The sequence below is a fragment of the Phaseolus vulgaris genome, chromosome 4, assembly GCF_051622355.1.
Source record: "Phaseolus vulgaris cultivar YP4 chromosome 4, ASM5162235v1, whole genome shotgun sequence".
Lineage (NCBI taxonomy): Eukaryota > Viridiplantae > Streptophyta > Magnoliopsida > Fabales > Fabaceae > Phaseolus > Phaseolus vulgaris.
Genome location: NC_143501.1, coordinates 26,460,108 through 26,532,196, shown reverse-complemented (window position 1 = coordinate 26,532,196; position 72,089 = coordinate 26,460,108). Strand labels below are relative to the sequence as shown.

The 72,089-nt window shown below is 38.9% G+C and overlaps 1 protein-coding gene and 1 non-coding gene across 2 annotated transcripts; both read right to left on the bottom strand.

The window, feature by feature from the left end:
- Nucleotides 1–33,997: 33,997 nt before the first annotated feature.
- On the bottom strand, nucleotides 33,998–35,179 carry LOC150027982 (uncharacterized). Its single transcript, XM_090300983.1, has 2 exons — nucleotides 34,597–35,179; nucleotides 33,998–34,527 (listed from the first exon to the last, which is right to left on the bottom strand). The coding sequence occupies exons 1-2, from the start codon at nucleotides 35,177–35,179 to the stop codon at nucleotides 33,998–34,000; spliced, it is 1,113 nt and encodes a 370-aa protein (XP_090157109.1).
- An 11,470-nt stretch (nucleotides 35,180–46,649) lies between these two features.
- Nucleotides 46,650–48,781, bottom strand: LOC137838530 (UPF0481 protein At3g47200). Its single transcript, XR_016520311.1, has 2 exons — nucleotides 47,727–48,781; nucleotides 46,650–46,702 (listed from the first exon to the last, which is right to left on the bottom strand). It is a non-coding gene; the product is annotated as a UPF0481 protein At3g47200 (transcript).
- Between the last annotated feature and the right edge of the window lie 23,308 nt (nucleotides 48,782–72,089).

Below are 72,089 nucleotides of genomic sequence, written 5' to 3'. Positions count from 1 at the left end.
GTTTCCATTGTCTCTGTTGGGCAATGCAGACAAACTTGCTTTGAAATTCAGAATATGCCAAATTCCTTCCATCAAAATATTTTTTTGTTAACCTCAAACCAAGCTAGAAACATTTTCTTCATAGATTCATTATTTTGAAATACTTGATCAAGATTATCATCATCTTTAAACAACTAAAATGTCAACCTTTGTACAACTGGCCAGCTATGATATATGTTAAAGTCAAAACTTCTCCAAACAGCTTCACACAGAGATAAGTATCTACAATCATAATAATTCTTGATTTCATCAACATTAGTTGTGTTTGCATCTTCTATTCTACCACTGCTAATTTTCATTATAGCTCTGTCAGGCCCTTTGTTGACATATTTGAAAAGATATTTGATAGAATTTGACTTATTGCAATATTTTGTATTCACATGTTTGATACCTCATAAGAAGATATGGACTATACGAAACAACATTGCTATTATCCATTTGGATACCATTTTTTTCACAAATATACCATTAACCGACGTTTATAGCTTGGATATTCGTCTTCATCAATAGTTGTTAAACATATATACTTTTTTGGAAATAATTTCGAACATTTATCTTGTTTCATTCAAGGTGATTTTAATTTACCCACTCCACATGGTCCATATATGATGTAGCTTGTAACAACTTTGAACAATTTCGGAATGAGGCAATTCAGCATATATGATTTTATCAATGTCTATTACATTATGCAACTTGTTTGATCCATCCAACCATAATAGTATGAGCATGTGGTAAACCTTTTTTTTTGAAATTCAATGGTATACATTCCTAAAACAAAAGAAGAGTATAAGGCACATCAGTTAAGGCAAATTCATATTGTGAAACGATTTTTTAAATTACCTGCAGTTGTTTGACCAAAAAAAGTTATTCTTCTTTAAATATGTAATCATTTGATCAAGTTTGATTTTGAAGACTCTACAAACAATATCAAGTCTATCTAACAGACTTAATCCTTTTGGCCCAAGGACATCACAAATTTCATGCCAATTGACATTGCATGTCATTGTTATGAACAAATCTGGATAACTAAATCTTTTACATATGGTCATAAAATCTTGGCAATTGTTGAACATGTACCTCATACCACCAGTAAAAGATGAAGGCCAAACCACACGTCTACCCAAGCAAGAAGGATCAGTCTCTCCTCTATTAATTGCTTCTTGTAGGCCATTCAAAATTTCATAATGAATTAATTTTTTATTTAACCTAATGAAATACAAACGTTGTGCTTCAATCATGGTATTATAGTCCACCAGAAATTGTTGAAACAACCTATCTGCATGTACTATGTTACCAAACTCATTATCTTTTTCTAGTTTCACTACCACTGTGACGTTCCCTTATTATAATATTTTCTTGATAACTCACTACAATACTTCTTGACAATTATATCTCTGCCTACATCCATGTTAGCAAAATCTCCCACTATTAAAGCACCTATTTCATTTGATGATAGCGTGTTGTACACTCTTGGATCTTTGAATCAATTTCTAAATAATCTAAGTGTAACATCTGATGATGTATCCCGAAGAGACAAATCTCTTACTCTTCAAAATGATTTAGCAAGAATATTGTATTCATCAATCATCTTTATGAAATCAACAACCAATGATTTGTTTAGTATGCACTTATGGTTATTTGACCTGAAACCATATCCAATAGAATTATCAATAAGCAATGCGAATAATTGAATGTTTAAATATGCGTACTAAAAGAAATACTTAATCAAAATGGCTCATTCTATTACTTAACTCATTCTTAGTATTATATATATACAATCGAGGAAACTTAGGATTTGAATCTGCCTCTGGTAACAAACTTCCAATACGGTGATAATTTTTTCCACTAAGTATGAACTGAGGAGGTGCACAACCATTATTCATGGAAGAATCAATCTTCCCACCAATTGAAGAAAAGGAAAACATACAATTGTAAGTTCTAATGTTATCTAAGAAAAGCTTGCTTCTAAGATCTTTGCCATTTAATAAATTGTGGAGCAGTTCTGGAGGTCTTTGTAAAAAAGGTAGTTTTACTTTTCCCTTTTGGCAACATATAGAAAATTTCACTTTTCTTCTTAACCGAAGAAAAGAGCAAACTCTTGTCCAAAGTTGAGGAGTTGGAGAAGGAGGTAACCCACAGAGGGGAAGACCTCACCAAGGCCACTGAGTCTTTTAAGCAAGCTGCTGTCTAATCCTACCTCGCAGGATTCGAGGGAGCTTTGGAACAAGCAGCAACAGTCCATCCCACCTTGGACTTTTCAGAGCTCGACTCGGGTAAAACCGTGGTCGATGGTCAATTAAGGGGAGATTAATCTAAACTTCTTTATAGACTTTAATATTTATTCGTTTGCTAACTCACTTGAAACTTTGACACTTTGAACATTTTGTTTATGTTTATTCAGCGCTTATAAATCTTCTGATGCATCTGGTTTTTAGGATTTCTAAAAAGTTTATTTTCATCCCTGCGAATGCCTGCCTCAAAATTTTACTAGTTAACTTAACTCATCCCCTTGATCATAACACAATTAATATAACAATGTTGTTAACTTAGGTGTGGAAAATAATAACCTATCTACCTCGATAGAGCATCTAATCTTTAATAAGTGACGCCTTTGTACTTAGAACAACCTTTCACCTCAACTTGACATGTACCCTTTTTCTATCTAGGCATTCACTATAAAACTTTACTTCACGAGTTAGGTAAGGGGTATGAAACCTTGAGTTCTCTGGATTATCCCAAGCTCGAGCATGGTCGAGTCACCATGGCCTTGGAACTGAGCTGCCTTACAGTGTGAATATTGCATTTGTAACTTGATATCCCACCTCGCAGGTCGCCTGCTCGGATAGTTGACTCTACTCCGAGCTCGGTCGTCTTATCACGCATTGTCTTAAATGACCCATTGTTTAACTAATACCTGTCACACACCACTTATACTTGGGTAATCACACCTACACCGAGCTAAGTCGTTTAACTACTCATCAACATTTTCATCTTTACAGGGCGCCTATACTAGGTCATCTTACTGTATGCTAAATCATCAAATATATTTGTTCTCGCCGGTTGACCTAGTCGTTGGTCGACTCCAATCCCAAGCTCTGGCTCTATCTATCTCTGTTGGAACCTGCTCTTCCCTTTGTTCACGACTCCGTTGAGACAGAGGGGGCTACCTGTTGATTGCACTCTGACGATCAAGTCAGTACAAGACTTATAGAAACAAGAGGTAACTAGTTTCAGTCTTACAAACAACATACCTTTACCTGGGATCTCAAGCCCCTTTTATAGCCTACCTCTTGTAACAACTTTCTATCACGAGAGTCTCTTCTCCACTAAAAGACTATGCAATAGGAAGATATTCTGTTCTAGGGCACACTCTCTTAGCGCTGCAACTGAAGAGAACTCTTACTCTCCAGAGTGCATAAAATCTTAACAGAATAACTACCAGGGTACCAACTTATGTACCAGCTTTAGGGGTCCAATCTGTTTCACGTAGGTGCCCTTGGCAAGGCGCTACACATCGTACATGTAACCTAGCTCATCGTGCCCTATCACCCATGGGCTTAGGTTTAGAGAAAATATTTTGCTTGTACTAGACATATACGCACTAAGCGCACCCTTAGGTCCATTACTACCCCTTGTTGACCACCTGGGCCTTTCACACAGGGGGTTACGTTAAGTCTATAGAAAATATTTAACACATGTCTGGAGCCCAACCACATGGCCCATCAACTTGGCACAAAAGCCAAGCTGGCCTATCTAAGGCAGGTGCTGAGCTCCGACCAGTGAACACTGAGCTCTGACCGCTCTGGTCCAATACAATATTCACCTCACAGAGCGCCTATGCTCGGGTAGTCATACTTACACCGAGCTAGATCATCTTACCATATAATTAAATAAATCATCAAAGAAACTCAACTCACAGGGCGCCTATGCTCGGGTAGTCGCGCCTACTCTGAACTAAGTTGACTTACCAAGCGAAAAATCAAATAATTCATCCCCATCAATTCAACTCACAGGGCACCTATACTTAGGTAATCGTTCTTATGTTGAGTTAGGTTGTCTTACCATGCATCAAATCAAATAATTCATCCATATCAATTCAACTTGCAGGGCACCTATACTCGAGTAGTCGAACTTACACCAAGTTAGGTTGTCTTACCATGTATAAAATCAAATAATTCATCCATATCAATTCAATTCGCAGGGTGCCTATACTCGGGTAGTCGTTCTTACGCCGAGCTAGGTTGTTTTACCATGCATCAAATCAAATAATTCACCCATATCAATTCAACTAGCAGGGTGCCTATACTCGGGTAGTCGTTCTTACGCCGAACTAGGTCGTCTTACCATGCATCAAATCAAATAATTCATCCATATCAATTCAACTTGCAGGGCGCCTATACTCGGGTAGTTGTTCTTACACCGAGCTAGGTCGTCTTACCTGTACTATATACACTACTCAATTCAAGTTAAACTTATATCACACATCATTTTCCAAGAACAAATTTATTACTAGGTTTAGGTTAAAATACCTTTTTTTAGGGAAAAATAGCACCACCACAAATAGCATAATTTTCAAAGCAAAAGAATAAAGATCTGAACATCTTAAAGAATAAATTTTCAAAGTATAACTGTCGCATTCTAGATTCGTAGGATGGCTCCTCCTTCCAGTATTTCCAACTTATACGTGTCGTTTCCTAGTACCTCAGTTACACGGAACAAATCTGTCCACTTTGGAGACAACTTGTTCTCAATTTGATAGGAGTGACCTTCCGCATGACCAATTCGGCAATCAGTGTGCTTCTGACATTGCTCACAACGCTAGACATATCTTTCGCAATCCTCCTTCATGGTCAGCCAATAGTACCCTGCTCGAATGACTTTCAACAAGAGAGTTCGTCCTCCTATGTGGCTGCCGCAACTTCATGGAGCTCAGACATGATTCAGGTGCACTAGTCTCCACTTACATAGGTGAGGAGTGGGTGAGTATAACCGTAACGAAATAGGTTCCCATCTATCAGGGTGTACTGACCTGCATTCCTCTTCACAACCTTGGCCTCCATAGGCTCAGAAGGAAGTAACCCATAATCGAGAAAAATGTTTATAGGGCATTACCCAAGTTTCTATGTTGTTGACCTGCAAGACATCAAGAAATTCATCTTTGAGTAACTCACGAGTGGTTATTCTTGGGACTTTCAGGGTTTCTTGAATCATCGACCAATGCCTTATCCCTTTCCCTAGACTAATCTTTAGGACCTCCAATTAGTCGACCTCAAACAGCCCTTCATCAGCTATTCTAGATGACTTTAGTGTCTCCTGGATCACCAACCTCTGCTGACCTCTTTTCCCTGAACTGGCTAGCTTAAACAGCAGATCTACTCGAGAGTTATGATCTTTGGGAACATGAACAAGGTTGAACGTAGAAAAACGTGCTCTTAAGATCCTTACATACCTGAGATACGAGGCTAGCTGCGGCTCTTTGGCTTGATACTTGCTTGTGACTTGCCCAATTACGAGCAATGAGTCACTTTTCACCAACAAACTTCGACCTTCCAATTCCCTTGCCAGTAACATCCCTGCTATCAAGGCCTCATACTCAGCTTGATTGTTGCTTGCCTTAAACGCAAACCTTAGGGCTTGCTCGATTAATAGCTCGTTCGGTCCTTCTAAAATGACCCCAGTTTTGCTCCATTGCTAGTTGGAGGACCCATTGATCAACAAGACCCATTAGAAATCATTGGGATCAGGTTGAGAGTCCTTGGATGTAAGCTCCATCATAGAGTCTGAATACACCTAGCCTTTGATGGGCCCTCGTGGCTCATACTGTATGTCGAACTCAGATAACTCAACTGCCCAACAAACCATCCAACCTGCGATATCAGGCTTCAAAAACACCTTATGAATGGGCAGGTCAGTCATTACGATCACAATAAAGCTTTGAAAATAATGCCGCAATCGTCAAACTGTGAACACCACAGCTAAAACGGCTTTCTCAATAGCTTGATACCGAGTTTCTAGTCCCTGGAACACTTTGATGATGAAGTAGATCGACTTTTGGATCTTCTCTTGATCTTGCAAAATGACCGAGCTAATAGCCCAATCTGTTACTAAGAAATATAGTCGAATGGGAACTCTTGGGAATGGCTTACCGAGAATTGGAGGACTAGCCAAATACTCCTTGAGCTTGATCAGAGCCTTATCACATTCATCAGTCCACGAAAAACGGTTATTCTTCTTGAGGCATCGAAAACAAGAATACCCCTTATCTCCACTGGCTGACAAAAAATGAGACAGGGCGGCCATGCGCTCAGTCAACTGTTGTACCTCTTTCACATTGGTTGGACTCCTCGTCTTTATAATTGTTGCACATTTATCCAGGTTCGCCTTTATTCCTATCTCGATCAACAAAATGTCAAGAAACCTCTCTGCTTCAACCCCAAACACACATTTTTCAGGGTTTAACTTCAAATTATACCTTGTTATTGTGGCGAATAGCTCCTCCAGGACGGTAACATGCTGATCTTCCTTCTCCAAGGTGACGACCATGTCATCCACATACGCCTGGACGTTACACCCGAGCACTGGTGAAAGAATTCGGTCCATGAGCCTTTGATAAGTCGCAACAACATTTTTCATACCAATGGGCATAACCTTGTAGCAGTAATTGGCAACCTCACCCATAAAAGCTATCTTGCACTCATCCTTTGGATGCATACGAATCTGATTATACCCTGAAAATGCATCCAGAAAACTTAACAGTCGACATCCTGAAGCGCTATCCTCCAAGGAATCTATGCTCGGTAGAGGGTAAGAATCCTTGGGGCAGGCCTTATTCAGGTCAGTGAAGTCAACACACATCCTCTTATTCCCTTTTTCCTTCTTCACCAACACAATATTCACCAACCACTCAGGGTACTAGATATCCGAGATCGTACTTCCACCTGATCTCGAGCAAAACTGACCAGGTAGCCATCATAAGGCCTTAAATGATCAGGGGATTTTAGCAAGTTCGTAAACATTCCCCAGTCGATCATGACTTTATGCCCTTTCTTCCTACTGTGACAAATATCACCACTGGGTCATCCTCGTGGGGAAACATATCTTCCAGGTCGGAACTCGTGAAGTAGAGGGAGGGCGTTGTAGAGTGGTCGGACCTCCTTGTATTTAGAGACATCACCGCTCACGAGTATCGTTTGCAATTGGAGGCCGAGCTTGCACCTTCAGAGAATCCTCCCGCGATGGTGTTCAACTCCCCGTGGATAGGGGTTTCATGCGTTTGGATCATGGTTACAGCCTCTCCTTTTGGATCGTTCTGGCAGGCCTTGAGATATTCCTTCAAGAAGGCTTCTTTGACCAGACTGGCCAGTTGGTAACTTAAGGCTATACATCGTTGGACACTATGCCTAAATGCTTTGTGAAATTTGCACCATGTGTCTCTTCGCAATCCCAAGAATCGATCTGTCTTTTTGGAAGATTTTAGCTTATCCGCTACTCCGGACATGTTTACGGTCTCATTGTAGGATATTCAAAATCTGGGCCTACTCACCTTCTCTTCCCTAGCCTTCGTCTTGGGCTCGTCCTTCTTGGCAACATATGGTACATACCTCAGATCTGATCTCTTCTCTAAGGATGCTTCAATGCTCATGACGAAATGATCTCAGTTGCCTTCTTTATGTTTGGGTTGCTTTGATCGCGAGTTGCCATTTTTCCTGAGCACGACTTCTTCTGCCTCGATGTGGCCAGTAGCTCGTTCGCGCACCTTGGATAGCATCTCTGTCGGGTTCTTGATTAATAAATCACTGAAGGGACTTGCAATCATCCCTTGCACGAAAGCAGCGACCACCATCTCATCATCCTGAGTTTGTAGTCTCATTGCGACTGCACATAATCTATTCAAATATGCTTTCAACGATTCCCCCTTCGCTCTGTCTGACGGTGAACAAATCATACAAGCTTAGGGGGTTGGCTTTATTTGTCGATAATTGCTCTTTGAACTTTTTAGAAAATTGAGGGAAAGAGGTGATGTAACCATCTGGGATTCCACTAAACCATTGTAGGGTTGTCCTTGTGAATGTACCCATGAGCATCTTACATCAGATTACCTCTTATCCCCCTTAGATAATCATCTGAGCCCTGAATGCCTTTAGGTGATTTTCAGGGTCCTCTACACTAGAGAAAAAAGCGATCTTTGGTGTGATATAATGAGGCGGCTGATAGCTGTCGTTTTGCTGTCAAATTAATATGATTCTAGCGTATACTTGTCTAACACTAGAGAGATGATAGTATAATTGTGGACAAATGTCCCCAAGTCGTCTCCCAACGAATCCAATAGTAAAATCAGTTGATCAGGGTTTAAAATCTATATGCAGACAATAAAAGTTAGCAATAACAATAAAGATAAAAAGGGGGTTTGAGATAGTTGTGCAGAAAATATAAAAAAAAATTAAAATAACGAATAAAAAGCGGTTGATCCCAAGTTCTTCCACCATTGAATTCTTCACAGGTTTTCTAAAGATTAATCTTTTCTCAATCCTCCAACAGAGCTAAACCAGATTGAACATGCGCCGATCTGATTCAACTGAAACTCACTAGTAAAACATGCGTCTACTGGTTTAATCAATACCCACTTTGTTCCATGCGTATACTCCATGGGAATGCTTACCTCCTCTCCCTTGAATCATGCGCCCAAGAAATTAATTAGAACAATGCGAACTAACTAAGAAACCAAAGTTTAAGATAAGGAAGACTCTCAATCATGCGTTCAAGTACAACCTCTCACAAAAACCAGTTTTCCAAGAGATTAGACAATAAAAACAACTGCTATAGAGAATTAAAAATCGAAACTTTTATTGGAACAAAACCTCAGAACTCAATGGGGAATTACAAAAGAACCAACCAAAAAGGTTTAGCCTTCCATGCGGAGGCAAAACAAAAGAATTGCAAAGAAGAAAAGAAACTAAGAAAACCCTATGAAAACTCTCCTTTTTCTCCTTGATGCTTGTGTCCTTTTATAGGCTTTTTTGCTCCAAGGATCTTGAGAGAATATTGTAGTTTATATTTTGTTAACCGTTTCCAAGTTTCTATCTTTCCAGAATTCTTGTATTTTGCAGAAGATTTGCTTCCAATTCTGTTTCTGAGATATTGTAGATTTTATTTTCTATTTCTTCTCCTCATAATTTGTTTTCTGTTTTGGTTCAAGAAGCAACTTGGACTTTTGCATATTTGGCCCATTGACAAAGGTAGATGCTTCCTCTAGATAATTTACTCTAAAAACACAAAATTAACAATAATAATAGTTAAGGCCCAAATAAACCCAATTATAAGAATATTAATTAAAACAATGGATTTATTTATTATTATAGTCCAATAATCTATGAATAAGGCTAGTGAGTGTGAATAAATATATGCTCATCAGCGGCACAAGCTCATCCATGATTTCTTGTGAGAATGGCTTAGGGTCATCTCTTAATGAAAAATCTGAGGGAAAATCGCAGGTAGAACGTCGGCCATGTCGGTGCAAGTCCCTCCTCAATTCCAAATTGGTCTTGCGTAACTCCTCATTGGCCTGTGCATGCTCTTCCATGGCTGATCGAGAGGCCTCTATCTCTGCTATGAGGTGGGTCTAAAGGCGCTTCTAGTCAACTCGGACTTCTGCTTGTAGTCGTTCTTGCTCTGCCTTGGCCTTCTCCCGAATTTGCTCCTGCTCACGTCGATATTCTTTATTTGCCTCCTGGAGAGCCCTCATGGTCTCCATGATTTGTTGCAAGGTGGGGGTCTCGCATCCTTCAGATCCCAACGGTACTTGCCTCGTGTTTCTCATTTCGTAGAATGCTTAGCTGCGAATATGGGTGGGATCGAGTCTTATCGGGCTCCATGGTGGGCGCTAAATGTACTTGCCGGTTGACCTCGGTTGGATGGAATAGGCAAGCTCCTCTTCTGACCTGTCTCCAATTGGTGCTTCAAGATGTTGCTCCACTAGGATAGAAGGGGCTCTACCTGTTGATCACACTCTGACAGTCAAGTTAGTGAGAGCATTCAAACTATAAAATTTGTTTCAGTCTAAAGCGTTCAGAAAAGTGTACCTTTACTCGGGGTCTCAAACCCCTTTTATAGACATTCCTTGCATAATTTTCATCAACGAGAATATATTCTCAAAATCAGAATGTTCAACAACAATAATATAATTCAACAATAATTTGTTCACCATGTACCTGTTAGTTTCAGGTACAAACTTTCTTAATTGCTTTTACTTGCATTTAATAATATATTTTAACAAATTCAGTTATTTCTTCTGTTATTTTTAATTATCTTTTCCATGTAAACTTACCAAAAAAATTGGGCTGACCTCGTAACACACTTTTGGGCCTATACTTGGCCCAGGTTGAGTTAAGCATAACTCGCACAACCGAGCTGACCATACCTAAACCCTTGGACCGAGGTGCTCGACTTTTGCCTAGTGCAATTACTGTTATTTGCTATCAGAAATAAACAATACCTCTGTGATGTTATCACAAGAAGCATTAGTGAAAACAAGTTTTCCTTTGCCATATTTCCCATCTTCATCATATAATTTCTTCTCAAACAAATTTGCATTTAAACAAACGAGTAGTTAAAAAGATTTTATATTACAGACATAAGTACAGGAAATCATAACTTACCAATGACTTATTTCTTCCATTAATGAACGTTCAATAATGTTTTCCTCAACACCTATTTTCTTAACTCTTAATGACTGCTCAAACTTGGATCATTGATCAGCCTTTGAATCAACCTTGAACAAGACTTTTTTTTATCCAATATGTCTGCAAACACTTTTGGAAGATTGTTGTTCTACAATCACAATGAAATTCAAATTAACCAAGAACTTTATATTTAGAATTCACATTTAAAGGTGTGGAAGGCTTACCTTATCATGACTTTCGAAAGTTTCAGCACAAGACTTATTCAACAATGAGTTTGCTTCTCTGTCAAAAAGTATAAAGGTTGTAGAATGTGTGTCATTAATGACACGGAGTTGAACTTTATGCTTGAAATACAAATACAATATGTTCAAACTACATCAATAGTACAACAAATATTGTGGGATAAATCGGTAACTAAAATTCCAATTAATACCTAAGTGTGACCTTCATGATGTGCTTGTTACCTTTTTCACATAAAAACATCTTTGAGTCTGGGTAAACTGGCTTACTACAAATGCAAGCAGTATATGACCAATCATCATCGTCAACAATGTGTTTTACAGTACCAAGAATTATGAATGTGTTCACTTGTTTCAATATAATTTCAAAATCAATGAAAACACAAGACAAATCACTAAATTAAAAGATGTAATCATAATTACTTGTTTATAATTAAGCCCTTGTATAGTGTTCCTAGCAGTCGTTTGGAGGAACTCATCTTCAGGACTTTCTTTTGCAGATTCAAATAGTTGGCGAGATTAGGTTCGCTTGGATGAGATCCTCTGGGGGCTTCTAGCTTGGGCGAGTGTTGGAGCGTTCCAACTTTCCCTTTTTAGCTTTTTCTATTCTCCTTATGCCCTTTCATCCCCATTCTTCCTTAGAATCCTGCAATTAACACAATTTGGGAATAAATAGTTCTTATTCAAATTATAATCACAAAATATGTAAAAAAATAATAAATTCAAAAATTAGGGGTTATATTATAGATATTTTATGAATTAATATCCATAAGTTTGCGTATTTTAATATGAAATATGACACTTATCAATGGGCGGCGACGGTGGGAGTCGACAGCGATGGCGACAACAAAACGATGAAGAGAAGGGTGTGGTGGTGGTAGCGGCGGTAGAAGTAGAACACGACGGTGGTGGCAGAAAAAACAAAGGCGATGAGAACATTGAGGAATGAACCGAATGGAATGAGCAATGAGCAATGAGAGAAAGAATAAGCAATGAGTTGAAGGAAGAAATTACAAAATAAGAATGCAGATAGATGTTAAAGCCGCAAAGAAGAGAAAATGAAAATGATGAGAACAAAAGCGTAAGTGACGGACTTTAAATTTGGATAAATAACGAAGGTATAAATGGTAGTTCTTAGATAAAATCGTTGTTTATACCTAAACGTATTGTATACAGTGGTTTTACTAAGATCACTGTATAATTGACATTGATAAACGACGATTCCATCCCACAATCACTCTCTATTCACTCAGTAATTGGAATATACTACAGTTGTATGAGGAATCGCCGTCTATTTATTTATTTTAATTTAAAAAATATCATCATATTTTGATGAATAATGTTTCACAATAAAACTAGTGTATATTATTTGTGGTAAATACATCCATTGCGATAATGATATAGTTGTCTAAACCTCAAAACTTCAAATGTCTCAGAAAAATAACGATTAAGTGATTATGTTGGATAAAAAAAAAATAAAAAAAAATCGAATTCATAGTTTCATCCTTCAAAATATAAAATAAAATACTCAAACTTGCATTATTGTTGTGACGGATAATAATATTGAATGATTTGCCCATAACCAAGTACTCAAAATTGCTAAAACTGAAACACCTGTCTAGTAATTAGATTATTAATAAAAAAATATTCCATTTCTTTTAACTATGTTTCCAACCGGATAGGCTAAGTTGGTGTCTGATCCACCAAACTGGTGGCTAGAATTTTTTATTATTATTATATTATTTGACCGTGTAAAAATACATTAATATTTGAACTTATATCATTGATATTTATAAATTAATTCAAATTATTAATTATAATAGAATAATGTAATAGATAATAGTCATTTTAATTTATCTAATTAAAAACTTATAAAATACTTATAAAATTAAGAGTATTTTTAATATATATATATATATATATATATTTTATTTTTTTTATTTTATTTTTTTAAAAAAAATCAAGATCAAGTTTGATTGGATTAAGTTGATGCATCTTAAATTTTTTAAAGTTGAATGATAAATTTATCCAAAATGGATCCAACCTGTGCACAGTTGTTTTACTAAAGTATATATCTTTTGAAATAAAAAATTTTTAAGATGAGACTCAATAAAATAATTTAAGACGAGACTCAATGGACAAAATGTTCATTAGGATAATGTATTAATTGTATGTGGTGGAGGAGAAGATATCCCAATAAAATTAAGCGATGGTGAAAAATGATCTGACACTGAAAATACTAAAGATGATGTACTTCAAAAAAATCATTGAAAGTAAAAATATAATCATTGTTTTAAAATTACTTATTTTTAAAAATGGAAAACTAACATTCATTTGATGAAGAATGACATCAATTCAAATTTAAAAGTTAAACGAGAAAAATAGTTTATTTTTTATCAACAACGAATAAATGAAATAAAGAAAGGTGTTCTAACCCTTTTACACATTTACACGGATAAAACTAAGATAAACAATGCAAAGAAAAGCTATATATAAGCGACAACAAAAACCAACCAATTTGGTTCAAACTTTCCTACATCGTTTGTATCTTAGATTGAGCTAACCGCCTACATGCTAGAAGAATCCAGCAGTATGTGCTGTCACAGCCATTTGTGCACCCTCCCAACACCCCCACTTAACACATACCTTTATGCCATAAAGCACCGTTCTACCTTCACCTAACACTTTGACCGCTCTGGATAGTAGATACTCTCCCCCCACCACATCAATTCCATTCAGCATAACAATAAAACTCCCACCTGATCACCCCTTACGCCATACCTTTGTTGCAGATTAATGCAGCACAATCCCTCGGCTACATGAATACCAACACGCTTTGTGGTGCTTCAGGGTTGACAACAGATTCCATCCAACCACAGCATGGAGTACATACATGATAACCAACCACCAACACACTACACAAGCACTATACAGCAAAAAATTGGCTCCCTTAGCATTGTGATCGGCTACGACTTGGACAACACTTTAGACCTTAAAACTACGAATTATGCAGAACCACACCTCCCGTGATGTTATACTAATCACCCTTCCACTTTACGTCTGCTTAGTATTGAATCCCTCCAAGACAGGGGCATCAACGTACAAGAACCAAACAGCTGATATAGGCCCTTTTGACATAAGGAACACTCCTCTGGACCCTCTATAGTGCTGCAACTAGGAAAGCAATCCAAACTTAGTAGGATGACTTCCAAATACAGGACATCTAGAATTAGCCACAAGCAAAAGGACCAGGATCAGTTGGCAATTCCCAATCCAGTTCACATGCTGCCTAACTGATTTTACCACTAGGACATGATCCCATAGTCCATGCTGCTACACACTGCCAACCTCCACTAGCTTCCCTTACACCTTTGCAACCAGTTGCCCTTGGCTCAACTAAGGCACTGAATAGGATTTCGGTGCCATTCCGCTAAAGAGTAGTTAAAAGAGCGTATTCTATGTTTCATCCACAACCACACTTTGATGTGAGCCAGATGGAAAATTTCTTCCTCATCGACTACCCCTTGCTGGAACACTATTAGGTTCCTTTGCTCCCATATACACTTTACCACCGCCACCCACACACCTTTCCAAATCAAGTTTGGTTTGTAATTGATATGGAATAAGCTGAATTGTTCGAAGTGACTTTGTATATCCCTGTGTTGGACAGACAATATTCCCACCCATCTAAGAGACCGATCCCATATGCGTTGGGCCACTATACACGCCACAAATAGATGTTGCACTGATTCATTCCCGCTGCAGCACATCACGCATACAGGTGACGTAACCATCACCCCTCTACTCAATAAACACGTTTTTGTTGGGAGTCTATCTAATAAAGCTCTCCACGTTGTTGTCAGCACATTGGGAAAAGCCTTGACCTGCCACAAATGTTTAAACACCAGATTTGGGCTGCCTCTGACACGTTTATATAGGCACTCATATGCTGACTTCACTGAGAACACACCTGAACTGTCACCATCTCATAACTGGGAGTCGTTGGACACCTTGCACAGGCGGGCACTGTCAACAAAGCATAACAAGTCACTTTCTTGTTTGGATTCCCACTGGAACCTAGCCCTTCTCCACTGCAGCCTCCAACTCCACACGCCTTCCACCCACACTCCTACATCATTCACCTTCCTTTCCTGATCCACAGAGATAGAGAAGAGCCTAGGATATTTTACTCTTAACGGAATACTACCCAGCCAAGCATCCTCCCAGAACCTCACCTTGTCACCCTTGCCCAGCTTCCATCTGGTTGCTTCGTGAAACCAGCTAACATGTTCCCCCTCTCCACAGCTCATACATAGATCTTTCCACCACCAAGAATGTAGCTTCACTTTCATTGTTTCGCTCTACACCCAGACTATACTTAGACACTGATGTGAATGCAACTACAAGAATACATGATTCTTTGACATTCTTAGGAGCAACTTGAGCTGGTCATAAATGGCACCTTACTTTAGAATTGGATCAATGTTCTAATTCAAGAACTCACCAAGACTTAGCACCAACCAAGACTCATATGGAAGTCCGTATATTGTCAAATGGAATCAAAACACAAGGAATGAAGAACAAGAATTAAAAACTGGACAGAATTGAAAAGCTAGCTACTGAACCGAATAGAAAACAAAGAACAAAGCTGGAAATGCAAATTTAAACGGTGCAAATGAAAGGAAAGACTAGGAACTTAAAAACTGCCGAATGAAATTGAAGGAACATGAAGGAAGAAGAACACTTATAGGATAAGCTTGCTGGATTTTGAGAAATGGAAGAACACTTCACGCCACTTGGTTCCTTGACCCAAGATAAGTGATGGAATGCCGCCACTTGAAGCTCACCATTGCTCACAAGATAAGGCAAAGAAGAAGAAGACTCAAGACTCACAATTTCTCTCCAAATTTGAGTATAGTCTCTCTACTATAAAATTCCAATCTGAATTTTACAAAGGCAAGCACCTTATTTATAGCCTAAGAGGTGCTGAAATGCAAATCCAAATGACCCTCAAATGCAATGAAATTCGGCGCCAATCTAGACAATGAAGGAAGTGTGACTTTCCTTCCTAGTTTGGCACCTCCTAATCTCCTATCTACAGTCCCCCCTAGACTCCCTTACTACTTACACCTTTTTATTACATCCACACCCCTATTCTACAAAAGAAATAAGAAGAGCCATCTTATTATACTCTTGTCCCAAAGCTCTTGCCATGATCCTAGTAATTCGTTGGGCTTGAACCCCTTGTTGGGCTTGGGCCCCTTGTTGGGCTTGGGCTTCATGGGCTTGAGCCTCCTCTACTTGGTTTCCATCATACTCCCCGGGTTGGAGAGAATTCGTCCACGAATTTGGGAAACCTGCAGCAAAAGGAGTGAGATCAGTAATATTGAAAGAATTACTACCAAGATAAGTAGAGGGCATATCTAACTCATAGGCATTATCATTAATCCTCTTGATGACTTGGAAAGGGCCATCACCACGAGGCAAAAGTTTGGACTTCCTTAGAGAAGGAAATCTATCCTTTCTCAAATGAAGCCAAACCCAATCACCGGGCTCAAAGATTAATGCCTTTCTCCTTTGGTTGGCAGTGTCAGCATACTTACCAACTTTCTTCTCAATTTGTAACTTGATGCGGTTATGCAAATCTTTAATAAAAGATGCCTTTTCAAAACCGTCTTTGCATAGAACCTCATCAAGTACAGGAATGGGAAGAAGATCTAGAGGTGTGAGGGGATTAAACCCATAAACAACCTCAAAAGGAGAATGGTTAGTGGTGGAATTTACTACCCGATTATAGGCAAATTCAACATGAGGTAGTAAATCCTCCCAAGCCCTTGGATTCCCGGAAATAAAGCATCTCAATAATTGACCCAAAGTTCTATCAACCACTTCAGTTTGACCATCAGTTTGGGGGTGGCAAGTAGTAGAAAACCGAAGTTTGGTGCCAAGTTTCCTCCATAAGGTCCTCCAAAAGTGACTTAAGAACTTAGAATCCCTATCAGATACTATACTTCTAGGAAGTCCATGCAAACGAACAACTTCCTTGAAGAAGAGATTTGCAATATGGCATGCATCATCCACTTTGTGGCATGGAATAAAAGGAGCCATTTTAGAAAAACGGTCCACTACCACAAAGATGGAATCCTTAACCTTCGATGTCTTGGGTAGTCCTAAAATAAAATCCATAGAAATATCAACCCAAGGCATTGTAGGGATAGGAAGAGGGGTATATAAACCATGGGGTTGGACCTTATGATGGAGATCAAGCCCAAGAGAACATGGAGGCCACTCATCAAGCTCAAGAAGAGGTGGAGGCACAAATGGAGGACGCCCATGGAGGTCAAAGTCCACCTCAAAGGATTACAAGAAGCATGTTCAAAGCCTTGGGAGCAAGAGGACATTTATTTTCTCTTTTTGTAGTGTCTTTAGTTGAAGGTGCTTAGAGGGAAACCTTAGAAACCTCTTTTGTTATAGCATCTTTTAGGTTTTAAATAGGACCTTTAGGGGGGTGTATTAGTAGATAGGTGTAGGAGTAGAATAGGGGGTGCCAAAGTGAAGGAAGGGATCACACCTTCCTTGCTTAGGCAAATTAGCGCCGGTTCTAGTGGCTTTTGGAGGGAGTTTTTGAATTGTTTAGCTTTCATTTTTCAGCACCTTAGGCTATAAATAGAGGTGCCTTCCTTGTAAATTTCAGATTTGATTTTATCTAAAGAAACTATACTCAAAATTGGAGTGAGCATTTGGAGAGCTTTTGAGCTTCTACTCTAGTCTTATCTTGAAGGACCATGGTTTCCTCAAGTGGCGGCTTGCACACTCATCTAGGAGCATCCATTCTTCTAGTGGCGTGATCATCCAACCATTCCTCCATCTTCATGAGCATTCTCTTCTCCTTCCTTTCTTCTTCTTCAATTTGTTCATGTAGCCTTGAGTTTTGAGTTGTTTTTTGTTTTGGTTCCTTTAATTTTCCAGCACCTATTTTCTGTTTGCTTCTTAATTCTGTTCGGTACTTTTGTTTTTAATTCAATTCTGTTCGGTCTCTTCTTTTCATTCTCCTTTGTTGATTCAATTTGACAATATTTGGTTCATCCAAATGAGTTTGGGATTTGGTACTTGTTATTGGTGAGTTCTTGATTTTAGAACCATGATCCAACTTCTAAGAAAGTGCCTCTACATTTTCCAGCTCAAGGTGATTCCTCAAAGTGTCAAGAATCTTGTTCTATGTGGCTATTGGAATCACATCATGTGGTATCATGAGTCTTAGGTTCATTCTTGTTTAATTGTTGAGTTGTGTGCACTTTATTTCAAGAGCTCTTTTTAATTTCTTGCAATTTAAGTTTCTGTTTTAGAATTTTAATTGAGTTTTCTTGCTGTTTTTCTTTTGCTCCAAGTGTTTGTGGAAAGGTTTATGGCACTCATAATTCTTATGAGTAAGGTTGCTCTTTTGGAATGGCATTATCCTTCCTAGAGTTTACCTTAAGCTTCCTTTCACTTGTTACAATTTGTGTTGTGTCTTTTAATTTTTGAATCATGTCAAGTTTTGTCTTAAGTCATGTTATTCCATATATGTCATTACTTCTAGTAGTACTTTTATTGTTTTGATTGTTTCTTGCTTTAGTGTCATATAATTTTCTGAATTGATGTTGATCCTTTGTGCATTTTCTTTTTAGAATTGAGTTCATACTTGTATTCTAGACCTATACAAGTTCCAATACATCATTTTCTATTATGTCTTTGCTAGTTCATCATTCTGTTTTTTTTATTCCTATTAGGTTTCCTCTGTTTCTGAAAAGAGTGCTTACTGTTTTTCCTTATTGCAACTGATTTACGTACTGTAAAATTCTGAAATTCTGGATTTGAGATATTCAAAGTGTTAGAAAAGAATAGAAAAAAGAATCATTCAAAAATATGAAGTACACAAAAAATGATAAATAAAATAAAAAAAGTGTACATTCCTGCCGAAAAAAATACGGTAATCTGGCAGTGATTTTAAAAAATTTATTTCTCTCAATTGGCTTACTGTTTTTAATTGATTCCAGTGCCATTATTGAGTTAACATCTTGAAGTTTCTGTGGTATAAATTTCATAATCCAGTTCGCTCTACAACGTTCCATTTAAATCAGTGAATATCAAACACAGTTTGCATAAATTTTTTTTTTTTTCCAGTAGCTAATATTTTTGTTTTCTTCATCTACTCTAGTGCTTTTCCTTAGGTATTCTTTTGTGTGCCTACTTTTCTCATTGAGTTCTTTATTTTCTTGATTGTCTTTCATTCTTACTCTTTGAGTTTGTCTTACATATAGTATTCCTTTTGCAATTACCTTTCGTTGCTTATACCTTTTCTTGTTTGTCTTTATTGTTTCTTTGGTTTTGTGGTGGTTTGCTCTTAAGATTGGTGTGCTTGCTTTGACATATTTCATTTGAGGATTCCAAGGCCTCAAGATCAGATTGGTGCAAGAACATTATTTCTTTGAGAGTGATATTTTTTTTTCAGCCTTAAATTCACTTCGGCAGTTTCAATTGCAAAGCTCACTGTTTTTGCTAATTTTTAACTTGTTTGCTGTTTTGTGTGTTTGCTGTTTTTTTAATTACAAATGGCTGGATCTTCAAGTGATGCATCCTACAAGCAGAATTCTCCTTCCAAAGCTTCAATTCTTGGTGAATTACATGAAGCTCAAAGAACAATTAGAAGGTTGGAGGAGAAATTGCAAAAGATGGAGGTCCAACAAACTAGACCATCTCCTTCTATCCATGATGGACATCATTCTCATAGACCATCTTCAAGAGCTTCTTCAAATGATGTTGGCCGTGAAGATGAGCATAGGAGAAGGAGACCTCCACCCCAAGTCCATGGACAAAGACATCATCACCAAGGGGAAAGAATTCACTACGGCAATGGCTTCTACCATGATGCAAAGTCCAAGCTTCCTTCGGTCAAACTACCTTGTTTTAATGGTTCTAGTGATCCAAATGTGTATTTAGATTGTGAGGCTAAGTGTGAACAAATTTTTGAGATCCATGAGATCCAAGATGAGCATAAGCTCAAGCTAGCCACCCTAGAGTTTAGTGATTATGCCATGAAATGGTGGCATGGGATTGTAAAGGACATTATCTATCACAAGGGTCCTCCCGTGGACTCTTGGAACTCTTTAAAGGATCATATGCGCGCTAGGTTTGTGCCCCCACATTTTAGGAAAGACCTCATGTTGAGACTCCAACGGTTTCAACAAGGCACGCTAAATGTGGATGAATATTATAAGGAGCTTGAGACGCTTGTGCTTAAAATTGAATTAGAAGAAAGTGAAGAAGCCATGATTGCTAGGTTTGTGAGTGGTCTTAGGAAGGATATCCAAGACATTGTTGAGTTACAAGAGTATTCATCATTGGGCTCTTTAGTTCATCTTGCAATGAAGGTGGAAGCCCAACTTGCTAAGAAAAACTCTTTTAAAAATGCTTCCAATAATGGATACTACTCCAAGTCTTGGAGAAACAAAACTTCTTTTTCAAAACATCCTTCCAAAGATTCTTCTTTCAAACCCAAGGAATCTAAGCCATCAACATCTAGACCTAAGTCTCCCACTAGAACATCTAACACTAAATGCTTTAAATGTATGGGTTATGGTCATATTGCTGCAAATTGTCCTTCAAAACGAAGTATGTACATGCATGAGGGCATTGTAGTTAGTGAGCATGATTCGGATTCTTCAAAGCATTCATTGCATTCTCATGCATCTAGTGAGGAAGAGAGTGAATGTCCACTTGAAGGGGACTTGTTAGTTGTGAGAAGACTTCTTGGACAAGTTTCACAACCTTTTGATGAAAGTCAAAGGGAAAATATTTTCCATACAAGATGTCTTATTCAAAACAACATTTGTTCCTTGATAGTGGATGGGGGTAGTTGTGCAAATGTGGCTAGTACAAGAGTAGTAGATAAGCTTGGATTGCCTACTATCTCTCATACAAAGCCCTACAAATTACAATGGCTTAGTGAAGTAGGAGAAATAATTGTTAATAAACAAGTCCTCATCCATTTCTCCATTGGAAAATACAAAGATGAGGTATTATGTGATGTTGTGCCCATGGAAGCCACTCATGTTCTTTTGGGAAGGCCTTGGCAATTTGATAGAAAAGTTTTACATGATGGCTTTACCAACAAATTATCTTTTGAATTCCATGGTCACAAGGTTACTTTAAAATCTCTCTCTCCAAGAGAAGTCCATAAGGACCAAGTTATCATGAAGAAAAAGAGGGAGAGTGAAAAAGATAAAAACTATAAAAAAGATAAGAGTTCTAAGCCTACACTCCTTGTGTCTAGGCGTGACATTGAAAGGGAAATAGTGGTTCATCATCCTCTTTTTTTAGCCATCCCTAGAACTCTTAGCATAGAAACACTTGTTGATAGTCCTCATTGCTTGGAAAATTTGGTAGAAGAGTTCAAAGATGTGTTTCAAGATCCTCCAAATGGACTTCCACCTTTGAGAGGGATTGAGCACCAAATTGATTTGATACCGGGCTCTTCTTTACCAAATCGTCCCGCATATAGGACCAATCCAAGTGAAACCAAGGAAATTCGCCAACAAGTTGAGGCTTTGATTGAAAAAGGGTGGGTGCAAGATAGCATGAGTCCTTGTGCTATGCCTATCATATTAGTGCCAAAAAAGGATGGCACATGGCGAATGTGTTCGGATTGTAGGGCCATAAATAACATAACCATTAAGTATAGGCATCCCATACCTAGACTCGATGATTTGTTGGATGAATTACATGGTTCAAAAATCTTTTCAAAGATTGATCTTAAAAGCGGCTACAATCAAATCCGTATCAAACCGGGTGATGAATGGAAGACGGCTTTTAAGACCAACTTTGGTTTATATGAGTGGTTAGTTATGCCTTTTGGTTTAACTAATGCACCAAGTACCTTCATGCGCCTCATGCATCATGTTCTTAGACCTTTCATTGGTAAGTTTGTTGTGGTTTACTTTGATGACATTCTCATTTATAGCTTATCTTTGAATGACCATAGGTTGCATGTTAGGCAAGTTTTGGAAACCCTTAGGAAGGAACATTTGTATGCTAACCTTGCTAAATGTATGTTTGCTCTTGATCATATAGAATTCCTAGGGTTTGTTGTGAGTTGTAAAGGGGTCCATGTGGACAAAACCAAGGTGGTGGCCATTCAAAATTGGCCTACACTGAAATCTTTGAATGAGGTCCGAAGTTTTCATGGGCTTGCTTCTTTCTATAGAAGATTTGTCCCAAACTTTGGTACCATTGCTGCACCACTCAATGACATAGTGAAAAAGGATGTGGTCTTTCATTGGGGAGAAGCACAACAAAATGCTTTTGATACTTTGAAAGAAAAATTGACTAATGCTCCCATCTTGGCCCTTCCTAATTTCACTAAGACATTTGAGATTGAGTGTGATGCTTCAAGCATAGGTATTGGGGCTGTTCTCCTTCAAGAGGGCCACCCCATAGCCTATTTTAGTGAGAAATTGAAGGGAAGTCATCTCAACTATTCCACCTATGATAAGGAATTATATGCACTTGTTAGGGCTTTGTTTACTTGGCAACACTATCTTTTTCCCAAAGAGTTTGTGATACATAGTGATCATGAATCTCTTAAATATTTGAAAAGCCAAAACAAACTTAACAAGAGGCATGCTAAGTGGGTGGAATTCATTGAGCAATTTCCTTATGTGATCAAACACAAGCAAGGCAAAATAAATATTGTGGCGGATGCTCTTTCTAGAAGATACACCTTGCTAAATCTTTTAACCTCTCAATATCTTGGTTTTGATCACATTAAGGAACTTTATCATGATGACCTTGATTTTTCTCTCCTCTATCAAGAGTGTCTTAAGGGAGGACACAAAGATTTTTTTATTCAAGATGGCTTTCTTTTTAAGGGAAAACGTCTTTGTGTTCCCCAATGCTCTATTAGATTATCTCTTGTTAGAGAAGCTCATGAGGGGGGCTTAATGGGACATTTTGGGGTTGCTAAAACTTTGGATGTGTTGCATGAACATTTCTTTTGGCCTCATATGCATAAACATGTTCATAGTTTGTGTGATAAATGCATAGCTTGCCGCAAAGCTAAATCTAAGATGCATCCCCATGGTCTTTATACTCCTCTTCCTATTCCTTCAATGCCTTGGGTAGATATATCTATGGATTTCATCTTAGGCTTACCCAAGACATCAAAGGGAAAGGACTCCATTTTTGTGGTAGTGGATCGTTTTTCAAAGATGGCTCACTTTATTCCTTGCCACAAAGTGGATGATGCATGCCACATTGCAAACCTCTTCTTCCAAGAAGTGGTTCGCTTGCATGGGATTCCTAGGTCTATAGTGTCCGATAGAGATCCTAAGTTCTTGAGTCACTTTTGGAAGACCTTGTGGGGCAAGCTTGGAACTAAGCTTTTATTTTCTACCACTTGCCACCCACAAACCGATGGTCAAACCGAGGTGGTAAATAGAACTTTGGGACAACTATTGAGATGCTTTATTTCGGGGAATCCTAGAGTGTGGGAGAATTTACTACCCCATGTTGAGTTTGCATATAACCGAGTAGTAAATTCTACCACCTCCCATTCTCCTTTTGAGGTGGTCTATGGGTTTAATCCCCTAACACCTCTTGATCTTCTTCCTATTCCCCTTCTTGACGATGTCTTGTGCAAAGATGGGGATGAAAAGGCTTCTTTTGTGAAAACTTTGCATAAAGACATCAAGAAGAGAATTGAGAAGAAGGTTGGCAAGTATGCTGAACTTGCCAATAAGAGGAGAAAAGCATTGTTGTTTGATGAGGGCGATTGGGTTTGGCTTCACTTGAGGAAGGATCGTTTTCCTACTCAAAGGAAGTCCAAACTAATGCCTCGAGGGGATGGACCTTTCCAAGTCCTCAAGAGGATTAATGACAATGCTTATGAGTTAGATATGCCTGATACATTCTTAGGTAGTCATACATTTAATGTCAGCGATCTAACTCCTTTTTCTGTAGGTCTCCAGAATTCGTGGTCGAATTCTCTCCAACTCGGGGAGTATGATGGAGATCAAGCCCAAGAGAACATGGAGGCCACTCATCAAGCTCAAGAAGAGGTGGAGGCACAAATGGAGGACGCCCATGGAGGTCAAAGTCCACCTCAAAGGATTTCAAGAAGCATGTTCAAAGCCTTGGGAGCAAGAGGACATTTATTTTCACTTTTTGTAGTGTCTTTAGTTGAAGGTGCTTAGAGGGAAACCTTAGAAACCTCTTTTGTTATAGCATCTTTTAGGTTTTAAATAGGACCTTTAGGGGGGTGTATTAGTAGATAGGTGTAGGAGTAGAATAGGGGGTGCCAAAGTGAAGGAAGGGATCACACCTTCCTTGCTTAGGCAAATTAGCGCCGGTTCTAGTGGCTTTTGGAGGGAGTTTTTGAATTGTTTAGCTTTCATTTTTCAGCACCTTAGGCTATAAATAGAGGTGCCTTCCTTGTAAATTTCAGATTTGATTTTATCTAAAGAAACTATACTCAAAATTGGAGTGAGCATTTGGAGAGCTTTTGAGCTTCTACTCTAGTCTTATCTTGAAGGACCATGGTTTCCTCAAGTGGCGGCTTGCACACTCATCTAGGAGCATCCATTCTTCTAGTGGCGTGATCATCCAACCATTCCTCCATCTTCATGAGCATTCTCTTCTCCTTCCTTTCTTCTTCTTCAATTTGTTCATGTAGCCTTGATTTTGAGTTGTTTTTTGTTTTGGTTCCTTTAATTTTCCAGCACCTATTTTCTGTTTGCTTCTTAATTCTGTTCGGTACTTTTGTTTTTAATTCAATTCTGTTCGGTCTCTTCTTTTCATTCTCCTTTGTTGATTCAATTTGACAATATTTGGTTCATCCAAATGAGTTTGGGATTTGGTACTTGTTATTGGTGAGTTCTTGATTTTAGAACCATGATCCAACTTCTAAGAAAGTGCCTCTACATTTTCCAGCTCAAGGTGATTCCTCAAAGTGTCAAGAATCTTGTTCTATGTGGCTATTGGAATCACATCACCTTAGATTTAGCCTTCCTACATGCTATACATCTATCACAGAAGGTATGTACGGATTTGCGCATGTGAGGCCAAAAGAAATGTTCATGCAATGTTTCTAAGGTCTTAGCTACCCCAAAATGTCCCATAAGCCCACCCTCATGAGCCTCTAGCTACCACATTAATTTTACCTTGTTTATGTTTGATCACATAAGGAAATTGCTCAATAAACTCCACCCACTTAGCATGTCTCTTATTAAGCTTGCTTTGGCTTTTCAAATATTTAAGGGACTCATGATCACTATGGATCACAAATTCCTTTGGAAAAAGATAATGTTGCCAATTTTGCAAAGCTCTAACAAGAGCATAAAGTTCTTTATCATAAGTGGAGTAATTGAGATGACTCCCTTTGAGTTTCTCACTAAAATAAGCTATGGGGTGTCCTTCTTGAAGGAGGACGGCCCCAATGCCTATATTAGAGGCATCACACTCTATTTCAAATGTCTTAGCAAAGTTAGGAAGGGCTAGAATGGGGGCTTTAGTTAATTTATCTTTCAAAGTTTGAAAAGCGTTTTCTTGCTCTTGTCCCCACTTAAAAACCACATCCTTCTTTACTATGGCATTTAAAGGTACGGGAATTGTACTAAAGTCTTTCACAAACCGCCTATAAAAACTAGCAAGTCCATGAAAGCTTCGTACTTCATTGACATTGGTGGGTGTAGGCCAATGTTGAATTGCTGCAACTTTGGTTTGATATACATGCACCCCTTTATGACTAACCACAAACCCTAGGAAGTCTATATGATCTAAAGCAAAGAAACATTTAGCATGGTTAGCATACAATTTCTCCTTCCTAAGGGTTTCTAGAACTTGTCTAACATGTGACTCATGATCTTCTAAGGACAAGCTATATATAAGAATATCATCAAAGTAAACCACAACAAACTTGCCAATGAATGCTCTTAAAACATGATGCATGAGTCGCATGAAGGTACTAGGAGCATTAGTCAAGCCAAAAGGCATGACCAACCACTCATATAAACCAAATTTGGTCTTAAAAGCGGTTTTCCATTCATCACCATGTTTAATTCGAATTTGATTGTAACCACTCTTAAGATCAATTTTGGAAAATATTTTAGACCCATGTAATTCATCCAACAAGTCATCTAACCTAGGAATGGGATGCCTATATTTGATGGTGATGTTATTTATAGCGTGACAATCCGTACACATCCTCCATGTCCCATCCTTTTTAGGGACAAGTATGACAGGCATAGCACATGGGCTCATGCTATCTTGTACCCACCCCTTAGCTAATAAATCCTCAACTTGTCTTTGAATTTCTTTGGTCTCTTAGGGATTGGTCCTATATGCAGGGCGATTTGGTAAAGAAACCCCGGGCATGAAGTCTATTTGGTGTTCAATCCCTCTTAGAGGTGGTAAGCCTTTAGGAGGATCTTGAAACACATCTTCATATTCCTTTACCAAATGGTCCAAACATGTGGGACTATCCTTAGCTGACTCATATTCAATAGGTCTAGGAATAGCTAAAAAATTAGGCTTGTGAGTAACTATTACCTTTTTAACTTGTTGGGAGGATATGAGAAGGCTTCTCTTGGAATTTTTAATATCTTTTTCTTTCTCTCGCTTCTCTCTCATTTTGACTTGGTCCTCATGTACTTCCTTTGGAGAGAGAGACTTGAGAATGACTTTGTGTCCATGGAAGTTAAAAGAAATTTTGTTGGTAAAGCCATCATGAAATTTTTTTCTATCAAATTGCCATGGCCTACCTAAAAGGATATGAGTAGCTTCCATTGGAACAACATCACCCAAGACCTCATCTTTATATTTGCCAATGGAAAATGTAATGAGGACTTGTTTGTTCACCACTATCTCACCCACCTCACTCAACCATCGTAACTTGTAGGGCTTGGCATGAGAGATGGTAGGCAATCCAAGTTTGTCTACCACTCTTGTGCTTGCCACATTTGCACAACTCCCCCCATCCACAATCAAAGAGCAAACTCTATCATTAATAAGACACCTTGAATGAAAAATATTTTCTCTTTGAGTTTCATCAAAAGGTTTCAACACTTGTCCAAGCATGCGTCTTATTACTAATAGGTCACCCTCATGTGGGCTTTCACTTTCACTCTCACTTGGGGATCTAGAAGGTGAGGAATGTCTAGAAGATTCGGACCCATGCTCACTACTATCTACCCCATCATGCATATACATAGCTCGTTTAGAAGGGCAATTAGAAGCAATATGTCCATAGCTTAAGCATTTAAAACACTTCTTACTAGACGACTTATGTGGTGATTTAGGCCTAGAATTGGAGGTGGAAGGCTTAGACTCTCTAGGTTTGAAAGTAGAGTCCTTAGAAGGAATATTTGAAAAAGAGTTATTTTTATTTTTCCAAGAAGAATGGTAGTAGTTATCTTTAGAAGAATTTTTGAAAGCATTTTTCCTTGCAAGTTGATTTTCAATTTTGCTAGCAAGGTGCACCACATTTTCCAAAGAAGAATATTCTTGTAACTCTACCACGTCTTGAATATCCCTTCGAAGTCCACTCAAAAACCTAGCTATCTTGGCCTCCTCACTCTCATCCATATTAACTCGAATTAAAAGCGTGTCTAATTGTTTAGAGTAATCATCCACACTTAGCGTGCCTTGATGAAACCGTTGGAGTTTCAACATAAGGTCTTTCCTAAAGTGTGGGGGTACGAATCTAGCGCGTAAACATGCTTTCAAATCGTTCCAAGAGACCACGGGCGGCCTCTTGTGTAGGTCAATGTCCATGAGGTATTGATGCCACCATTGCATGGCATAGTCCAAAAATTCTAAAGAAGCTAACTTAACCCTATGCTCATCCCTAACCCCATTTACATCAAAAATTTGGTCCACCTTAGCCTCCCATCCTAAGTATACATTGGGATCACTTTCACCACTAAAACTATGAAGTTTTACATTAGGAGAACAAGGGCCAACCACATGTTGGCGCCTCTCTTCATGGTGATGATGTCTTGGCCTTGGATTGTCTTCATAATAACCATGAGAAGAATGGGAGTGCCTTGAAGAATGCCGAATTGGAGGAGGAGTTCTTCTCTCACGATTTTGATGCATTTCTTCTCGGTTTAACTCCAAACTTTGGAGCCGTGCTTCCATCTTCCGTATCACCTCAAGATAGTGAGCATTGGATTGCTTGGCATTCTTTAAGTCTTCATAAAGGGCTGCCTTTTGTGGGGAGCACGGTTTGGAGGACTCCACTAGAGAAATGAGCCATGAGCAGAAAATACACAAAAACAGAAAACAAAACAGTGAAAGAAACTTGTTAGACAATTAAAAACAGTGAGATATAGGTTGCTGGAAAATGCCCAAGAAAGCACTCAAACCACTCCAAGAAAATATTCTGTCCTCAACCAAGCCTTTCTTGTGGAATGGAGTAGCTTCAAGTGAAATATGTCACAGCAAACCAACTTACTTAAGAACAAGTATCCACACAACTTTAAGAAGAACAAAAAAGACAAGCAAGAAAAGGTATAAACAATAAAAGCTAAACCAAAAACAGAGAGCAATGTATGACAAACGAGAAAGAATATGAATGAAAGACAATCAAGAAAAAATAAGGAACTCAATGAAGAAAGAAGGCACACAAAAAGAGTCCTAAAGAAAAGTGCTAGAGTAGATTGAAGAAAACAGAAAACAACTACTGGAATTTTTTTTTTTTTAAAATGCAAACTGTGCTATGTTTACAGATTTAACTGTAACGATTGAAAGCGAACTGGAAAGTGAAAAATTAACCACAGAAACTTCAATGTCTTAACTCAAAATTGGCACTGGAATGAGGTAAAAACAGTAAGCCAATTGAGAGAAATAAATTTTTCAAATTTGCTGCCCAATTACCGTATTCTTTACGGCAGTATTGTACACTTTCCGTATTTTATTTATCATTTTTTGTGTACTTGGAATTTTTTAGTAATTCTTTTTTCTATGCTTTTGTAACACTCTGAAGTATGTAAATCCAAATTTTCACAAATTTCCTATGAGCCAATTAATTGCAGTAAATTGAAAACAGTAGCACGTTTGTAAGAAAACAGAGGAGCCTATTTAGGAATGAAAAACAGTATGATGAACTAGCAAAGACATAATGGAAATTATGGAAAGGAACTTGTATAGAATGAGAATACAAGCATGAACTGAAATCTAAAAATGAAAATGCACAAAGGATCAAGCAATAAACTCAAAAACAGAAAGTAAACCAAAGCAGGAAACAATTAAAGCAATAAAAGTACTACTAGAAGTAATGACAATTATGGAATAACATGACTAAGACAAAACTTGACATGATTACAAAATTAAAAGACATATAACAAGATAGAACAACAAGTGAAAGGAAGCTTAAGGTCAGCTCTAGGAAGGAGAATGCCATTCCACAAGAGCAGCCATACTCATACAAACAATGAGTGCTATAATCCTTTTCACAAACACATGGTGTAACAAAAGAAAAAACAGCAAGAAAAACTCAATTAAGCCTAAAATAGAAACTGAAATTGCAAGAAAGTAAAGAGCTCTTGAAAGTAAAGTGCAATACAACTCAAAATTAAACAAAAACAAGCCTAGACTGTAGATACCACATTATGTGAATGCAACTACAAGAATACATGATATTCTTAGGAGCAACTTGAGCTGGTCATAAATGGCACCTTACTTTAGAATTGGATCAATGTTCTAATTCAAGAACTCACCAAGACTTAGCACCAACCAAGACTCATATGGAAGTCCATATATTGTCAAATGGAATCAAAACACAAGGAATGAAGAACAAGAATTAAAAACTGGACAGAATTGAAAAGCTAGCTACTGAACCGAATAGAAAACAAAGAACAAAGCTGGAAATGCAAATTTAAACGTGCAAATGAAAGGAAAGACTAGGAACTTAAAAACTGCCGAATGAAATTGAAGGAACATGAAGGAAGAAGAACACTTATAGGATAAGCTTGTTGGATTTTGAGAAATGGAAGAACACTTCACGCCACTTGGTTCCTTGACCCAGGATAAGTGATGGAATGTCGCCACTTGAAGCTCACCATTGCTCACAAGATAAGGCAAAGAAGAAGAAGACTCAAGACTCACAATTTCTCTCCAAATTTGAGTATAGTCTCTCTACTATAAAATTCCAATCTGAATTTTACAAAGGCAAGCACCTTATTTATAGCCTAAGAGGTGCTGAAATGCAAATCCAAATGACCCTCAAATGCAATGAAATTCGGCGCCAATCTAGACAATGAAGGAAGTGCGACTTTCCTTCCTAGTTTGGCACCTCCTAATCTCCTATCTACACCCCCCCCCTAGACTCCCTTACTACTTACACATTTTTATTACATCCACACCCCTATTCTACAAAAGAAATAAGAAGAGCCATCTTATTATACTCTTGTCCCAAAGCTCTTGCCATGCTCCTAGTAATTCGTTGGGCTTGGGCCCGGGCCCCTTGTTGGGCTTGGGCCCCTTGTTGGGCTTGGGCTTCATGGGCTTGAGCCTCCTCTACTTGGTTTCCATCAGACACCAATATAGCCTTCCACATCCCCTTTTCTTTGGACAACAGCCTCCACTTCCACTTAGCTAGGAGGGCCCCGTTAAAGTTTTTGACGTCTTTTATCCCCAGTCTACCCTCCTCCAATGGCTTACACACATTTTCCCAACTCACCCACGATATCTGTTTTTTCTCCCTCCCCCATCCCCATAAGAATCTTCTTTGGATACTGACCATTTTGTCACATACCACTTGAGGAGCCTTAAAGAATGAGAGATAGAAGAGTGGTATAGATGTGAACACCACCTTAACTAAGTGATGTGATTCCAATAGCCACATAGAACAAGATTCTTGACACTTTGAGGAATCACCTTGAGCTGGAAAATATAGAGGCACTTTCTTAGAAGTTGGATCATGGTTCTAAAATCAAGAACTCACCAATAACAAGTACCAAATCCCAAACTCATTTGGATGAACCAAATATTGTCAAATTGAATCAACAAAGGAGAATGAAAAGAAGAGACCGAACAGAATTGAATTAAAAACAAAAGTACCGAACAGAATTAAGAAGCAAACAGAAAATAGGTGCTGGAAAATTAAAGGAACCAAAACAAAAACAACTCAAAACTCAAGGCTACATGAACAAATTGAAGAAGAAGAAAGGAAGGAGAAGAGAATGCTCATGAAGATGGAGGAATGGTTGGATGATCACGCCACTAGAAGAATGGATGCTCCTAGATGAGTGTGCAAGCCGCCACTTGAGGAAACCATGGCCCTTCAAGATAAGACTAGAGTAGAAGCTCAAAAGCTCTCCAAATGCTCACTCCAATTTTGAGTATAGTTTCTTTAGATAAAATCAAATCTCAATTTTACAAAGAGAGCACCTCTATTTATAGCCTAAGGTGCTGAAATGTAAGCTACACAAATTCAAAAAAAACTCCCTCCCAAAAAGCTTCTAGAATTTGCGCCTAAAACAAGGCATGAGGAAGGTGTGATCCTTTCTCTCACTTTGGCACCTCCTTATTTACTCCTACACCTATCTACTAATACACCCCCCCTAAGACTCTTAACTAAAGACTAAAAGATGTTTTAACAATAGAGGTTTCTAATGTTTTCCTCTAAGCACCTTTCTAAACAATATTTATTTAAAACTTGGCCTTGCCCTTCATGGGATGGTCTTTGGGCTTTTGTGGGCTTTGGCCTTCTTGGGCTTGGGCTTGGGCTTGGGCTTTATCTTTTGCAAAGATTAACAAGAAAAACTTTAAATGTGAAGGCGAATGATCTTGTTCTTCATTATAAAAAGCCACCTTTAGTTGATTCTCATCACTAAGCATATTCTCCCAGCCAGCGACAAAAATCTTCCCTTCCAAACGCTAAGCTTTGTGGTTAGTCTTTCGATGATGGATTCCCAGAACGATTTCTTTCTAGAGTTACCACCAACTTCAAGTCCCAGGTACTTAAAGGGTACCCTCATTAGAGTACAATGTAGTGTTTTCGCATATACATCCAGCACCTCTCTTCCAACATTAACTCCTGTTAGCTTTGACTTGTGGAAATTAATGTTCAGCCCTGAAGCTATTTCATAGCACCTGAGGATGACCTTTATAGTGAATACATTAGGATATGAGTCTTCACACAGAAACATCGTATCATCCGCAAATTGTAGGACGCTAGCCACGACCTCCTCCCTACCCACCTTGATGCCCACTAACAGGTTGGCTTTGACCGCTTGCCTTACTAGGCCAGACAGACCTTCCGCAGCCATAATAAACAGGAAAGGGGCCAAGGGGTCACCTTGTCTCAAACCTCTTGTGACATTGAACTCCGATGTGGGACTACTGTTAACCAAGACTGAAACTGTTGCCGACTCCAAACAACCCTTAATCCACATGATCCATCTGTTGTGGAACCCAAGCCTCTGTATTATATCTAGGAGAAAAACCCAACTGACTGAGTCATACATGATCCGATCGGTCATCGGTAGTCGATGACGTCAGCAGCAGAGAACCACGTGGACCACTCGCGAGGTGACACGTGGACCAGGTGACAGAGAGATCAGGGAGGCGATCGCCAAGAGCGGTGATCGGGGGTCAGTAACCAAGTGACCACCGACAGATCAGGCGGCAGAGAGGTCAGGGAACAGATCATCCAGAACGGTGATCGGTGGTCAGTAGCCAAGTGGCCACCAACAGACCAGTTCTCATACTAACGCCTGGGGGCAGAACGCGAGAAGCAAATAGAGCACTGATCAGTCATCGGGTGCATTGTCATCGGGGTCTCGTGTTACACGCAGTTAAACTGGGACTGAGGTTCCCAGCGAGAGCGTTATACATGGACCTCGCATGAGCACATCTCAGGGAATCGCGCACGAGAGTGGCCTGAGGGAGCTAGTAAACCGATCGGTGATTGGTGACTCCCTCAACCCATTACGTGCGTGAAGGGTAAGTCGTCTACGCAGAGAGCAACGCTTGGTGAGTGTGCCTAGATCGGCCACACCTGGCGTTCTCCTGAGAGTATGCGATTTACCCAGATGAAAGAAATATGCTAAGTTACTCCACAAGGGAATAACTTAGCACGCAAAGAGAAGCGCTAGAGCCCTTCCAGTAAGTGACACGTGTGTGGTTAGATGCGAGTCGCATGCCTCCACGTGTCTTCATCTGAGAGGGGTGCGGACCAGATAAAGGTGCACTCCGTACCACTAAAAGTACAGACAGGTACAGACAAGCGCAGCCAAGCGCAGAGACGCGCGGACACGCACAGACACCCACACTCTACTGATTCTGCAGGTACACTGTCTCTAAAAAGCATAACAGGATTCTGACACATGCTAGAAAAGCATAACAGAATTCGGTTATGCCCAGAAGCAGAGAGAGAGAGACATAAAAGGGAATCAGGGAGAGATTGAAAAAGGGGAGAGAGCAAGAGTTTTTCACACACTACTAGTTTTCTCATTTGGTGGTTCTGTGGTCTAACTTGATCGTCGAAGTGCAAACGGCCGCTAGAGGCGCCGTCTGTGTGTTTCGCAGGTCACGTTTGGAGATTCAAGAGAAGGTTCTGAGGGTGACTTTGCAGAGAACGCAGTCGCGTAGACGGGACAGAGAGTGCTACAAAGCGATTCCTCCACGTTCGAGTTGCCGGCAGGATCAATACACTTTCTCATAATCTACTTTCAGGCACAAACCCCTTCTTCCGCCTCTCTTTAACTCCTCAACGACCTCATTGGCCACTACTACACTGTCAAGTAACCCTTTATCTTTCAGAAAAGCTTATTGGCACTCATCAATGACCGCATGTAACACTTTCTTCATACAGCAGGATAGCACTTTTGCAATGATTTTATACAGCGACCCCACTACTGATATAGGTCTATACTCATCTAGCTTTGTCGGATCCCATACTTTGGGGACAAGTGCAATGAACAAAGCGTTACACCCCTTCGGTATGATTCCAAATTCTTCAAAGGAATGGAATGCGGCAATAACATCGTGCTTAATAACCTCCTAGTTGTGCTTAATGAAGTTAAAATTGAACCCATCTGGGCCTGGACTTTTAGACCCCTCGCACATCCATATCGCTTCCTTCACCTCTTCTTCTGTGAAACTAGACACTATGCTCACACTCTCCTCCTCAGTGAGCTTCTTAAACTGTACATTGTCTAGTCTGACCCCAAAGTCATGTGGAGCCACAAATCTTTCTTCAAGCATAACTCTGGCTTCCCTCCTCACCACCTGAGGTTCCTCACACCATTGATCCCCCACATTTACCCCTTTCACCTCGTTTCTAAGTCTCCTCCATCTAATTACAGAGTGGTAATACTTAGAGTTAGCATCCCCATGCACAAGCCACTTGGATCTCGCTTTCTGCCTGACCATAGACTCGATTTTCTTATTAACCACTCTCACTTGGCCGATAAGATCCAATCTCTTCAGTCTGTCGTGGTCTTCCAGATTGTCTGCATCGTCTATCGCGTTAAGAGCTTCTATCTCCTTCAGAATTCTCTTCTTCTCGGTTTCCACATGCCCAAAAACTTCTGTATTTTAGACTTTGAGGTCCATCTTCAGACATTTCAGTTTGTCCCTAAGCTTTGTTATGTTGTCACTGTGAACAGCATACGAATGCCACTTAGATCTCACCATCTCCTTGAACCCTGGCTCCATCATCCATGCGTCAATTGTCTTAAACGGCCTGGGCCCCCAATCTTTTATCAGACACTTGACTATAATGGTACAGTGATACGACACCTCTCTAGGTAAAATGTATTGCTTGGCCATTGGCCATTTCCGTAACCAATCATCAGACACCAGCACTCTATCAAGTCTACTTTTAGTTGTACCATTTGCTTTGTACCAGGTGTACTTCTTCCCCACTAACGGTAACTCCACCAGGCTATTGCTCTCGATAAAATTATTAAAGCCAATGATTTCATTCTTTTGGATGCCCCTTTCACTGACACCTTTCCTTTCACTTGCACATCTAACAGCGTTAAAATCTCCACATAAGAACCAAGCCCAATCTTGATTTGCACTCTTAAGGATCATGACATCCTCCCATAAGGCCACCTTATCTTTCAGGTTACATGTTGCATAAACATTGACTACCACGCATCTCAGGTTCGTTTTGGTATGCAGGCCGAACATTGCAATGAACCCTGTGCCCATCACATGACTTTCACACTGAAACATTTGCTTATGCCACATCACAAGCAAGCTTCCAGCACCTATTAGACCTTCATTATGGATCCACCCCACATCATTATTCCCCCAAATTGAAAAACACCTAGCATCCGAAAACTCAACAGATTTGGTTTCTTGTAGACACACCACCTCCGCATACTCATTGGCACATAGAACAAGATTCTTGACACTTTGAGGAATCACCTTGAGCTGGAAAATGTAGAGGCACTTTCTTAGAAGTTGGATCATAGTTCTAAGATCAAGAACTCACCAAAACAAGTACCAAATCCCAAACTCATTTGGATGAACCAAATATTGTCAAATTGATTCAACAAAGGAGAAGGAAAAGAACAAACCGAATAGAATTGAACTTCAAAACAAAAGAACCGAACAGAATTTAAAAACTAAACAGAAAATAGGTGCTGGAAAATTAAAGGAACCGAAACAAAAACAACTCAAAACTCAAGGCAATAAGAACAAATTGAAGAAGAAGAAAGGAAGGAGAAGAGAATGCTCATGAAGATGGAGGAATGGTTGGATGATCACGCCACTAGAAGAATGGATGCTCCTAGATGAGTGTGGAAGCCGCCACTTGAGGAAACCATGGTCCTTCAAGATAAGACTAGAGAAGAAGCTCAAAGCTCTCCAAATGCTCACTCCAATTTTGAGTATAGTTTCTTTAGATAAAATTCAAATCTGAAATTTACAAGGAAGGCACCTCTATTTATAGCCTAAGGTGCTGAAAAATGAAAGCTAAACAATTCAAAAATTCCCTCCAAAGGCCACTAGAACCGGCGCTAATTGCCTAAGCAAGGAAGGTGTGATCCCTTCCTTCACTTTGGCACCCCCTATTCTACTCCTACACCTATCTACTAATACACCCCCCTAAAGGTCCTATTTAAAACCTAAAAGATGCTATAACAAAAGAGGTTTCTAAGGTTTCCCTCTAAGCACCTTCAACTAAAGACACTACAAAAAGAGAAAATAAATGTCCTCTAGCTCCCAAGGCTTTGAACATGCTTCTTGTAAGCCTTTGAGGTGGACTTTGACCTCCATGGGCGTCTTCCATTTGTGCCTCCACCTCTTCTTGAGCTTGATGAGTGGCCTCCATGTTCTCTTGGGCTTGATCTCCATCATACTCCCCGAGTTGGAGAGAATTCGACCACGAATTCTGGAGACCTACAGAAAAAGGAGTTAGATCGCTGACATTAAAAGTATGACTACCTAAGAATGTATCAGGCATATCTAACTCATAAGCATTGTCATTAATCCTCTTGAGGACTTGGAAAGGTCCATCCCCTCGAGGCATTAGTTTGGACTTCCTTTGAGTAGGAAAACGATCCTTCCTCAAGTGAAGCCAAACCCAATCGCCCTCATCAAACAACAATGCTTTTCTCCTCTTATTGGCAAGTTCAGCATAGTTGCCAACCTTCTTCTCAATTCTCTTCTTGATGTCTTTATGCAAAGTTTTCACAAAAGAAGCCTTTTCATCCCCATCTTTGCACAAGACATCGTCAAGAAGGGGAATAGGAAGAAGATCAAGAGGTGTTAGGGGATTAAACCCATAGACCACCTCAAAAGGAGAATGGGAGGTGGTAGAATTTACTACTCGGTTATATGCAAACTCAACATGGGGTAGTAAATTCTCCCACACTCTAGGATTCCCCGAAATAAAGCATCTCAATAGTTGTCCCAAAGTTCTATTTACCACCTCGGTTTGACCATCGGTTTGTGGGTGGCAAGTGGTAGAAAATAAAAGCTTAGTTCCAAGCTTGCCCCACAAGGTCTTCCAAAAGTGACTCAAGAACTTAGGATCTCTATCGGACACTATAGACCTAGGAATCCCATGCAAGCGAACCACTTCTTGGAAGAAGAGGTTTGCAATGTGGCATGCATCATCCACTTTGTGGCAAGGAATAAAGTGAGCCATCTTTGAAAAACGATCCACTACCACAAAAATGGAGTCCTTTCCCTTTGATGTCTTGGGTAAGCCTAAGATGAAATCCATAGATATATCTACCCAAGGCATTGAAGGGATAGGAAGAGGAGTATAAAGACCATGGGGATGCATTTTAGATTTAGCTTTGCGGCAAGCTATGCATTTATCACACAAACTATGAACATGTTTATGCATATGAGGCCAAAAGAAATGTTCATGCAACACATCCAAAGTTTTAGCAACCCCAAAATGTCCCATTAAGCCCCCCTCATGAGCTTCTCTAACAAGAGATAATCTAATAGAGCATTGGGGAACACAAAGACGTTTTCCTTTAAAAAGAAAGCCATCTTGAATAAAAAAATCTTTGTGTCCTCCCTTAAGACACTCTTGATAGAGGAGAGAAAAATCAAGGTCATCATGATAAAGTTCCTTAATGTGATCAAAACCAAGATATTGAGAGGTTAAAAGATTTAGCAAGGTGTATCTTCTAGAAAGAGCATCCGCCACAATATTTATTTTGCCTTGCTTGTGTTTGATCACATAAGGAAATTGCTCAATGAATTCCACCCACTTAGCATGCCTCTTGTTAAGTTTGTTTTGGCTTTTCAAATATTTAAGAGATTCATGATCACTATGTATCACAAACTCTTTGGGAAAAAGATAGTGTTGCCAAGTAAACAAAGCCCTAACAAGTGCATATAATTCCTTATCATAGGTGGAATAGTTGAGATGACTTCCCTTCAATTTCTCACTAAAATAGGCTATGGGGTGGCCCTCTTGAAGGAGAACAGCCCCAATACCTATGCTTGAAGCATCACACTCAATCTCAAATGTCTTAGTGAAATTAGGAAGGGCCAAGATGGGAGCATTAGTCAATTTTTCTTTCAAAGTATCAAAAGCATTTTGTTGTGCTTCTCCCCAATGAAAGACCACATCCTTTTTCACTATGTCATTGAGTGGTGCGGCAATGGTACCAAAGTTTGGGACAAATCTTCTATAGAAAGAAGCAAGCCCATGAAAACTTCGGACCTCATTCAAAGATTTCGATGTAGGCCAATTTTGAATGGCCACCACCTTGGTTTTGTCCACATGGACCCCTTTACAACTCACAACAAACCCTAGGAATTCTATATGATCAAGAGCAAACATACATTTAGCAAGGTTAGCATACAAATGTTCCTTCCTAAGGGTTTCCAAAACTTGCCTAACATGCAACCTATGGTCATTCAAAGATAAGCTATAAATGAGAATGTCATCAAAGTAAACCACAACAAACTTACCAATGAAAGGTCTAAGAACATGATGCATGAGGCGCATGAAGGTACTTGGTGCATTAGTTAAACCAAAAGGCATAACTAACCACTCATATAAACCAAAGTTGGTCTTAAAAGCCGTCTTCCATTCATCACCCGGTTTGATACGGATTTGATTGTAGCCGCTTTTAAGATCAATCTTTGAAAAGATTTTTGAACCATGTAATTCATCCAACAAATCATCTAATCTAGGTATGGGATGCCTATACTTAATGGTTATGTTATTTATGGCCCTACAATCCGAACACATTCGCCATGTGCCATCCTTTTTTGGCACTAAGATGATAGGCATAGCACAAGGACTCATGCTATCTTGCACCCACCCTTTTTCAATCAAAGCCTCAACTTGTTGGCGAATTTCCTTGGTTTCACTTGGATTGGTCCTATATGCGGGACGATTTGGTAAAGAAGAGCCCGGTATCAAATCAATTTGGTGCTCAATCCCTCTCAAAGGTGGAAGGCCATTTGGAGGATCTTGAAACACATCTTTGAACTCTTCTACCAAATTTTCCAAGCAATGAGGACTATCAACAAGTGTTTCTATGCTAAGAGTTCTAGGGATGGCTAAAAAAAGAGGATGATGAGCCACTATTTCCCTTTCAATGTCACGCCTAGACACAAGGAGTGTAGGCTTAGAACTCTTATCTTTTTTATCTTTTTTATCTTTTTCACTCTCCCTCTTTTTCTTCATGATAACTTGGTCCTCATGGACTTCTCTTGGAGAGAGAGATTTTAAAGTAACCTTGTGACCATGGAATTCAAAAGATAATTTGTTGGTAAAGCCATCATGTAAAACTTTTCTATCAAATTGCCAAGGCCTTCCCAAAAGAACAATGGTGGCTTCCATGGGCACAACATCACATAATACCTCATCTTTGTATTTTCCAATGGAGAAATGGATGAGGACTTGTTTATTAACAATTATTTCTCCTACTTCACTAAGCCATTGTAATTTGTAGGGCTTTGTATGAGAGATAGTAGGCAATCCAAGCTTATCTACTACTCTTGTACTAGCCACATTTGCACAACTACCCCCATCCACTATCAAGGAACAAATGTTGTTTTGAATAAGACATCTTGTATGGAAAATATTTTCCCTTTGACTTTCATCAAAAGGTTGTGAAACTTGTCCAAGAAGTCTTCTCACAACTAACAAGTCCCCTTCAAGTGGACATTCACTCTCTTCCTCACTAGATGCATGAGAATGCAATGAATGCTTTGAAGAATCCGAATCATGCTCACTAACTACAATGCCCTCATGCATGTACATACTTCGTTTTGAAGGACAATTTGCAGCAATATGACCATAACCCATACATTTAAAGCATTTAGTGTTAGATGTTCTAGTGGGAGACTTAGGTCTAGATGTTGATGGCTTAGATTCCTTGGGTTTGAAAGAAGAATCTTTGGAATGATGTTTTGAAAAAGAAGTTTTGTTTCTCCAAGACTTGGAGTAGTATCCATTATTGGAAGCATTTTTAAAAGAGTTTTTCTTAGCAAGTTGGGCTTCCACCTTCATTGCAAGATGAACTAAAGAGCCCAATGATGAATACTCTTGTAACTCAACAATGTCTTGGATATCCTTCCTAAGACCACTCACAAACCTAGCAACCATGGCTTCTTCACTTTCTTCTAATTCAATTTTAAGCACAAGCGTCTCAAGCTCCTTATAATATTCATCCACATTTAGCGTGCCTTGTTGAAACCGTTGGAGTCTCAACATGAGGTCTTTCCTAAAATGTGGGGGCACAAACCTAGCGCGCATATGATCCTTTAAAGAGTTCCAAGAGTCCACGGGAGGACCCTTGTGATAGATAATGTCCTTTACAATCCCATGCCACCATTTCATGGCATAATCACTAAACTCTAGGGTGGCTAGCTTGAGCTTATGCTCATCTTGGATCTCATGGATCTCAAAAATTTGTTCACACTTAGCCTCCCAATCTAAATACACATTTGGATCACTAGAACCATTAAAACAAGGTAGTTTGACCGAAGGAAGCTTGGACTTTGCATCATGGTAGAAGCCATTGTCGTAGTGAATTCTTTCCCCTTGGTGATGATGTCTTTGTCCATGGACTTGGGGTGGAGGTCTCCTTCTCCTATGCTCATCTTCACGGCCAACATCATTTGAAGAAGCTCTTGAAGATGGTCTATGAGAATGATGTCCATCATGGATAGAAGGAGATGGTCTAGTTTGTTTGACCTCCATCTTTTGCAATTTCTCTTCCAACCTTCTAATTGTTCTTTGAGCTTCATGTAATTCACCAAGAATTGAAGCTTTGGAAGGAGAATTCTGCTTGGAGGATGCATCACTTGAAGATCCAGCCATTTGTAATTAAAAAAACAGCAAACACACAAAACAGCAAACAAGTTAAAAATTAGCAAAAACAGTGAGCTTTCCAATTGAAACTGCCGAAGTGAATTTAAGGCTGAAAAGATATCACTCTCAAAGAAATAATGTTCTTGCACCAATCTGATCTTGAGGCCTTGGAATCCTCAAATGAAATATGTCAAAGCAAGCACACCAATCTTAAGAGCAAACCACCACAAAACCAATGAAACAATAAAGACAAACAAGAAAAGGTATAAGCAAGGAAAGGTAATTGCAAAAGGAAAACTATGTGTAAGACAAACTCAAAGAGTAAGAATGAAAGACAATCAAGAAAATAAAGAACTCAATGAGAAAAGTAGGCACACAAAAGAATACCTAAGGAAAAGCACTAGAGTAGATTAAGAAAACAAAAAAAATTTAGCTACTGGAAATTTTTTTTTAATGCAAACTGTGTTTGATATTCACTGATTTAACTGGAACGTTGTAGAGCGAACTGGATTATGAAATTTATACCACAGAAACTTCAAGATGTTAACTCAAAAATGGCACTGGAATCAATTAAAAACAGTAAGCCAATTGAGAGAAATAAATTTTTTAAAATCACTGCCAGATTACCGTATTTTTTTCGGCAGGAATGTACACTTTTTTTATTTTATTTATCATTTTTTGTGTACTTCATATTTTTGAATGATTCTTTTTTCTATTCTTTTCTAACATTTTCAATATCTCAAATCCAGAATTTCAGAATTTTACAGTACGTAAATCAATTGCAATAAGGAAAAACAGTAAGCACTTTTTTCAGAAACAGAGGAATCCTAATAGGAATAAAAAAACAGGATGATGAACTAGCAAAGACATAATAGAAAATGATGTATTGGAACTTGTATAGGTCTAGAATACAAGTATGAACTCAATGCTAAAAAGAAAATGCTCAAAGGATCAACATCAATTCAGAAAAATATATGACACCAAAGCAAGAAACAATCAAAACAATAAAAGTACTACTAGAAGTAATGACATATATGGAATAACATGACTAAGACAAAACTTAACAAGATTCAAAAATTAAAAGACACAACACAAATTGTAACAAGTGGAAGGAAGCTTAAGGTAAACTCTAGGAAGGATAATGCCATTCCAAAAGAGCAACCATACTCATAAGAATTATGAGTGCCATAAACCTTTCCACAAACACTTGGAGCAAAAGAAAAACAGCAAGAATACTCAATTAAAATTCTAAAACAGAATCTTAAATTGCAAGAAAATTAAAGAGCTCTTGAAATAAAGTGCACACAACTCAACAATTAAACAAGAATGAACCTAAGACTCATGATACCACATGATGTGATTCCAATAGCCACATAGAACAAGATTCTTGACACTTTGAGGAATCACCTTGAGCTGGAAAATGTAGAGGCACTTTCTTAGAAGTTGGATCATAGTTCTAAGATCAAGAACTCACCAAAACAAGTACCAAATCCCAAACTCATTTGGATGAACCAAATATTGTCAAATTGAATCAACAAAGGAGAAGGAAAAGAACAAACCGAACAGAATTGAACTTCAAAACAAAAGAACCGAACAGAATTTAAAAACTAAACAGAAAATAGGTGCTGGAAAATTAAAGGAACCGAAACAAAAACAACTCAAAACTCAAGGCAATAAGAACAAATTGAAGAAGAAGAAAGGAAGGAGAAGAGAATGCTCATGAAGATGGAGGAATGGTTGGATGATCACGCCACTAGAAGAATGGATGCTCCTAGATGAGTGTGGAAGCCGCCACTTGAGGAAACCATGGTCCTTCAAGATAAGACTAGAGAAGAAGCTCAAAGCTCTCCAAATGCTCACTCCAATTTTGAGTATAGTTTCTTTAGATAAAATTCAAATCTGAAATTTACAAGGAAGGCACCTCTATTTATAGCCTAAGGTGCTGAAAAATGAAAGCTAAACAATTCAAAAATTCCCTCCAAAGGCCACTAGAACCGGCGCTAATTGCCTAAGCAAGGAAGGTGTGATCCCTTCCTTCACTTTGGCACCCCCTATTCTACTCCTACACCTATCTACTAATACACCCCCCTAAAGGTCCTATTTAAAACCTAAAAGATGCTATAACAAAAGAGGTTTCTAAGGTTTCCCTCTAAGCACCTTCAACTAAAGACACTACAAAAAGAGAAAATAAATGTCCTCTAGCTCCCAAGGCTTTGAACATGCTTCTTGTAAGCCTTTGAGGTGGACTTTGACCTCCATGGGCGTCTTCCATTTGTGCCTCCACCTCTTCTTGAGCTTGATGAGTGGCCTCCATGTTCTCTTGGGCTTGATCTCCATCACACACCACCTCCGCATACTCATTGGCAATAACATTCCTCAAGTGTCTAGCCTTAGTCCTGTTGAACTAAGTGGTGTTCAAGCTTTGAAGAATCCAAACCCTTTGAAGGACGTTGAAGGCTTGGTTGTGCTTGTTGTTGCTGAGATGTCTTAGATAGGATCTGGGGTAGATTGTTTATGTAATCCACTCTTGATTGAATCCAAAGCATAGGCATTCTCAATCTTTTAAAACAAAAGTTTTTTTTCAAACTAAGTGAAAACAACCGATTGTTTTGTCGAAACAATCGATTGTTTTATACTTAGGTGTTTTTAGAAAAGGTTGAAAACTGTTTTTCAAATGGTTGAGCTGTTAAAACTAAAACAAACGACTGATTCGTGGAAATAACCGATTGTTTGTTTTGGTACCATAACAGAAAAACTATTTTAAGCTTTGACTGAGCATTAAATGTTTTCTAACTTACGCTCCAGTTTTTAATGCTTTGACCAATCTTTAAATGCAATAAACAGTTTGTTAAGATTTGATAACAAACATCTTTGAATATATTCAGTAAAACATATTCTGGTTTTACAAGAATAGATTTGAGTTTTTCAAAGAGTTGAGATTGCTTATAGATTGAGATTGATCAAAGAGTGTGAGATAGGATTTCTGCTTGTATTGATTTCAGATTTGCTTTTGTAACAAGTGTAATCCTTGTCTCTGTTGAACAAGTTTCTTATCTGTGTTTGCTGAGAACTGTTGTGTGTTCTTGAGGGGATCAAGATCAGCATTCTTAGTATTGGTGTGTTGGCCAAGAGAAGTGTGTGTCTTGAGGGGATCAAGGTCACTTTCTTGGTTGTGTTGTAAGTGATCTAGGTTTGATTTCTTAGTGGAATTCCTCAGTGGTTTCTGAGAAGACTGGATGTAGCTCTGGGTTTAGAGTGAACCAGTATAAATCTCTGTGTGTATTCTCTCTCTCCCTTAACTCTTTAAATTCAGTTTTGATATTTGTATACTGGTATAAACAACCGATTGTTTCTGCGAAACAACCGATTGTTTTTCTGGTACTGTGCTTTTAGCTTTGTGATTTGGCAAACTGGATTCCTTATCAACTGTTTCTTGAGATAATTTCATTCTTGACTTAAAAGTTTTTGAAATCCCTCTTTAAACCATTCACCCCCCCCCCCCCTCTAGTTTAAAGCCATCCATTCTAACAAGTCCCCCCCCCCCCCCTCCCATACCTCTTATATTTAAGTTCACAACAATCATAAAAAACTTTCCTTATTTCCCTCCTTGTACTTCTTCACAACCTCAAGGTCTCTGACTTCCATTCTCTCTAATTCCATAATAACATCACTCTCGACCCTATGACAAGCAACCCCGAGCTGTTTACCAACCTCCCATACTGCACTTGGTTCCTCGACTTCTTTCTCTTTACGACACCTACTGTTACATTTAACTATATCCCCATCAGATAAAAAGTAAGATTTTTTACTGACCCTTGATTCTGTGCAGCTCCCAGCGTAGATGCTTCCTACTCCTACACGAGTCTTCCTTTGCTGCACCGTGCTGGACTCGCCCAACTCCCACAGTCCCTTCCAACGCCTGTGTCGCATGGTTTTAACAGCACTGATACCCCCGTCTTTTTCCTCTCGGTCGCACTCCATTTGTACATTACACACCCTGCCACCGCACCCTCTACTTACGGAATGTGAATGGCAATTTTCCCCCTTCTCGCTATCACTACCACTTTGCCCAATCATACCTTCTCCCCTCAAATTGTAGTTATATTTTACGTCGACATTTTCCGCTCTGTTATGGTCACCGCTACTATCCCTCCCCGAGCTCCCTTCATCAGCCATGCCATTGCACCTTATGGTGGGACACACTTCGCTTCCCCTAGCCCCTACGGACTGCTCACGTGGTGGGCTGGGCAAGCACTGTCACCAGGTTGTCGCCCCTTACACTGCACAGCCTATCCTCCCTTCCTTGGCCTTGTACCCCTCCTTCCTGTTGGGCTACTACACCGCACCCCTCATGGCCCAAGTTCATATTGGGCTTGGTACCATTTGAAGTTTCCAGCGCAACAAGGAATTTAGTTAAAGCTGCTTGGACAGAGTCGCTTTTGCATGCAACGTTGACTAACTGGGCTACCGAAAAAGCTGACTCCCCTGCTTGTTCCTCCAACTTTTCTTTTTCCTCATTTGTGTCACCATAGCCACCTTTTTCCTGACCAGATGCAGCCTGCGCAGTCCATTCCTTAACATTCAAAAAAAATTTCTTATATGGTTTGTCGTCATTCCTTCCTCCCACTGCTTCCTCCGACCATCACACCTCCCCCATACCTTGCTCGCCATCCTCCTCCTCACTTTTCTCCGACAAATGAGTTTCCTCCACGAACGATTCCGACGATGTGACGTTGTCTGAGGTTGCGTAATGGTTATACGTGCACTTGCAGTTCCCTTCAAAGAAATTGGGTTGTTCCTCTTTAATGCAAATATTATAGACATGATCATTGATCATCATCCCCTTGGCCAGTTTGGCGCAACACGACTTAAGGAGCCTCACTTGGAGTCTGGCATATTCCAAGTTCTCCCAGGCTTCAATTGCCTTATCGATGTTCACCAGTGTAGCAACTTCACCTATAACCTTTGAAAAGTAGTCTTTGTTCCACTGCGATATAGGGGGAGCCTATAGCATCTAACCCAGGTTATTTTATGACCTGCTACAAGTGCATCTGACCATGGCTCAATAGACTCAAAGACACTCTCGAACCACTGCTTGTTGAGTGCAATAATTCCATCCAACCTTTCCCCTTCTCTAGGGGTTAACAAAGCCAAATTATCACCCAAGTACCTCACCTTAACCATATCCATCCCTCCCACTGTGAACTCTTCGCACAACTAATTATAACTCAGATCTGCTACAAAGAAACCCACTACACTGTTGCACATCCAAGGTAGGATTAATTGCTTTGTCACAATCATGGACCCTTCCATGCACCTTGTGAGGATTTTTTTCACCACACCCGCATATGTTTTCTTTACGTTTAACGTTCTCCCTTCCATCTTCTCCTTCCCCTTCTTAACCCTCCATTCCTCTTTGTTACTTCCCTCCCTTTGTTCATATGCATGGTGTGATCTTTCAGCATTAACCATACACTCTTGTCGCTCCTGCTCTGCCCTCCTGTAACGCAGAATATTGACGTATAGTTTCATCCTACCCACCCACGCTTGGTCCATCTCCCTCTCCAGCCTACCCGTGTTCTTCACGTCAAACAACCTTACAAAACCGAATCTCCTCCCCCACCTGTTACGCCTATGGGAGATGAAAACTTCCTTTACTCTGGCCCAGCGTTGGAAAACCTTTAGCATATCAAGTTCACCATACTCATCCGAGAAGTTTCAAAATAAGAAGGTTGTTACCCTGCTTGCTGTTGAGGGTTGTTGCCTGCGAACCTTACCAGAGCCGAAGACCGCCATTTCATTAGAAAAATAGTTCTCTTAAAAGTAAAACAAACAAAAAAAAACAAAATTTACTATTGATCACACAAAATAGCACTTAACTACTGATATTAAACAGAAAATCTTTCACCCTTTTTTGAAGAGTGGCGCAATTGAACATACCATCTGAATGAAAGTGATGGAGATCAAGATCAAGAAGAGATAGAGACCAAAGATCAAGAAAAAGAGGAGGTAGAGGCCGAAGTTGAAGAAGCTCAAGGAAACACTACCTTACCTCAAAGGCTTACAAGGAGCAAGTTTAAGGAATTAGGAAGTAGTGGTAGATTGTTTTCTCTTCTCATAGTATCTCTTGTATAAAAAGTAGAATGTTTAAATACATAGACTTTAGAAAGGTGCTTAGAGGGAAACATTAGACACTTCTTTTGTAAAAGCATCTTTAGGCCTTAGCTAAGAAAATTCTAGAAGCTTAGGCGTTAGCTTAGGAGTGGCGCTAGCTTAGGAGTCTCTTAGGTAGCTTTGGGTGCAAGCTTTTGTAACTCATGACTGGCCCTTGCTCCTATAAAAGGAGGGCTTGGGTCCTTCATAATTCAGATTTGGAATTTATAGTATCAAAACTCTCCCAAATTGGTGATTGAGTGTGTGAGAACTTGTCTTCTCCTCTTCCTAGTCTCATCTTGAGAGCCTTGGTTCCCTCAAGTGGCGGCAATTCACACTTATCTTGGAGCATTCATACTTCAAGTGGCGTGTTCATCAACCAAGAACTTCAACCACATAAGTCATCTTTCTTCTCCATCTATTCTCTTCCATTTCCGAATTCATATGAACTTCTAAACATTTCTTAGGTTCCTTTCTTGCTTTCTATTCGGTGTTCTTGTTTAGTTTCATGTTTCAATCGGTTCATCTTCTTCCTTCTTTGCTTTTGTTCGGTGCATTTCATTTGTGAAGCTTTTCAATCGGTTTCTTTCATTTCTTTAGCAATTTAATCGGTTCATTTGCTTTCCTTCATACTTTAATCGGTTCAATTGACAAGAAATGGAACTTCCATGTGAGTTTGGTGTTTGGTGCAAGTTTTGGTGAGTTCTTGAAACATAGAACATTGATCCATTTCTATAAAAGTGCCTATTCATTCTCCAACTCAAGTTGATTCCATAAAATGTCAAAGAATCATCTATATCTTGCTATTGGAATCATATCAGAAAGTTAGCAAAAGTAGCACAATTGCAGCAGTGGTATATGCTATCTTAAGTAGTCATGTATAAAGATTGCCTTGTACTTGTTTCGAGGGTTTTCATAGAAACCATTCAATTCATCACACAAGGAGCGATAACCTGATTTAATGTATGGCAGGGTAACATTGCAGCAGAGATTGTTAACCATTGTAGCCACTGCATCATCATCCAACAAATTAACAAGAATTTTCTTTTCAACTAGTATGTTCACATCTTTCCCTGTGTTGATAAGAAAATCTAGAATCATAATGTACTCGGTGATGTAATTAGGTGAGCAAAGGTGGTGGCATTGCTCAAATGCAATTATGTTCCTGATAAATATCTTAGTTGAGCTATGCACCTTAAAGCATGGCATTCTCAACACACCCTCATGAATTTTCAGGTCAAGTAAGCTCTCCCATAACAGGGTTGCACTATATAGATGATCAACTTTATCAACTCCTCATTCTCGAATCCTACGATCAAATGATAATGGTAGCATAAAAGTCGTGAGGAGATCAGTGAAGTGCACCACACCAAGTACTTTTTCAGGTCTTATGTTTTGTTGGTTGTGAGGTTTAAAATAGTTGAAAGCCACATTGAGAAAAGAGGGCAAGTCAAGAGTCTCATGATGAGGAATTGCTAGGTTGTAGAGGCCCTCTAGAACAAAGAAAGGAAGTTGATTTTCAAGTAGTATCATGTCAAGAGCAACATCATTGGTCAACCATGGTTGTAACAACAAAGGGTCAATTTCTACCCATGTTTTATAATATCTAAGGAAATGCTCAATTATGAAGCAAGCATCAACTAAGTTTACAAACACATTCCGCCACGCTTAGCCGACACCTAGTGAAGAAGCTCTTGAGATACTGCAGTTTGAGGTTTTCCATTGGTTAAAGCCTAATATCACCACAAGGTCTACAAGGGGTGTGAATGGGGCCAATGGACTATAGAATTCTCAGGAAGTTCCACTTTTTCAAGCATCTTTGTCACCTGTCTCACTAAATCATGTTGTTCCTTTATGTTTTTAAAAGAGCCATTTGCTTCCATAATTTCCCTGCTTAAGTGCTTCGCAAATCTTTAAAGAAATAGACCAGAAAGATGCACCAAGCACAACTCTTATCTAATACTACTGATCAACATGAGTCTCTAGGAATAAAAGTTTGTTGCATATTCTTGTTATTACTGTTTAAACATATATAAGGCACATTGGATCTAAAAGTCTAATCCCATCATCAAATCTTCTAAGCCAATCGAACAGTGACATTGTTGAATTAAAATGGGAACAAAAATCATCAAAAACTAAGTCCAATACAAATGTTTATCTCTCTTTTAGAATAACTCCTTAACTTAATGGTTGAACATTTTTCAAGTATCACACCCCCTGCTCCATCATAAACATAGGAAGAAGGAAGATATTAATTTTGAATATCTCATATAGAAAACGAAGAGAAAAGGGAGAAAAGAAAATGATAGATTTTATTAATCAATAATTGTCATACACTTACATTATTGAGTGCTATACTTATATAGCACATAAAAAAAATGATACTGATAGAACAATTATAACTGATAGAGCAGTTATAACCGATGGAACAATTACAATTGATAAAACAGTTACAATTGAAAAGGTAGTTACTGAAAATCTAAAATATATCTAAAATATTATAAGAGATCCTTTTTATCATCTAATAGTACCCGACAAGTTGAAGCATGTATATCTTTCATGTTCAGCTTGGATAAGTTGTCACGAAATAACCAAGGATGTAAAGGTTTAGTCAACATATCAGCCACTTGATTAGAGGATGTTCCTACCGGTTGACCACAAACACCTTCGTGCGTCTACGAGAGTCTCACGCCTAAGAATCCCTGCGTTCAGTCGTGCTTTCCTTTCGATTGAACACCAGAAAACACAAAGACAAAGGGCGCCCCAGAGGTCGTTTGCACTCTGACGCTCAAGTCAATCTTAGGGCTAGGAAACACCAAAACTGTTTAACGTAAAATTGTAACTGTGTGTTAAGCAGTGCAAATGAATAGCGTACCTTGCCAAGTTTGTTACTTCCCTTTATATAGACTGAAACTAGGGTTTCCACTGTTTCCATTACCCAAAATAGGCTTTCTGAGGGGGTGGGCCCCAATGTCGCAGTTACCCACTCTTAGGATAACCTAGCGCGTTGGGTTCCCTAACTGGAGTGCAACCTCTGACGGGGTGACCACCTAAATGCCTCCTCGTGCACCTGATCTCTGGGGTCACTCACCTTGAGAGTGCCCTAGATGTTATGCTTGCACATTCTGCCTCTTTATATTCGTATGTTTACCCCTGTGTTCTGGATTCCTAACCTCTTGTATTCTGAAATTTGTACGCAGGGATGGTGCTGAATGACGAGAAAATGGCCAAGTTGGTTGGTATCCTTACTCGTCGTCAAGGGATGTCTGGGGGTGTGGGTACCTCTTCCCCTGACGCCCTTGCCTCTGCCACTGTTGCGCCCTCCCCTTGATGGTAAATTCATGGAGCTCTTCTCGGAATCATGTGAAGAATGGTGCGGAAGCTATGGATGTATATGTGCAAGATCCTCCTAAGAGCTATGGTGATCTTGAAGGTGCATGATGTGTATGGAAGTAGGGAGGTTCGGCCAGCCCTATGGTAGGTGAGGAAGATGAAGATTAGAGCCTAGAAACTAGGTAGAAGCAAAGCTTGGCACAATGTTGGCAGCATAACTTTACTCTCATTAATCTTGAAAATACAAGGTGTAGGCTCCTCTTTTTATAGGCTAAAGAGGACCAGATTTGATGACCTAAATGCTACACAAATGTAAGCCAAATGAAATGTAAAGAAGTGGCACATGGAGGCACATGGAGCACATGGCACATGGGTGCACATGGCCCTCCAACTTGCACATGGCTTCACAAAACCGTCCCTAGATTAGTGAAGGCTTCTAGAAACCTTTAGCTAATCAAGGTTAACTCCTCCTTAATTCTAATGTGCAGAAAAATAAACATTTGTCCACATGGCTATGCTATTTACACCCCAATTAAAGCTAAACTACACTTGATGGGCCTTCACGGAATATGTGCTAGTATGCCACTCTCCCATTCATAGCTTTGATCCAAGTCTTCTTGTCTTAGACGCTCCTAGCTTGGTCTTCTTGTCCTAGACGCTCCTAGCTTGTCTTAGACGCTCCTAGCTTGGTCTTAGACGCTCCTAGCTTGATCTTAGACGCTCTTGACTTGGCTCTTGCCTTTCATGGAAGGTTGTGCTTGGCCCTCTTCCATCACCCCTACTCCCTCCACTTCTGCAGTCGCGGTTCCTCTTGTCGCCGCCCAAGCATCTCCCGCTCCATTTCCTTACGAGAGAAAGGAAGTCGAGATCGAATTTGATGAGGATTCCGCTAAGGGGCCTGTCTTTAAAAGTCTTAGGCCTACGACGGCGACGGCCTCCTATTCCTCCATTGTTGGTCTCCCAGCATCACCCCGAGACCAAACGCCAAGAGCTCATTCGTCCCTTGACCTCTTCGTGCTTGAAAACGGTGGGACGAGCGCCCCTGCAACCCTATCTGCCCTCGAACTGCCTGTTGTCCTGCAACATGCCCTCAAAGGCTTCCAACTAGAGGTGGCGGTGGACTCGGATGAGACCGCTGCGAGGGAAAGATTGGGTCTCAACTTTGGGGCTCTTCTTGCTCAATCCAATGCCCTCATAACTAGGACTGAGGCGAGGGTGGCACTGGTAGAGGCTAAAGCTAAGGAAGAAACGACCCTGCTGGCTCGTTCGTTTGTTACCCGCAAGACCGCACTGAAGCAGGAGTTGACTAGCCTCCGCCAAGCTGAAAAGGAGTTGACCACACTGAAGCAGGAGTTGACCGCACTGAAGCTTGGTGAGTTGTGGGAACGACATTACGTGGCCATCAGGGATGTTGATGAACCAATCCATCGCTATTCCCACCAGAGTGGTCATGAACAGTTTGCATCTCACCGCTTCGGAGCCCCCAACCAACATCATTTGTGTATGGAAAGTCGTGAGATGGGCCTCTGGGTCCTCTGTACCAGTGAAGGTAACTTTGTGCCCTACGAACATGGCCGGTATCACGGCATCCATGATTTCTTGCGAGAACGGCATCGGAAACTCCCTGGGTGGCATCGCAGGTTCTCGATCTCCTTCCTCACGTCCACCCGCCTGGTTTTACAGATCCCTGTGCAATTCCTCATTCGAAAGGTGCAGTTCTTCGTTCGTTTCCCGTGACGCTGCCAAATCCGCCTGGATGCATTCTTGGTTTGCTCTTGACGCAACCACTTGCTCTTGAAGGGCCTGCATCATTTCCATAACCTGTTGCAGGGTGAGGCTTTCGCCTCCTTTTGGTGCAACAGGTCCTTGCCTCGTACTTCTCATCTTTTTGGTTCTTGCTGGTGGGACAATGTTTTGTATCGGGCCCCACAGTGGGCGCCAAATGTTCCTGCCGGTTGACCAAAAAGACCTTTGTGCGTCTACGAGAGTCTCACGCCCAAGAATCCCTGCGTACAGTCGTGCTTTCCTTTCGATTGAACACCTGAAAACATAGACAAAGGGCGCTCTAGAGGCCGTTTGCACTCCGACGCTTAAGTCAATCTTAGGGCTAGGAAACACCAAAAACGTTTAACGTAAAACTGTAACTGTGTGTGTTAAACGGCGCAAATGAATAGCATACCTTGCCAAGTTTGTTACTTCCCTTTATATAGACTGAAACTAGGGTACCCAAAATAGGCTTCCTGAGGGGGTGGGCCCCAACACCGTAGTTATCCACTCTTAGGATAACCTAGCGCGTGGGGTTCCCTAACTAGAGTGCAACCTCTGACGGGGTGACCACTTGGATGCCTCCTCGTGCACCTGATCTCTAGGGTCACCCACCTTGAGAGCGCCCTAGCTGTTCATGTGTCATGCATGCAGCTCACCCCTGGAACGTGACCCTCGCGGGTCGTATCTTTCCAGTGGCTCTATACTTGTTTTACGCCTGAACGCGTCATCCACTCCACACACATGGACACTCGTGACCTAGGCTTCTCCCTTACTGATAACTCGTACGTATCTGGGATCCACCTCTCGTGGCCCAGCTCTGCTGTTCGAGTCCCCGAGACCTCTCCACACTGCCTAGTGGCACGTCGGTACATCCTGGTGACTGATGTCTGACCACTCTTTGGTTCCTTGGCGCACGTGCCTCACGAGACACTGACCCACGCCGCTCGTGTGACCCCGCTTACGTGGCCCCACATTACTAGTGGTCAACGACACCCGAGGACTGGTCGATACAGAGGAAGAAACTAGAATTAAATGAATGAGACCTTCTTGAAATTTAGTCTGAACGAAATGACAATCAATTTCAATGTGTTTCGTCCTCTCATGAAATGTGGGATTCTTTGCTATGCATATAGCAGATTTATTGTCACAATAGACAACAAAAGATTCAGAAATATTAGTATGCAAATCATGGCATAAATATTGTAACCACTGAAGTTCATAAACAAGTGAAGCTAATGCTCTATATTCTGCTTCTGAAGAAGATTTGGACACTATAGACTGCCTTTTAGACTTCCATGAAACTAAAAAGTTTCCCAAAAACACACAATAGCTAGTGATAGACCTTATAGAATCAATTGCAAGTTCCCCAATCCAAATCAGAAAAAGCTTTGATAACAATTTGATTATTACTAAAAAATAATAGACCAAGATCAGAACATCCTTTCGAATATCACAATACACGAAAAGCTACTGCCATATGAGGTTCTCGTAGATTTGAAATAAACTGACTGAGTTTATGAACCGTAAAACTGATATCAGGTCTAGTGTGAGTAAGGTATAACAAACGCCCAATCAATCTTCTATATTCACCTAGATTCAAAAGTAATGAACTTTCACTTTCAAAGATAGGACAAGATGGTTCCATGGGAGAAGAGGCAGATTTGCAAGCCAATAAGCCACTATCAGAAAGAAGATCTAAACAATATTTTCATTGATTGAGAATAATACCAGAAGGTGAACGACTTATCTCAAATCCTAAGAAATAACGAAGAGTATCAAGGTCTCTGATACTAAATGAGTTATGAAGATGAGTTTTAACATGTTGGATTTCCTGAAGATTATTGTCAACCAACATAATGTCATCAACATATATCAATAGAGCGATGAAATAATGATTGTATGTGCCGACTTGTCTACTTTAGTTTGAGTTAGTTGAGTTCCATTGCCGACTTGTCTACTTTAGTCCATACAAAGATTTTCTAAGTTTACAAACTTGTGTTGGATGAGAAAGAGTAAGGCCTGCGGAAGGAGTCATGTAAATTTCTTCATCAAGATTGCCATGAAGAAAAGCATTATTCACATCTAGTTGATGAAGAATCCATCCGTTAGCACTTGTTAAAGACAAAATAAATCGAATAGTAGTAATTTTAACTACCGGAGAGAAAGTCTCAAAATACTCAATACCTTCGGTTTGAGTATATCCTTTGGCAACCAAACGAGCCTTGTACTTGTCAATGGTGTCGTCTGGTTTATGCTTAGCTGTGAAAACCCATTTACACCCAATAGGACGCTTTCTAGGAGAAAAATTTATCAAAGACCATGTTTCACTAGACTCAAAAGCATCAAGTTCACGTTGCATAGTTTCTTTCCAACAATCATGTTGTATCGCCTCTTTAAATTATTTAGGTTTTTGGATAGAAGAAATATTATGACAAAAAGAAGAATATGTAGGAGAAAAATTATGATAAGAGAGATAATTTTTAATAGAATATTTAGTACCTGAAGAATGATTGGTAACATCTTTTGAAGAGGAAAAAGTAGTGTGATAGTCCTTCAAGTATCTAGGTGCTTGTTTGAGACGAGTACAAACTCGAACAGATGAAGGTTGTGGATCAGAATGTTGGTGTTGCAAGGCATCAATATCAATTAAATTTAATGGTGTAGAAGAATCAGTGGCAGGAATACTAGATGGTAATACAGTTTCAGAAACTGAAGGAACAATATCACTAACAGATGTAGGCATAAGAATATCATTATCAAAAATAGAAGGAAGCAAATGCTTAAAGATATCATGTGTGTCCAAATTGGTATCTATGTTGTCCTTATAATAAGGAAAATGATTTTCATTAAAAATAACATCACGTGTCACAAAAATATTTTTCTGATTCATATAAAAAAGAGTAAAACTTTTTACTCCATCTTTGTAACCGAGAAAAACACATTTTCTAGCTCTAGAACTAAGCTTTGTTCTTTGAACACTAGTAGTAGTAGTTGTTGAAGAAGAGCTTTGGTCTTCTTATAAGATACAAATATGTTGTAAATAATTTGGGCTCTCTTTAGGGGTTCAAATAGCAAAGATAGGCTAGAATAAGGTGCCTTCAGCATAATAGTGGGTGTAGTTAGCATTTTAGCTTGTTCCTAGCCCTTTAGGATAGGATTTTGACCTAGTTTCTAGAAGGATAAACCTAAGATGTGGGTTTGACTACCCTAAGGCTGCCCCTTTTTCCCCTTTTCCCATCCTACCCCTCTTGTTTGTTTTTCAAGGCTCATTCTCTTATAAATAAGAGGCCTGCCCATTGTATTTTACAAGTTGAATTTGAATGAAGTAAAGAAACTCTACATAAATTGTGTGAGCTCTTAAGGAGGCTTATGTCCTCTTAGGTTTGAGATCTTATCTTGAGTGATTTGGGAAGCTCTCAAGTGGCAGCCAACACACTCATCTTGGAGCACATCACCCTCCAAGTGGCGTGACATTTCTTACCCACCATCATAAGTTTTCTTATTCCATTTATGTTTTTGTCTCTTAGTTTTCTTATTTGTTGCTTTTGGATTTCACTCATAGTTATGAGTATGGTGCATCATTTGGGAGGCCATGTCCACCATTGATGTTAACCTTACCCCCCCTTTTCAATTCCGCAATTGCATTTCATTCTCACCATATCTTATTTTCTCATATTTGCCTCTGCGAAGTGAACCTTCACACTTATTTACCAATTGGTTAAGTTCGTGTCCAGTGGGAATCTTCCTTAGGTCCTCACCTCTAATTGTTAAAATCTCGACCTTAAGTAAAAGTGTCACCATAAATGAAAACAACTAAAAATCAACTCACATCAGGTTTGTCTTTCCATGGTGAAAGAATAATGAGCAGGATAGAGAAACAAAAAAGAGATGGCCCAAAGCTCCTAAAAGCTTTGATACCATATTAATTTTGTATATCTCATATAGAAAACTAAGAGAAAAGGGAGAAAAGAAAATGATAGATTTTATTAATCAAGAATTCTTACACACTTACATTATTGAGTGTTATATTTATATAACACATAAAAAGATTAAAAAAAAAGATAAATAAATAAAATAAAAATAATTGATACTGATAAAACAGTTATAACTGCCAGTTATAACTGATAGAGCAATTATAACTGCCAGTTATAACTGATAGACCAATTATAACTGCCAGTTATAACTGATAGACCAATTATAACTGCCAGTTATAACTGATAGAGCAATTATAACTGATACAACAGTTATAACCGATAGAGCAGTTATAACCGATAGAACAGATACAACTCAAAAAATAGTTACAACTAAAAAGATAGTTATTGTACTTGACAGAGTGCTCGGATGCTCGGTGCATGGGCGTGAGTAGGTGATATGATTCCAATAGCTAGATATAGATGATTCTTTGACATTTTATGGAATCAACTTGAGTTGGAGAATGAATAGGCACTTTTAATAGAAATGGATCAATGTTCTATGTTTCAAGAACTCACCAAAACTTGCACCAAACACCAAACTCACATGGAAGACTCAATTCTTGCCAATTGAACCGATTAAATTGAACAAGAAAGTAAAGAACCGATTGAAACTCTAAAGAAAGCAATTGAACTGAACAAAGCATGTAATTAAGCTAAAAGACCGAATAGAATGAAGCTAAGACATGTTTAGGTATTCGTATGAACATGGAGATGAAATGAAAAGATGGAGAACAGAGGAAACTTATCTGAATGAAGAGCTTGGTTGATGGACACACCACTTGAAGGATGAATACTCCAAGATAAGTGTGAATTGCCGCCACTTGAGGGAACCAAGGCTCTCAAGATGAGACTAGGAAGAAGAGAAGACAAGTTCTCACACACTCAATCACCAATTTGGGAGAGTTTTGATACTATAAATTCCAAATCTCCTTATGAAGGACCCAAGCCCTCCTTATATAGGAGAAGGACCGGTCATAGAGTATACAAAGCTTACATTAGAAGCTAACCAAAGGTCCTTTCCCTTTTACCTATTCTAGCGCCTATTTAGTGAAGACATGAAGAGTTACCTTCTAGAAAATTCTAAACTAATGCCTAAAGATGCTTTACAAAAGAGGTTTCTTAAGGTTTCCCTCTAAGCACCTTCCTAAACACTATTCTATATTATTTACAATTTAAAAGAAACTATAAAGAGAGATATTTAATTGAAGCCCATTCTTGAAAGCTTTGTAGACTTCTTTGGCTTTAGGCTTGATCCTCTCTTTATTTTATGTCTTCTTTTAATTTTGACAAGACTAGAAGGAAGAACTTTAAATGTGAGGGTGAATGACCTCTTCCTTCATTAATAAAAGCTTCTCCTATTGGATCTCCATCATACTCCTCGAGTTGGAGAGAATTCGTCCACGAATTCTGAATCCCTGCATATAACAAAGTCAGTTTATTTTTACAATTAAACATGGAAGAAAAGGTAAACATGACTTAGCATTTGCAAACAATGGGATTTTAGAAAAGGAGGTTCTATAAATCGACCAAGTTGGAAAAATTTGTTTGGGAATGATGATATGTTTTGGAAAAATACCTCTTAAATGGTGAGAACCATTAGGAGGTATGAAAAAATCATCCCTAATGTTTTTTAACCTAGATGGTGTTGAAATAGGAACCTTGGGTAATGAAAAAGATAAGGAAGGAAAACACCTTGGATGTGAAAGGATAAGAACCATGTCAACTTGGCCTTCTTTGTCTTTTTCATTTTTTCTTGTGGTAGGTGGGTGAGTTAGGTCTTGTTTTACCTTGTTTATCATTAAGGTTGGCTTTTGTGGACAATGAAGAGCAATGTGCCCAAAACCTAAACATTTAAAACATTTTATATTTGAAGTTTTGGTAGGTGACTTAGGAGTAGAAGGATTTGTAGTAGAAACTTTTTTTGGAGAAGTGGTTTTCAAAAGATATAATTCCACCTTGATGGCTATGCGAAGCACTTTCTTTAAAGAAGAGTACTCATTTAATTCTACAAATTCTCTAATATCTCTTCTCAAACCACGTACAAACCATTTTATCTTTGACTTTTCATTAGCATGCATATTCATTTTAGTCAAAGTTGTTTCAAAATCTTTAAAGTATTCACCTACCATCCTATGTCCTTGAGGAAGCCTTTGGAACTTCAACAAGTGTTCCTTCCTAGAAGGAGGAACAAACCTCGCGCGCATACACTCTTTCAAATCATTCCAAGAAACCACGGGAGGTCTCTTGCGATATATAATGTCCATTACAATGCTATGCCACCATTCTTTGGCATAGTTCAAAAACGATAAAGAAACCATCCTAAGTTTATGGTCATCTTGGACTTTATACACATGAAAATAATGGTCAACCTTAGCTTCCCAATCTAAATACACATTAGGATCACTATCACCACTAAAGCTAGGTACTTGTATAAAAGAAAATTGAGACTTGGCTTCTTGGTGATGTCTTTGGTCACGGTTATAGCTCTCTCCATGAGAATGATGGTGATGCCTCCTTCTTCTAGTATCCTCTTCACGGCCATGATCATTGGAAGAACCTCTAGATGAAAGTCTATGAGAATGACGTTCTCCATTGATTGATTTAGAGGACCTAGTTTGCTTCATTTCAACTCTTTGTAATCTTTTCTCCAACTTTCTTATAGCTTCATCGTTGAGATTAATGGTTTGTTTTGATTTTTTTAATTCATCAAGAGCAGAAGCTTTGCTAGAAGAATGCTATTTGAAAGAATCACTGCTGGAATATGAAGCCATAAAGAAAACAGCAAACAAAAATAGCAAACAATGTTAAGAAAAGAAAGTTAGCAAAAATTGGAGCAAAATGCCGAAGTGAAGTGTCACTTAAAACACTCCAAAGAAAGAATACTCCCCTTTACCAATCTGATTTTGAGGCCTTTAGTAACCTCAAGTGAAATATGTCAAAGCAAGAGCACACAATCTCAAAGCTAATCACCACAAAACCAAAGAAACAATGAAGGACAAACAAGAAAAGGTATAAGCAATAAAAGGCTATAACTAAAGGAATACAAGATGTATGAAAAACTCAAAGATTAATGAAGAAAAGACAAGCAAGAAAATAAGGTACTCAATGAAAAATAAGGCACACAAAAGAGACCTAGAGAAAAGTACTAGAGTAGATGAAGAAAACAAAAACAGAACTACTAGAAAATATTTTTGTGCAAACTGTGCTTGATGTTCACTGATTTATCTGGAATGATATAAAGCGAACTGGATTATGAAATTGTAACCACATAAAGTTCAAGATCTTAACTCAACAATGGCACTGGAATTACTCAAAAACAGTAAGCCAATTAATTGAGATAAATTTTTCAAAATCACTGCCAGATTACCGTATTTTTTTTGGCAGAATTACACACTGTTTGTATTTGATTTATCATTTTTTTTGTACTTTGAATTTTGAAGTACTTATTTTTTCTACTATTTTATAACACTTTGAAGAACAAAAATCCAGAATTTCAGAAATTTCCAGTAAGTAAATCAATTGCAATAAGGCAAAACAGTTAGCACAGTTTCTGGAAAACAGAGGAATCCTATTAGGAATGAAAAACAGAATTAAGAACTAGCAAAGACATAATGGAAATGATGTATAAGAACTTGTATAGATCTAAAATACAAGTATGAACTCAAAACTAAAAGTAAAATGCATCAAAGGAACAAGAAACAAACTCAGAAAACTGTATTACTCAAAATCAAGAAACAAAAATTACAACAAAAGGACCACAAGGAATTGATAACATTCTTGGAAAAACATGACTATGACAAAACTTGTAAGGATTTAAAAAGGAAAAAAACACAAACACATGATAGGCATAAAAGGAAAACAGCAAGAAAACTCAAAAATATCCTAAAATCAGAAAGGAAACAACAAGAATATAGAGTTCTTGAATTAAAAGTGCAAAACAACTCAAAATCAAACAAGAAGAAACCTAAGACTCATGATACCACATGATATGATTCGAATAGCTAGATATAGATGATTCTTTGACATTTTATGGAATCAACTTGAGTTGGAGAATGAATAGGCACTTTTTAATAGAAATGGATCAATGTTCTATGTTTCAAGAACTCACCAAAACTTGCACCAAACACCAAACTCACATGGAAGACCCATTTCTTGCCAATTGAACCGATTAAATTGAACAAGAAAGTAAATGAACTGATTGAAACTCTAAAGAAAGCAATTGAACCGAACAAAGCATGTAATTAAGCTAAGAGACTGAATAGAAAGAAGCTAAGACATGTTTAGGTATTCGTATGAACATGGAGATGAAATGAAAAGATGGAGAAGAGAGGAAACTTATGTGAATGAAGAGCTTGGTTGATGGACACGCCACTTGAAGGATGAATACTCCAAGATAAGTGTGAATTGTCGCCACTTGAGGGAACCAAGGCTCTCAAGATGAGACTAGGAAGAGGAGAAGACAAGTTCTCACCCACTCAATCACCAATTTGGGAGAGGTTTGATACTATAAATTCCAAATCTCCTTATGAAGGACCCAAGCCCTCCTTATATAGAAGAAGGACCAGTCATAGAGTATACAAAGCTTACATTAGAAGCTAACCAAAGGTCCTTTCCCTTTTACCTATTCTAGCGCCTATTTAGTGAAGACATGAAGAGTTACCTTCTAGAAAATTCTAAACTAATGCCTAAAGATGCTTTACAAAAGAGGTATCTTAAGGTTTCCCTCTAAGCACCTTCCTAAACACTATTCTATATTATTTACAAGTTAAAAGAAACTATAAAGAGAGATATTTAATTGAAGCCCATTCTTGAAAGCTTTGTAGACTTCTTTGGCTTTAGGCTTGATCCTCTCTTTATTTTATGTCTTCTTTTAATTTTGAGAAGACTAGAAGGAAGAACTTTAAATGTGAGGGTGAATGACCTCTTCCTTCATTAATAAAAGCCGCTCCTATTGGATCTCCATCAGTAGGTCAGCTCGGTTGGGCCCAAAGGGTGGGTCACGAGTTTGGCCCAGTTATGTTGGTAAGCCCGTTAGAAACTAATTAAGATAATATTTTTGTTATATATCAAAATAAGGTTATTAGCGGAATATGTTTTTTAACAAATAGGTGTGTGTGGTTGTTAAGATATGTAAATACATGCATACAGTTGTTGGTTGAAAAGATAAAGTAGTTAAATAAGAGAAGCACTGTAAGTAAGGGTGCAACGTAAAAAAAAATATTTTCCTGTTGCCTGAAGTGGTGCCCGGTTGACAGGTGGTTTTTCTGTTATTATGCTTTCAGTAGAGATAAAATTCTCATGAGAAAGTTGTTACAATAATAGTTATAAAAGGGGTTTGAGTCCCCCAGTAAAGGTACGTTGTTTTATGAGATTGAGACTGAATACTTATTTGATTTTAGTAAGCTCTCACTGACTTGATCGTCGGAGTCTAATCAACAGGTAGAGCTCCCTCTGTTTCAACGGAACCTCGTTCCAGTGCAACAAGAAGAGGTAGAACAGATCCTAGAGAAGATTGATCAGAAATGGAACTTCTCGCCAGAGTCAACCGGCGAGAACAGTTACAACTGAAAATCTAAAATATATCTAAAATATTATATGAGATTTTTTTATCATCTAATAAAAGACGTGAATGTTTTTAATGATAATATAAAAGACGTGAATGTTTTTAATGATAAAATAAAAGAGAATAGGATCAAGAAAGAAGAAGAAATTTGATGATGAGGTTGGTACAGGAATAGAATGAAAGAGTTAATCTTCAATTAGTATAGAGAAGCTTTATGTTTCATCTATAACCATGTTTCCAACCAATAAACTTTTGTGGAAACATGGGAAGCGTGTGGTGTTCAAAAGTCAAATCACGCGCTTTTATTTATTTATATATAATATAGGATTTTGATACATTATTGTATATTCAGGTATGCCTGCATTACTGCTTTCATTTCATGTTAGCTATACAAAATATTTTGTTACACACTGTTTTTTACATTTCATATCAACTTTGTTACACACTTTCTTATGTGTTTCACCTTCGCTCTCAGAAAAACATTACATTTAAGAATGATTATCATAAATAATTAAAAGTTACATATCTCTATGATGACAAATCATGGATTTAATCCAACTAGTTTTTAATTACATGTTCTTTCTTTTGATATTAAATAGTCTCTTTGTTATATGATTTTGGCATCAGTGTTTTAGGTCTATTCAAATAGATTATATATTGTGGTTCAGAATATGTTCTTAAAATTTTGTAAAAAAAAAATATAAAATTAAATTAAATACATGATTAGTTTAGAGTAATTTTTTAAAATTGAAATATAAAATATTATCCATTTCAATGCATGAGGTGAAAGAAAAACTATTTGCTTCTAAAGAGAAAATTATTTCTTATAAAATAAATACCTTCCATCTCGTTCTATAATTTAATTCACAACATTCCCTAATTTGATAACTTACCAAACTTTATAAATATAATTGTTGATTACAGAAGATATCTATCTTTTGAAAAAATTTAAAGAAGAAAGATGGTGAACGCTAAATTTGTAAATCACAATTAATTATAACTATGGGCATTACAAAAAAATTATTTATATATGTTCTCCCTGGTTGACAAGGTTGAACGCCTCCTCCTGGATCTACCTCTTATGGAATCAGATCCATGTCTCTATGTTGTGTTACAATAAGGCTCCGTTGGGACAGAGGGCACCCTACCTGTTGATTACATTCCGACGATCAAGTCAGCTAGGGCTCACCAAAAGTAACAGTTTAGAAAAGTGTGCAATAAACAATGTACCTTTACCTGGAGACTCATTCTCCTTTTATCACCGCACATGCAACAATTTCTCGCTTGAGAGAATAAAATCTTAACTGAAAATGTACTAAGCACATTAATCTTTTATCTCTAACAAAAAAGTCACCTATCACGGGCACCAATCTTCAGGTGCTAAACCGCAGCCAACATTCTGTTTTAACTACACATCCCTATCTTTTAGGGATAACAACAACTATCCACGTGCAACAAACATGCAACACGTAATAATAACAAATATACATAATAATTAAAAATATTATATTTACCGCCCATATATATCTATAAGCACATGTATATAAAATTATTTCGCACAACGACCTTACTGTGCACTTTGGGCCCATCCCTGGAAGAGGGTTGTTCCGGCCGGTTGACTTTGATCACCTCCGTGCGTATCTACGAACTGCGCTTCAAGAGCCCCTTCGCTTTTGTTCCAACGTTCTCCTTCCTCCGCCGTGAGCACCTGAAATAGAGAGACAAATGGCGCCCTCACGGCCGTTTGCACTCCGACAATCAAGTCAGCTATTGAACAGGAAACACCAAACACTTCTCGTCACAGAACACCGTAATATCAATGTCCAGAAAAATGTGTAACTGAATCGTAACTGAATCTTCTCAAATGAGTTAACTTGTACGCGAATGTGTGAAAATGTACCTTATTCTGTTTATCGTAAAACCTTATATACCTTCTCGGTGCTTCTGTCCACGTGTCAGCCTGAGACTTGTGTATTCTGTGGGCGCTCCTTAGCAACACCGTTCCCAGTCTTAGGGTCTTCTCAGTGTGTAAGATTGCCCTGTCGAAGTGCAACTCGCGCGGGGTGACTGCATGGGTGCCAACTCATGCGCCCATTCTCTGAGTGACTCGTCCTAGGAGTACCCTGCCTTCCTTACGTGCCATGCATGTGGATTACCTTCTGGGACGTGACCTCCTCATGGGTCATTTCTTTCCCAATGGCTTTCCAGCGGTGGTGCGTACTGTCGCGTCCCTACCCCTCATGCACAGATCCTTCGTGAGTTGGGTCTCTCCCTTCTAGTACTGGGGGTGTGGCTTGAGAACCACCTTTCTTTACCTATTATTTCTGTATGGGATGCCGAGGCCCGAGGCCTCCACGCCCCTACCGTGTCGCCTCCTATTGTGTCGCCTCCTCCACGGTTATCCTTACCCGTGGGTATCAGGAGGGGACACTTCCCTGGCCTACCAAACTTCCCGTACGCCTTTATTAGGCTGAGCCTGGGCGACGCCTGAGGTCGTGGACCTTAAAGGAAACTTCTTCCTACCCTGCAATACTCTCTAATGGATCCTTCTCTCGAGGTCCCACCATGTTGACTTTGGTCAACGCCCGTGGACCGTACAGTACAAGGGTCATTTATGCAAGTCTCACCTAGGCCCAACAACCGAGTTGTCCTCCCACTCTATCCAAGGACCGAACTATCACAAATTTACTACCGAGATCAGACTCTTATCGATACAATATATTAAAAGAAGGAAAATGATCTAAAGAAGTAGTTGATTTTAAGTTAAATTAAATTTTACAAAATTAATAAAATTTATTTGTAGTTAAATTAAATTTTACAAAATTAATAAAATTTATTTGTAGTTAAATTAAATTTTACAAAATTAATAAAATTTATTTGTATATTATAAAATATTTTTATTTTTAATCAATGAAAATAGGGAAATTAATGTTACAATTGATAAAAGTGCACTACACTTATAATTGTGGATGGGCATTGATTAAGTGAGACCAATGAGAAGACTTGTCCTAAAGTGTGAATAAATTTTCATGCAGAAAGTAACACCATGCAACTATATAATAACCTGGTTTTGCTTTTCATAAAAGCTGGTCGGTGCTCGACAAGTGTTGAGCCTCATACATTGCTTTATCACACCAAAACCAGACATCATAATGCTACATATGACTCGCAAAAAGAATTTGACCCCTCTTGTTCATGGAATCTTCAATAAAAAAAATGAATTTATAATTTATTATATGTGTGCAATATTGTTAATAACTAATTTACTCTTATGGACATTTTAATCAGGAGATATATATTGTTAATATATATACACTCTCTTTGTCATATAGTTATATGTGTTTGTTAATTATATTTGTCATATAGTTATATGCATTTGTTATTAGACTAATATATAAGACTTTATAATAATAGTTTAGATCAAGATACCGTACAAACTTAGATTAGTGTTACACATATTCATATAATTGAGAAGTGTATTGAAAAATACGTGCAAAGCAGAAAGACGAACGTACTAGGTAAGGTTGAAGTTATTAGGTAAGGTTGAGACATGTCAAGATATATCAAGCAATGAAAATATTTTGACACGTTATATATAATGTTTACTTAACTAATGAAATAATGATAAACATCTAAAATCAATTATCATGCTTAAATAATAACTAAATCAAAATTAAGAATAACATAGTTCATTTCTAAATGATCATCCTTCACTTAATGACCCAGATATAAATAGATAACTATAAAAAAATATTTATCATTAATGTATATTTATTATTACATTAATTATAACCTTGAATATTGAATTGAGCTTACAAATGTTTTACCTCTCCCAGAATGAGACTGAGATGTGTCACGCATAATCAAAGACTTCTACGTACTCTTAAGATATTTAGTTTTAGAGAAGTTTCTTAGTCATAAATACATTGATGTGGTTGTTGGTTTAGGTGGTTAAGGTTTGTTATTATGAAGTTCCTTGATATGTTTGAAGTGTGTTTTTACTGGATATGTAGTGTTAGAATAATTTTGATTCTTTAATTGTGTTGGAATGAGAGGTATGAGAAGATGTGTTCTAATGTATAAGTATGTATAAGGGTTGAATCATCCTTAAAATGATTCTACTTATTAAATCTTTATTGTAATTCATGAGTTTTTTTTATTAATTATGGGTATATTTAACATTAATTATAAAAATTTCATTGGTATAGTCTTGTATGTTGATAAACAAAGTTTTTGCAATTAATAGTAAACATTTGAACCTAATTATTTAATTATATATTTAAAAAAATAATTTACTCAATACTTGAATCTATTTAGTTAATTAAGTATAATGAATATTTATAAAACTCGTACTGAATCACCAAAACAGTATGTAAACTGTTAGTTAGGTATAATTAATAAGGTGGAGTAGATACTTAACATCCTTGATTGTGAGTGTGGATAAGGTTTTTAAGTTCTTTTTTAAAATTATTTAAATATTATATAATATCATTTGAGTAAATTAAATTCATCCATAACATTTTAACAACTTTTTTTCAAACTTACTTTCCTAATCACTTTTCTCATAACCGACTTTACATTTTCAAAATTTGTATCACCAAATTTTATCAAAACTCGCTTGTTTCATGTTCTTCCTCCCCTTTACCAGGGCCTGCAAATAAAGTAATTCCTCTGCTGCACACTGCAATCATATCTTTACAGTAATTGAGTTCCTTAACTGTTATACATTATTACGGTTGGTAAATATTGAAAACATATACCAAAAAATATTAAAAGTGCTATTAGAAAGATGTAAATGTATTTTATAAATCACAAATTAAAATTTATTAACAACAAATTAAAATTTATTAACACTAAGTGATTTTCTTCCTTAATGAAAAGCATAGTCACTTAAGATGCAAAATGAAAGCAAAAAAGGGAAATATTATATGCCTATAAGAAAAGGAAAATATTTTGTTTTGACTTGGGTTTTTATATCATTCCAGAAAAAATAAATTCAAAAATACACGCCCAGTGGGACTCGAACTATTGATACCTTATCCATTAGGCCATAGGCGCCTATTGATAGATATTTGAAAATATTAGTTAATGTAGTATTGTAATATACAATTTAGTTCCTTCAAACACTGTTATTTCATTGTTTTGTTTTACTTATTTTCAGTTTCCATAATTTTTTAATTACGAAAAAATTAATTTTTCATCAAATAATAATATATGATATATTATTGTATATATTTCTACATAAATTAAAAAATAATTTAATTAAAATAATAAGAGCTTATTGTAGTGTTATCAAGATTTTTTTATAGATTGTGTTAAAAATTAGAATTTGATTTTATGTCTCCTAGTTAAATTTTAGAAAACCAGGTATATGTTGTGACAAAAAACTAAAAATAATATATCTTTAAAAAAATAAAAAATTATTTTTTGCTAAATAATAAATAAATATATAAACATTATTTTACTAAATTTATTTATTATTATAATAATTTTTGGTATGAAAGTAACCGTTGTCTTTATAATTTTGTCTACATTAATGTTTTTAATCCATTACAATAAAGCTAATAAGAAAACCTTCCAAATTTTATTATGTTAAAATTACTAAAATCTAACCTTTCAGTGACTTTAATATATTGTTTTAATTAAATTAAAAAATCTAAAACATTTGTGATTCAAGTGATTTTAATCAATTAAAAATTTATTTTAATTGAATAAAATAAAGTAAAATTCACATATTTGAATTTAAGTTGTTTTATTAATAATTAGTTTTAATTGATTAAAATATTCTTTCTTGTTATTCTAGAAAATTTAAAAATAGTTTAACATATTAAAAAATATTTTCAATTCATTCAAATATAACTCAAAACAAAAAATAATCAAAACACATTAAGAAATATTATAGTCAATATTCAAATAAATAAAAAATAATCACAATATGACAAACACAGAAATCATTACGAAAATAAGACTAAAACATCATTGAATAAAAAAAAGTCTTCAACACTTAAGTCTTCCATCAAATAAGGGTTAGAATAAATAAATCTTGCTTAGAATAAACAAATTATACTTTTTTATATTATTATATTTTTTATTATTTTATGGTATAATTAGTTAAGAGTGATTGTGTTTCAACTAATATTTAATTTTAGTACTAAGTTTAAAAGAATATTCATATGTAGTTTGTAGCACTAGTTTTACAATAAAATATGATTATGATGATTAATAATTAAATATAGTTTAGATTTTTATCTAGATTTTCAAATCAACTAGTATAAAAACATTAAATATAATTTATTTTTCTTTCATTTCTTTCAATTGTATATTTTTAATTGCAACACTAACTTAAAAAGGAAAATTTTGCTAGAACAAATTTGTACGAAATTGTTGAATAATACGTCTCAGAAGTTAAATTCATTTTTATCCTATGATAATGTACTGTACGGTCCTCGGACGTTGACCAAGGTCAACACGGTGGGATTCTGAGCGAGGAATCCACTAGAAGTACTGCAAGACAGGAGAGAGTTTCTTTGAGGTCTATGGTCTCGAACATTGATCGGCCTCGGGTGTTGCCCAGGTTCAGATCCATGAATGCGCCTAAGCCAGATGGGTGTCCCCTCCTAATCCCATGAGTAGTCATAACCGTGGAGGAGGCGACACAATAGGAGGCGGCTCGGTAGGGCGTGGAGGCCTCGGGCCTCGGAACCTCAGACAGTAATAGAATATAAAGATAGGTGGTTTTCAGGCCACACCCCTAGTACCATAAGGGAGAGACCTAACTGACGAAGGATCTGTGCATGAGGTGTAGGGACGCGGCAGTGCGCACCACTGTTGGAAAGCCACTGGGACAGAGACGATCCGTGGAGGGTCACGTCCCAGGAGGTGATCCGCATGCATGGCACGTAAGGAAGGCAGGGAACTCCCAGGGCGAGTGACTTAAAGAATGGGCGTATGAATTGGCACCCATGGAGTCACCCCCGTGCGAGTCGCACTCTAGCAGGGCAATCTTACACACTGAGAAGTCCCTAAGACTGGTAAGAGTGTTGCTAAGGAGCGCCCACGGGATACGCAAGTCTTAGGCTGACATGTGGACAAGAACATCAGGAAGGTATATAAGGTTTTACGATAGACAGAATAAGGTACATTTTACAGATTCTAAGTTGGAGAGCATTGAGAGTTACGCATTTATCTGAACATTGACCTTACGGTGTTCTGCGACGGGAAGTGTCACGGTGTTTCCTGCCATAACTGACTTGAGCGTCAGAGTGCAAACGACCGTGAGGGCGCCCATTTGTCTCTCTTTTTCAGGTGTTCACAGTGGCGGGAGAGAACATTGGAACAGAAGCAAAGGAGTCCTTGAAGTGCAGCTCGTAGAGACGCACGAAGGTGTTCGGGTCAACCGGCCGGAACATTTGGCGCCTACCGTGGGGCTTGATCTAAAACATCTGTCCACCGTAGGAAGTAGAAGATTCAGTGAGAGTTGTGGAAGTTCGTTAAGGTTTTTCAAGATTCTTGAAAGGTTCATCAAGAACCCTCAAGGTTTGCTCATATTCACCAAAGAGAACCCCAAGATTCGACAGAACAGTCCAAGATTCTCCAAGAAACATCCAAGAATGAGGAATACCAGGCATAGTGTTACAGGGCGCGCAGGGAATGAGGCTTTGACCCTACAACAGGTGATGAGGGTGATGTAGGGCCTTCAGGAGGCGATGGCGGCGTCGAGGGCAGAGCAGGAGCGCATCCAGGTAGATCTTGCGGCTTCGCAAGCTAGAAACAAAGAGTTGCATCGCACTAACTAGGAGTTACGTCGCGGGTTGCGCAACCAGTCTGGAAGTCGTGAAGCAGAGGATCGAGAATGTTTCACGCCTCCCAGAGAGTTCCCCATGCCCTTCTCGCAGGAAATCATGGAAGCAATAATACCACCCACGTTCGTAGGGCCGAAAGCTACGTTCACTGGAGTGGAAGACCCAGAGGCGCACCTCACTGCGTTTCACACGCAGATGATGCTGGTCAGCGATTCTGACGCCGTGAGGTGCAAGTTGTTTATGAGCACGTTGGTAGAGGTGGCAATGGATTGGTTCATCAGTCTCCCAGATGGCCACGTGACTTCGCTTGCGTAGCTGTCGAAACTGTTCAGGGAACAGTACATCACGAACCGCGCTCCCCCACCTGTTTCATATGATCTTTTTGACGTGAGGTAGTATCAGGGGGAAACTTTGAAAGAGTTTGTTAATCGCTTTGGGGAACAGGTGGTGAGGGTCAACACCACTGATGAGTCGATGATAGTCTATGCGTTCAGGAAGGGAATTTACCCTGGATCGTTAAGCAAATCGCTCATCAAAAGTCGCCCCAAGACTTTTGCTGAAATCAGGCGTCGTGCGGTGGCGCACATCGCAACAGAAGGAGAAGTAGTTGAAAAGTGCGCGTGCGTGGTCCCCACGCGCCCTCGTGCACCGCCGCGTGCGCAACCCATGAGAGTGCATGAGGTCGCGGCAGGCAAGAAGACGCAGGGAAGGAAGCAGCCTTACGAGGCTAGAGCCTTGGCCAAGGGGTGCCCAGGGGGAAATAAGCCATTGAGGCACAACTTCGTGGTGGAATTGAAAGACCTGATCATTGTGCCCAACATAGCGGATAGGTTGAAGATGCCGGTGAAGACGGATAAGGTGTTGGGACCACACAAGGATGCATGGTGCGAGTTCCATCAGGCGTTTGGACATCCGATCAACAGCTGCTTGGCATTGGGCCATCAGCTAAATGAGTTCATGAAGAGCGGTTTCTTGAATGACTACCTGGCGGGGTCATCAGGACCAAGCCCACGAGATGCCCATCCATGGGGAAATCCACACCATCTCCGATGGATTCTCTGGTGGAGAGTGCACTGCCTCTCAGCGCAAGAGGTACGTGCGTTCAGTAATGTCAGTAGCAGAACAAGTGGTGGACGACTCGCTTGTCGTCGATCTCACGTTCACAAAGGATGATCTTCGTGACGTTGTCCCACATGATAACGACCCCGTAGTGATTTCGGTTGTAACTGCAGGAAGGAAAGTACACCGAGTGCTGGTAGACCAGGGCAGCTCGGCGGATGTGCTGTTCTGGCCTACGTTTAATAAGTTGCAGTTGTCTCCTGATCAACTTAGGCCATACACGGGATGTTTGTATGGTTTTGCAGGAGATTAAGTGGAGGTGCATGGTTATCTGGAACTGAGGACGACTTTCACAGATGGCACCATGTCTCGTACAGAAAACATAAGATACTTAGTTGTGAATGCCGACTCGGCATACAGCATCTTGTTGGGAAGGCCAGCCTTGAATCGGCTGAGGGGGGTGTCGTCCACACGCCATATGAAGTTGAAGTTGCCCGATCTCAGTGGGAAAGTGATCGTGGTTTAATCCAATCAGAAATATGCAAGAAGTGCTATGAGAATAGCCTTAAAACAAGGAGGGGCATATTGATGGTGGTGGAGCGCCCACCCATGGAGGAGGCGCCTCTGGAGATAGTACCTATGGAGGAGGCGCCTACGGAGGCAATACCCATGGAGGAGGACCGCATAGGCGTATCTCGCGCAGAGAACACTCGGGAGAGGTGGCCCGAGCCGGCTGAGAATGTGGTGGAGAGGCAGATCGGTGGTAAGACGTTCAGGTTGGGCAGATTGTTAGACAAAAAGGAACAAAACCAGGTGGTAGAAGTGATATTGCGCCACCTGGACGCCTTCGCGTGGTCCGCCTCGGACATGCCAGGCATTGACCCGGACTTCCTATGCCACCGTCTCACCATGGACCCCAAGGTCCGACCCGTGCGCAAGAGAAGAAGAAAGTTCAACGAAGAAAGGCGACTGGTCGTGTAAGAAGAGACGAGGAAGCTGTTGAACGTCGGTCACATCCGGGAGATTCAATATCCCGAGTGGTTGGCTAATGTGGTCTTAGTTAAGAAGGCCAACGGGAAGTGGAGGATGTGCTAGACTTCACTGACCTCAACAAAGCATGTCCAAAGGACTCGTACCCATTACCAAGCATCGACGCGTTGGTGGACAGTGCCTCGGGCTACAAGATGCTTAGTTTTTTGGACGCATTCTCTAGGTACAACCAGATTAAGATGCACCCCCGTGACGAGTGCAAAACGAAGTTCATGACCGAGACATCCTGTTACTGTTACACAATGATGCCGTTCGGCCTGAAAAACGCAGGCGCCACCTATCAGAGGTTGATGGATAAGGTCTGGGCACCTATGTAGGGAAGAAACATGCAGGCCTACGTGGACGATATGGTGGTGACCTCCCAGGAGAGGGGACAACACATAGCTGATTTGGAAGAGTTGTTCACTACCATATCCAAGTATCATTTGAAGCTGAACCCCGAAAAGTGTGTATTCAAGGTCGAGGCGGGTAAATTCTTGGGGTTCCTACTCACCGAGCGTGGGATAGAGGTGAACCTAGACAAGTGCGCAACGATCCTTGCCATGAAGAGCCCCACCTCGGTGAAAGAGGCACAACAGCTGACAGGGCGGATGGCGGCCCTGTCCAGATTCGTGTCCGCTGGAGGAGACAAGGGGCACCCCTA

Bases quoted from the DNA above. Each gene is read 5' to 3' on its own strand.
- LOC150027982 (XM_090300983.1), bottom strand. From the start codon at position 35,179: ATGTTTCAGTGTGAAAGTCATGTGATGGGCACAGGGTTCATTGCAATG. The intron at 34,528-34,596 runs GTGACAACATAA...TCTAAAATACAG, and splicing joins GCATTCGTATGCTGTTCACA to AAGTTTTTGGGCATGTGGAA.